The sequence below is a fragment of the Petromyzon marinus genome, chromosome 63, assembly GCF_048934315.1.
Source record: "Petromyzon marinus isolate PM22_M1 ecotype Great Lakes invasive population chromosome 63, UKy_Petmar_22M1.pri1.0, whole genome shotgun sequence".
In the NCBI taxonomy this organism is placed as follows: Eukaryota; Metazoa; Chordata; class Hyperoartia; order Petromyzontiformes; family Petromyzontidae; genus Petromyzon; species Petromyzon marinus.
The window spans coordinates 3,231,908-3,303,362 of NC_133729.1; the positions used below are offsets into that span (position 1 = coordinate 3,231,908).

Sequence of the window (71,455 nt, forward strand, 5' to 3'; positions counted from 1 at the left end):
AACCGAGAAGATGGATTCTATCTTAGCAATCATTGGAAAGATTTGATAAATCATTTCAGTTCTTGATTGATTGTTCACGCTTACAGTGCCTTTCAGACAGCATACATAAAAACAAATTTCGTCTCCCCCCTCCTCTTTTCAAAAAATAGATGGACTAGTCCTGGCAAACTGCCATCGTTGCGCGTGACGCAAACGTTATTTTTATATATATAAATAAATATGCCGTTTTCAAAATAAATTTATGCAAACCGACACACCTGATGATGACCGTTTGAGTTATGGTCGAAACGTCGTGAGAATTTTTTATTGTTTTATATATATTTTGTTATTTTGTTGTTTCTCTTCAACGTGACTTTACCGAAAAAACTAAGAATATGAATTACTGCAGTCACGAAAGCTTTAAATCAAAATTTAATCGCCTCTACGGGGAGGGTTTTTTACATAACTTTAAGATCTTTCAACAAACTCCGGGATAAGAAAGCTCAGCTGATCGAGTCTCTCACCTTCCTGAAGAGATGCCGCGACTCTGGGGTAATACCAATCGCATTTACACTCACCTCTGCTACTGTAACTTCTTCTAATGCGAAACGAATTCTTTTCAAAACTAGCTTAGCTCTTATCTCAGAAAAAATCAGACTTATACGCACAGAACTAGATCAGTTAGACAAGACACTCTACAAATCACACTTATCATTGACGGCAATAATGTCCACATCGGATTGGGAACATGTAGACAATATGACTGCCTCTTCAGCTGCTACTATGTCGACCAAATGTAAGGAAAACCTGATTTCCAAATTTAACCTCCTCTTAAACAAAAGACCGGACCCACACACCAAAAAGTTAGACGTTAATAAAGTCGTAATTAATCGCAGTAACAGTTCTATTTCCGATGGTCTGAAATCCGTTTTAGCTAAAGGTCTAAACTTTGCAGTCACACCTAAACACATACCAGTTAATGATATAATTGCCCAAGTAGACGTTGCTCTCAGGGGCCTGGGTCACATCGCTGCAGACGTAGCAAGATCTGAAATCGCTGCAACCCTCAAAAACGCTAAGATGCCAGCTAGCAACCTCAGCAAAGATGAGCGTTTTGAATTATATAAATTAAAAAAGAGGAATGATATTGTAGTTCTCTCAGCTGACAAAGGCAATGCTACTGTTATCATGGATAAAATAGAATACAACAACAAAATTAAAGAATTACTCGACGATGGTAGTTATACAAAAATAAAAAGAGATCCCACCAACAGCCTCGTCACACAAACCAACAAAATAATTTCTGATTCAACCGCATTAATTGATCAATCTAAACAGTTTTCGTTGAAACCTTCTGCTGCCAGGCCACCAAGATTATACGGCTTACCAAAAATACATAAAGTTGATACACCTCTTCGTCCCATAGTCTCTACTATCAGCTCCCCCACCTACAAACTAGCTCGTTTTTTGTCTGAAATCCTGCGTCCTTTCACTGGAAAGACCACCTCTGCGGTACAAAATTCTACTCACCTGGTATCAACAATCAAGGGTATTTCCCTGTCCCCAGACGACCTGCTTGTCAGTTTTGATGTAGTTTCCTTATTCACCAAGGTTCCTGTACCTGACACCATTGCAATCATTGAAGACTTGGTTCATCAAGGACTAAACACTGAGGTACCCCCCCTGGTGAGACACTGTTTAACCAATACATACTTCACTTGGAATGGAACTTTCTACAAACAAACTGAGGGCACCCCAATGGGCTCCCCCCTTTCTCCAGTTATAGCTAACATTTTCATGGAGAAATTTGAGACTGACGCCATCCAGACTGCCACTCTGCGCCCAACCTTATGGAAGAGGTACGTGGATGACACTTTTGTCATCTGGCCACATGGCCGGCCTGCTCTAGACAAATTCTTCGACCACATCAATTCCATACACCCAGCCATCAGATTTACCATGGAAGTCGAAATAGATGGCAAGATACCTTTTTTGGATGTCCTAATTAAAAAGAGACCTGATGGTTCAATGAGCCACTCTGTCTACAGGAAAGCTACCCATACGGATGCTTATCTGAAACCGGATTCCCACCACCATCCATCACAGAAGAATTCTCTCATCAAGACTCTGTATCATAGAGCCCAATGCATATCCGACCAGGAACACATAAGCAGTGAACTCAAGCACGTACACCAAGCTCTTAGGGCTAATGGTTACTCCGACTATACAATCCGCAAAGCTATCACTCAAACCATGAAGAAGAACCCTCTTGAGGAGCCTTTCAAAACCATCACTTTACCCTACATTGCTGGGATCACAAAAAAGATCTCCAAAATCTTGAATAAACACAAGATCCAGGTCCGTTTCAACACATTACATAAAATCCGTGATCTGGTTCCGTCTGTAAAAGATGTGATTCCGGACATACAATACCCTGGTGTCTACAAACTAAGTTGCCTCTGTGGTAGTAGTTACATTGGAGAAACCAAACGCCATATCTCGGACCGCATTCGTGAACATAAAGCAGACCTTAAACACGGTAGGACCAACACCTCGGCCGTAGCAGATCATTGTTCTAATTCAGTAGGCTCACATGCCATTGACTTTTCCAAGACGGAGGTTCTTTGTAAGCCATCTGGCTTCCATGAGAGATTCGTTCATGAGGCTATCCACATATACAAACACAGAGACAATTTCAACCGAGAAGATGGATTCTATCTTAGCAATCATTGGAAAGATTTGATAAATCATTTCAGTTCTTGATTGATTGTTCACGCTTACAGTGCCTTTCAGACAGCATACATAAAAACAAATTTCGTCTCCCCCCTCCTCTTTTCAAAAAATAGATGGACTAGTCCTGGCAAACTGCCATCGTTGCGCGTGACGCAAACGTTATTTTTATATATATAAATAAATATGCCGTTTTCAAAATAAATTTATGCAAACCGACACACCTGATGATGACCGTTTGAGTTATGGTCGAAACGTCGTGAGAATTTTTTATTGTTTTATATATATTTTGTTATTTTGTTGTTTCTCTTCAACGTGACTTTACCGAAAAAACTAACAATATGAATTACTGCAGTCACGAAAGCTTTAAATCAAAATTTAATCGCCTCTACGGGGAGGGTTTTTACATAACTTTAAGATCTTTCAACAAACTCCGGGATAAGAAAGCTCAGCTGATCGAGTCTCTCACCTTCCTGAAGAGATGCCGCGACTCTGGGGTAATACCAATCGCATTTACACTCACCTCTGCTACTGTAACTTCTTCTAATGCGAAACGAATTCTTTTCAAAACTAGCTTAGCTCTTATCTCAGAAAAAATCAGACTTATACGCACAGAACTAGATCAGTTAGACAAGACACTCTACAAATCACACTTATCATTGACGGCAATAATGTCCACATCGGATTGGGAACATGTAGACAATATGACTGCCTCTTCAGCTGCTACTATGTCGACCAAATGTAAGGAAAACCTGATTTCCAAATTTAACCTCCTCTTAAACAAAAGACCGGACCCACACACCAAAAAGTTAGACGTTAATAAAGTCGTAATTAATCGCAGTAACAGTTCTATTTCCGATGGTCTGAAATCCGTTTTAGCTAAAGGTCTAAACTTTGGAGTCACACCTAAACACATACCAGTTAATGATATAATTGCCCAAGTAGACGTTGCTCTCAGGGGCCTGGGTCACATCGCTGCAGACGTAGCAAGATCTGAAATCGCTGCAACCCTCAAAAACGCTAAGATGCCAGCTAGCAACCTCAGCAAAGATGAGCGTTTTGAATTATATAAATTAAAAAAGAGGAATGATATTGTAGTTCTCTCAGCTGACAAAGGCAATGCTACTGTTATCATGGATAAAATAGAATACAACAACAAAATTAAAGAATTACTCGACGATGGTAGTTATACAAAAATAAAAAGAGATCCCACCAACAGCCTCGTCACACAAACCAACAAAATAATTTCTGATTCAACCGCATTAATTGATCAATCTAAACAGTTTTCGTTGAAACCTTCTGCTGCCAGGCCACCAAGATTATACGGCTTACCAAAAATACATAAAGTTGATACACCTCTTCGTCCCATAGTCTCTACTATCAGCTCCCCCACCTACAAACTAGCTCGTTTTTTGTCTGAAATCCTGCGTCCTTTCACTGGAAAGACCACCTCTGCGGTACAAAATTCTACTCACCTGGTATCAACAATCAAGGGTATTTCCCTGTCCCCAGACGACCTGCTTGTCAGTTTTGATGTAGTTTCCTTATTCACCAAGGTTCCTGTACCTGACACCATTGCAATCATTGAAGACTTGGTTCATCAAGGACTAAACACTGAGGTACCCCCCCTGGTGAGACACTGTTTAACCAATACATACTTCACTTGGAATGGAACTTTCTACAAACAAACTGAGGGCACCCCAATGGGCTCCCCCCTTTCTCCAGTTATAGCTAACATTTTCATGGAGAAATTTGAGACTGACGCCATCCAGACTGCCACTCTGCGCCCAACCTTATGGAAGAGGTACGTGGATGACACTTTTGTCATCTGGCCACATGGCCGGCCTGCTCTAGACAAATTCTTCGACCACATCAATTCCATACACCCAGCCATCAGATTTACCATGGAAGTCGAAATAGATGGCAAGATACCTTTTTTGGATGTCCTAATTAAAAAGAGACCTGATGGTTCAATGAGCCACTCTGTCTACAGGAAAGCTACCCATACGGATGCTTATCTGAAACCGGATTCCCACCACCATCCATCACAGAAGAATTCTCTCATCAAGACTCTGTATCATAGAGCCCAATGCATATCCGACCAGGAACACATAAGCAGTGAACTCAAGCACGTACACCAAGCTCTTAGGGCTAATGGTTACTCCGACTATACAATCCGCAAAGCTATCACTCAAACCATGAAGAAGAACCCTCTTGAGGAGCCTTTCAAAACCATCACTTTACCCTACATTGCTGGGATCACAAAAAAGATCTCCAAAATCTTGAATAAACACAAGATCCAGGTCCGTTTCAACACATTACATAAAATCCGTGATCTGGTTCCGTCTGTAAAAGATGTGATTCCGGACATACAATACCCTGGTGTCTACAAACTAAGTTGCCTCTGTGGTAGTAGTTACATTGGAGAAACCAAACGCCATATCTCGGACCGCATTCGTGAACATAAAGCAGACCTTAAACACGGTAGGACCAACACCTCGGCCGTAGCAGATCATTGTTCTAATTCAGTAGGCTCACATGCCATTGACTTTTCCAAGACGGAGGTTCTTTGTAAGCCATCTGGCTTCCATGAGAGATTCGTTCATGAGGCTATCCACATATACAAACACAGAGACAATTTCAACCGAGAAGATGGATTCTATCTTAGCAATCATTGGAAAGATTTGATAAATCATTTCAGTTCTTGATTGATTGTTCACGCTTACAGTGCCTTTCAGACAGCATACATAAAAACAAATTTCGTCTCCCCCCTCCTCTTTTCAAAAAATAGATGGACTAGTCCTGGCAAACTGCCATCGTTGCGCGTGACGCAAACGTTATTTTTATATATATAAATAAATATGCCGTTTTCAAAATAAATTTATGCAAACCGACACACCTGATGATGACCGTTTGAGTTATGGTCGAAACGTCGTGAGAATTTTTTATTGTTTTATATATATTTTGTTATTTTGTTGTTTCTCTTCAACGTGACTTTACCGAAAAAACTAAGAATATGAATTACTGCAGTCACGAAAGCTTTAAATCAAAATTTAATCGCCTCTACGGGGAGGGTTTTTACATAACTTTAAGATCTTTCAACAAACTCCGGGATAAGAAAGCTCAGCTGATCGAGTCTCTCACCTTCCTGAAGAGATGCCGCGACTCTGGGGTAATACCAATCGCATTTACACTCACCTCTGCTACTGTAACTTCTTCTAATGCGAAACGAATTCTTTTCAAAACTAGCTTAGCTCTTATCTCAGAAAAAATCAGACTTATACGCACAGAACTAGATCAGTTAGACAAGACACTCTACAAATCACACTTATCATTGACGGCAATAATGTCCACATCGGATTGGGAACATGTAGACAATATGACTGCCTCTTCAGCTGCTACTATGTCGACCAAATGTAAGGAAAACCTGATTTCCAAATTTAACCTCCTCTTAAACAAAAGACCGGACCCACACACCAAAAAGTTAGACGTTAATAAAGTCGTAATTAATCGCAGTAACAGTTCTATTTCCGATGGTCTGAAATCCGTTTTAGCTAAAGGTCTAAACTTTGCAGTCACACCTAAACACATACCAGTTAATGATATAATTGCCCAAGTAGACGTTGCTCTCAGGGGCCTGGGTCACATCGCTGCAGACGTAGCAAGATCTGAAATCGCTGCAACCCTCAAAAACGCTAAGATGCCAGCTAGCAACCTCAGCAAAGATGAGCGTTTTGAATTATATAAATTAAAAAAGAGGAATGATATTGTAGTTCTCTCAGCTGACAAAGGCAATGCTACTGTTATCATGGATAAAATAGAATACAACAACAAAATTAAAGAATTACTCGACGATGGTAGTTATACAAAAATAAAAAGAGATCCCACCAACAGCCTCGTCACACAAACCAACAAAATAATTTCTGATTCAACCGCATTAATTGATCAATCTAAACAGTTTTCGTTGAAACCTTCTGCTGCCAGGCCACCAAGATTATACGGCTTACCAAAAATACATAAAGTTGATACACCTCTTCGTCCCATAGTCTCTACTATCAGCTCCCCCACCTACAAACTAGCTCGTTTTTTGTCTGAAATCCTGCGTCCTTTCACTGGAAAGACCACCTCTGCGGTACAAAATTCTACTCACCTGGTATCAACAATCAAGGGTATTTCCCTGTCCCCAGACGACCTGCTTGTCAGTTTTGATGTAGTTTCCTTATTCACCAAGGTTCCTGTACCTGACACCATTGCAATCATTGAAGACTTGGTTCATCAAGGACTAAACACTGAGGTACCCCCCCTGGTGAGACACTGTTTAACCAATACATACTTCACTTGGAATGGAACTTTCTACAAACAAACTGAGGGCACCCCAATGGGCTCCCCCCTTTCTCCAGTTATAGCTAACATTTTCATGGAGAAATTTGAGACTGACGCCATCCAGACTGCCACTCTGCGCCCAACCTTATGGAAGAGGTACGTGGATGACACTTTTGTCATCTGGCCACATGGCCGGCCTGCTCTAGACAAATTCTTCGACCACATCAATTCCATACACCCAGCCATCAGATTTACCATGGAAGTCGAAATAGATGGCAAGATACCTTTTTTGGATGTCCTAATTAAAAAGAGACCTGATGGTTCAATGAGCCACTCTGTCTACAGGAAAGCTACCCATACGGATGCTTATCTGAAACCGGATTCCCACCACCATCCATCACAGAAGAATTCTCTCATCAAGACTCTGTATCATAGAGCCCAATGCATATCCGACCAGGAACACATAAGCAGTGAACTCAAGCACGTACACCAAGCTCTTAGGGCTAATGGTTACTCCGACTATACAATCCGCAAAGCTATCACTCAAACCATGAAGAAGAACCCTCTTGAGGAGCCTTTCAAAACCATCACTTTACCCTACATTGCTGGGATCACAAAAAAGATCTCCAAAATCTTGAATAAACACAAGATCCAGGTCCGTTTCAACACATTACATAAAATCCGTGATCTGGTTCCGTCTGTAAAAGATGTGATTCCGGACATACAATACCCTGGTGTCTACAAACTAAGTTGCCTCTGTGGTAGTAGTTACATTGGAGAAACCAAACGCCATATCTCGGACCGCATTCGTGAACATAAAGCAGACCTTAAACACGGTAGGACCAACACCTCGGCCGTAGCAGATCATTGTTCTAATTCAGTAGGCTCACATGCCATTGACTTTTCCAAGACGGAGGTTCTTTGTAAGCCATCTGGCTTCCATGAGAGATTCGTTCATGAGGCTATCCACATATACAAACACAGAGACAATTTCAACCGAGAAGATGGATTCTATCTTAGCAATCATTGGAAAGATTTGATAAATCATTTCAGTTCTTGATTGATTGTTCACGCTTACAGTGCCTTTCAGACAGCATACATAAAAACAAATTTCGTCTCCCCCCTCCTCTTTTCAAAAAATAGATGGACTAGTCCTGGCAAACTGCCATCGTTGCGCGTGACGCAAACGTTATTTTTATATATATAAATTAATATGCCGTTTTCAAAATAAATTTATGCAAACCGACACACCTGATGATGACCGTTTGAGTTATGGTCGAAACGTCGTGAGAATTTTTTATTGTTTTATATATATTTTGTTATTTTGTTGTTTCTCTTCAACGTGACTTTACCGAAAAAACTAAGAATATGAATTACTGCAGTCACGAAAGCTTTAAATCAAAATTTAATCGCCTCTACGGGGAGGGTTTTTACATAACTTTAAGATCTTTCAACAAACTCCGGGATAAGAAAGCTCAGCTGATCGAGTCTCTCACCTTCCTGAAGAGATGCCGCGACTCTGGGGTAATACCAATCGCATTTACACTCACCTCTGCTACTGTAACTTCTTCTAATGCGAAACGAATTCTTTTCAAAACTAGCTTAGCTCTTATCTCAGAAAAAATCAGACTTATACGCACAGAACTAGATCAGTTAGACAAGACACTCTACAAATCACACTTATCATTGACGGCAATAATGTCCACATCGGATTGGGAACATGTAGACAATATGACTGCCTCTTCAGCTGCTACTATGTCGACCAAATGTAAGGAAAACCTGATTTCCAAATTTAACCTCCTCTTAAACAAAAGACCGGACCCACACACCAAAAAGTTAGACGTTAATAAAGTCGTAATTAATCGCAGTAACAGTTCTATTTCCGATGGTCTGAAATCCGTTTTAGCTAAAGGTCTAAACTTTGCAGTCACACCTAAACACATACCAGTTAATGATATAATTGCCCAAGTAGACGTTGCTCTCAGGGGCCTGGGTCACATCGCTGCAGACGTAGCAAGATCTGAAATCGCTGCAACCCTCAAAAACGCTAAGATGCCAGCTAGCAACCTCAGCAAAGATGAGCGTTTTGAATTATATAAATTAAAAAAGAGGAATGATATTGTAGTTCTCTCAGCTGACAAAGGCAATGCTACTGTTATCATGGATAAAATAGAATACAACAACAAAATTAAAGAATTACTCGACGATGGTAGTTATACAAAAATAAAAAGAGATCCCACCAACAGCCTCGTCACACAAACCAACAAAATAATTTCTGATTCAACCGCATTAATTGATCAATCTAAACAGTTTTCGTTGAAACCTTCTGCTGCCAGGCCACCAAGATTATACGGCTTACCAAAAACACATAAAGTTGATACACCTCTTCGTCCCATAGTCTCTACTATCAGCTCCCCCACCTACAAACTAGCTCGTTTTTTTGTCTGAAATCCTGCGTCCTTTCACTGGAAAGACCACCTCTGCGGTACAAAATTCTACTCACCTGGTATCAACAATCAAGGGTATTTCCCTGTCCCCAGACGACCTGCTTGTCAGTTTTGATGTAGTTTCCTTATTCACCAAGGTTCCTGTACCTGACACCATTGCAATCATTGAAGACTTGGTTCATCAAGGACTAAACACTGAGGTACCCCCCCTGGTGAGACACTGTTTAACCAATACATACTTCACTTGGAATGGAACTTTCTACAAACAAACTGAGGGCACCCCAATGGGCTCCCCCCTTTCTCCAGTTATAGCTAACATTTTCATGGAGAAATTTGAGACTGACGCCATCCAGACTGCCACTCTGCGCCCAACCTTATGGAAGAGGTACGTGGATGACACTTTTGTCATCTGGCCACATGGCCGGCCTGCTCTAGACAAATTCTTCGACCACATCAATTCCATACACCCAGCCATCAGATTTACCATGGAAGTCGAAATAGATGGCAAGATACCTTTTTTGGATGTCCTAATTAAAAAGAGACCTGATGGTTCAATGAGCCACTCTGTCTACAGGAAAGCTACCCATACGGATGCTTATCTGAAACCGGATTCCCACCACCATCCATCACAGAAGAATTCTCTCATCAAGACTCTGTATCATAGAGCCCAATGCATATCCGACCAGGAACACATAAGCAGTGAACTCAAGCACGTACACCAAGCTCTTAGGGCTAATGGTTACTCCGACTATACAATCCGCAAAGCTATCACTCAAACCATGAAGAAGAACCCTCTTGAGGAGCCTTTCAAAACCATCACTTTACCCTACATTGCTGGGATCACAAAAAAGATCTCCAAAATCTTGAATAAACACAAGATCCAGGTCCGTTTCAACACATTACATAAAATCCGTGATCTGGTTCCGTCTGTAAAAGATGTGATTCCGGACATACAATACCCTGGTGTCTACAAACTAAGTTGCCTCTGTGGTAGTAGTTACATTGGAGAAACCAAACGCCATATCTCGGACCGCATTCGTGAACATAAAGCAGACCTTAAACACGGTAGGACCAACACCTCGGCCGTAGCAGATCATTGTTCTAATTCAGTAGGCTCACATGCCATTGACTTTTCCAAGACGGAGGTTCTTTGTAAGCCATCTGGCTTCCATGAGAGATTCGTTCATGAGGCTATCCACATATACAAACACAGAGACAATTTCAACCGAGAAGATGGATTCTATCTTAGCAATCATTGGAAAGATTTGATAAATCATTTCAGTTCTTGATTGATTGTTCACGCTTACAGTGCCTTTCAGACAGCATACATAAAAACAAATTTCGTCTCCCCCCTCCTCTTTTCAAAAAATAGATGGACTAGTCCTGGCAAACTGCCATCGTTGCGCGTGACGCAAACGTTATTTTTATATATATAAATAAATATGCCGTTTTCAAAATAAATTTATGCAAACCGACACACCTGATGATGACCGTTTGAGTTATGGTCGAAACGTCGTGAGAATTTTTTATTGTTTTATATATATTTTGTTATTTTGTTGTTTCTCTTCAACGTGACTTTACCGAAAAAACTAAGAATATATTTTATATTTTATTATTTTGTTTCCCTTCTAAACAATAAAAAATATTAATTTTATTGTTTTATATTTTTATAAAAATATACATTTTATAGTTTTATATTTTTATTATTTTATTGTTTCCCTTCTACGTGACTTTACCGAAAGAACCAAGAATATGAATCCCTGCAGGCACGAAAGCTTTAAATCAAAATGTATGTTAATAGCTTCAAAAAGTCAAAAGTCTCCACTTGTTCAACATCGTTGTCAACACACGCCTGGAATATTCTCCAGGTGGTCTCCAGAGCCTAGAGGCACATTTCTTGTGGATATTGTCTGCAAATTCTTAGAAGCGTTAACATTGTTTTTTTAAGCACACTGCGGTACACGAGGACGTCCGCCATCTTGCTCAGGGAGAGGCCTCTATGGTTAATGGTTGCTATGGTAACGCGAAGTTTCCCCCTGGGCAAGATGGCCGTCAGTGCACACCGCGTGCTCGTTGTTGTCCCCGTGTGTGTGGGGGAGGGAGTGGGGGCGGCGACGGGCTTGCCGAACGCGTGTAGCAAATGTAATAGCGCGTCATCACCTGACTCACCCACCAAGACAAAGATCTCCCGTGTAGCCTGCAGCAGATTTGGGGGCAAGTGCCGTGAGCGAGCGGCACCTACCAAATTTTCAGTTTCATTTATAGTGGTATAGCCCTGTGAGCCATTCGGCTCTTGAATCGGGTGCAACCGCAACAAACAAACAAAACACGAACAAGAAAAACATCTTAAAGTGACTATGTGTGACTGTGCAAACAGAAAAATCCAGGAAAAAAACCCAGCAATATTCCAGAAAAAAAGCACCGTGTTACACCAACGCTGTGTGCGAAAAATCCCAGTGGGATACAAGTCAAACAACAACAACCACAAGACAACTTAGATTAAAGCCATCAGTCTAACTCCGTACTACAACAAAACAAACAAAACCTGGCCAAACCAAAAAAAAAACACTTTTTCGAAATCACCAAAACAAAAGTCATAAAAGCAATGTAACGTATCACCGTAGGAACTGTGACATAAATGTCACAATAAACGACGTAAACAACATGTACCGCTAAAACCCTGCCGGCCATAGCCGGCTGCATGAGTCACTCCCGGGGCCGCCTTTGTCTCCCCAGTGGCGACGTCTACGCATTTGAGGCCGAGTCGACCTAGGGGAAGGGCCCCAGAACCGGTTCAGACAAACGTCCACCGGGTGTCTGCCGCGAGCGGGAATCGAACCCGGTTGGCCGTAGCGCCAACCGCAACACCACCGCTCCGACAACAACAGCCGTGGCGGTGACGTCACCACGACGCTTGTGCCAGGCTAGGTGCACCTTGAGGTTACCACGTGAAGTGTCGAACGCCCGCTGGCAGGAGGTCACGGGGCAGACCCAGCAGGTGCCACGGGTCGACTGACTGAGATGACTGAGACGAGTGGCTGATGCACCACCTGTGCCCCCTACTGTGCTAACCTGCTGTGCTTTAACCACCCGGCGCTCCGCTCGTTGTTGTGAGCGTCGCTCCTCCGCCCTCCGTTGTTGTTGGAGAGCGACTGCCTCCAACAACAACAACCGCCATTCGTCACTAAGTGGCGTTGACGTCACTACGACGCTTGTGCCAGGCTAGGTGCACCTTGAGGCCACGACTGCCTCACACACAGACATCCATCACCCCCCCTCCACCACCACCAACCAACCGCGCGTGCCTATCCGTGCTGGCAAATCAAATGATCGTGGAGCGCCGCGCATGCGCAGTGAGTGCGCGGCGTGAATGCGGGGCGGCATGGCGGACGGCGTGCCGGGGGTTTCGGGCACTCCGAGCCGACACGAGAAGAGCCTGGGGCTCCTCACCGCCAAGTTCGTGTCGCTGCTGCAGGAGGCCAAGGACGGCGTGCTCGACCTGAAAGTGGTGCGTGTCGCTCGCCCGTCACCTGGGCCCCCCCTGTCACTCGCTCGCGGGCGTCGCGCGGCGCGAACTCGGGCAGTGTTGGAGGGTGGTGGTGGTGGGAGTTGTTTGGGGAGGCCTGAGAAGCCTACGGTCTTTCCTAGGCTCCCCGCGGTTGGACGAGGCGAGTCGTGCGGCCCGGCTGGATCACATGGAGGGGTGTGGGGGGGGGGCGCGCGCGCTGGAGCTGGAGCTTATGGAACGGAATCGCTCTGACGAGACCCCTTTGACGAGACCCTCTGTACGAGATACCCCGTGAACGAGAGACCAGGGGAAGCCCCCGACAGGAGGAGCCCTTAAATTGCTTCTCACAAAACAAGGGCAGCTGAATCAGCGACAGGCTTCTGTCAAGGGGAGGCTACTGATACGACCCCTTTACGGAGGATAGCGGGCTGGGGTGGATGTGTGTGTGGGGGTGGGTATAACCCCTTAGTACGGGGTCCCCTTGTGCAATATCTTGTAGGCGAGAAGGCATTTGAACCCGCAGATGAGACCTCGTGGCTGTGAAGCAACCTGGCTGGTTGTTGAGCTCGTGAGTCGCCATGGCAATGAGCGATTCCCTTCCCCCCCCCATTGCTCCATCATCACAGTGCATCGGGCACGACCCTACGGCTCTTTGGGGTTTTTTTGTCCTGATGCCCACAACCTTTTTCGTTCTTTTAATCGCTAGGCCAAGATTGTAAGAGGAACGGGGAGAGACGTTCGTTTGTTGTTTCAGTTGACTTGTTAAGGGACGTCGTCTTTGCACGTTTTTGGGACACATGGTTTGTGTTTTGAGGTGTTTGGCACAGGTGTTCCGTACCTTTTTTGTTTCCATCTTGGCTGCAGAAGTCCCTTAAGATGATGTATGCAGCCAGCCACCGGTGTTATTCATGCTCACAATTACACACCTTGTAGAATTTGATAGTGCATACATATGCAGCAGTATAATTTAAATAACATACTGTATGTGCAAGTTTTTCGAGACGCGGTTGCAGAAAGAGTGCTCATTTATGTGTTTTTTTTTTTGTAAAGAAAGACAGTCCAAGGCAGAGGACACGAGGGGGGAGGTTTTGTTCCTGGACGTGATCGAGAGCAGGGAGTTTTGACAGCGCGGACCACTCTCGGATGGGAGTTCCATATAATAGTGCAGCAGTAGAGAATGAGTGATCTCCCACTGAGCGAAGGATGACTGTGGGGGGGCTTCAGTATAGGACCTTTGTTACTAGACCAGACAATTGAGGGGAGTAGAGGGCTAAGAGATGTAAAAGGGAGGAGAGTCGCGTGTAGTTTACCAGATACAGGAAGGAGGTCGTTGGGTTTGATCCCGACCCAGACGCCTGTATATTTGGAGTTTGCGTGTCTCTCTCCACAGTGATCGCGTGGAATTTTCTCCGGACCCTCCACATTTAGTGTCGGCATGCGTTCAGAGTATTGGGCTGCTTTATATTATTTCCACGTGATAAGGCCACTTCGTTGAGCTATTATTTGTGGCCAGTTTGCTTTGAAAAAGAGAGCTGTGTAGCTCGGTGAGAGCCCTTAGCTGGTAAAATAAAATACGGTAGGGCAGTATATTGAGATGACGGGGAAGAGGTAGGCGAGTAGGTGAAGGTATACTGGAGTTAATTTGACAGGGGAGAGATAGGAGCAAGTCAATGGATCGTCTATGTAGTCTTCAATTGTTGCAGCCCATTGAGATTTTGTCGCGATGTGCCACACTCGTGTCGCGCTGCATGTATCCGGTCTGCCAAGTGCCCGCCGCTATGTCCTGAGCTGCACGTTAAAAGTGGTGTGATCGTGATAAGGCGTTGCTCGCTGATGCTTGTTATGTGGCGCCTGTAAGTGACCGAGCCTTGTTTGCCAACAGCAAGCGCCGCTGGGCTGGGTGGCAGAGCACCAGAGAGGAAAAGGTCACGCCGGGAAGTTTTTTTTCGCCATCGTAATCGAGGAATTGGGAGTGGGAGCGGTGGTGGCGTAATGATTACCGCACGACACTGAACCCGGTGACCTGCGTTTGATTGTGATCCACGGATAACATCAGGGGCGAGCCATATCAGAACCAGTCCGGTTCCCATTTTCCAACCCGCACTGACTAGTGTGGTGATGTTTGGTAAAACGATTATCATGACTCATCGCATTGGATTGACAAAGGGTCTGTACCACACGTTATACATTTTAATTGAAGATATTCACTCATTGCCATATTGTGATAGGGCTAATTTCTTCCAGATATCAGCACATGGAAGACAAAACAGAACCGGTATGCCATCCTATAGTTTCCCCTCCGGCCTAAATAGGTGCTTACTAACAGCGGTGTAAAGGGTTAAGTGGACGGTGTGTGTGTGTGGGGAGTCCAGGCTGCAGACACGTTGGCCGTGCGCCAGAAGAGACGGATATACGACATTACCAATGTGCTGGAGGGAATTGGCCTCATTGAGAAGAAGTCCAAAAACAGCATCCAGTGGAAGTAAGTAAGGTCCTCTCCTACGTCATCAGCATCTCATGGTCTTTCAGTGTTAACAATCCTGCTAGCTCCTGCACACAAGCTGACTCATTGCTCCATTTCTGTCATGGATTCTCACCCTTGGAAAGCAATAGTTGTAAAATATGTAAATAGGGTATGGGCCTTGTCTAGCTTGACGCGGCCTTGAGTACCTGGTGCATTGCGTAAACAGCAGCACCGGGGAGACAAACGCAGCAGGGCCTGGTGCTGGGCGCATCACCCTCCCATGCACTGTGTTGGCCTTAATGCCTACGACATTATGATTGTAATAATAAAAATAATAACAGGTGTTTGCTAGCTGCACATTCCTTAACGGTCTATATAGGCTACATCGGGCATCTTTTTCTTTGCTTGCGTCGTGCCAGGGGACTGGGTCCAGGCTGCAACACACGCGAGGTGTCGGAGCGCCTCGTGTGCCTCAAGGCCGAGATGCTGGAGCTGGAACGACGCGAGCAGGAGCTGGAGACGCAGCGGTCGTGGGTCCAGCAGAGCATCCGCAACGTCACCGAGGATGCCAGCAACGCCACATATCCTCCAAGCCCCGCTCGCACCTACAGCCACACCCCGCCTGGAACCACGTGTCCAACCTTTGTGATTTGGCGGATGAGCCAAGTGTGTCTCCGTTGGTCAATATTTAGAAGGTGCATCGGCATGGGGGATGTTGACGTCTGCAAAACATCCATCAAATATTTTTTGTTTCACTTTAGTTTGTCTTCATATATTTTTTTATTAGATAATTAAACTATTTTTTATTTTACCAGGTAAGGCCCACTGAGCTATATAGCTGTTTTTCAGAAGCGACCTGGCCACACATTATAGCTCAGCAAAGTGGCTTATCACGTGTACATTTATAGCTGCCAAATACCCTAAATGTGGAAGGACAAACTGGAGGAACAGGAGGAAAATCCACGCAACCACGGGAAAAACATCCAAACTCCAAATGTACAGTAGGTGTCAGGATCGAACCCACGACCTCCTGTATACCAGCTGAGATAGTTAACATCTCGCCACCGTGGCGCCCCAGATATATACGTTATTAATATTGGTATGCGTACATTTGCAGTCACTGTATGTGCACACAGCGCAATAAATGCTACAATGGACAGAATGGCAAACGATTCTTAGAGTTCAGTGCTCTTGCACAAGACTCGCATTCAGGATTCTTAGGGTTCTGTATAATTGGCCGACAGCCTTCATTGAGAAACTAAAAGAGGTGTGATGACGATTGAAGGTAGCGGCGATCGAGGAGAAGTTGAGAGAATAGACCGAAGCTGGTTTGGACGTGCGGCCGGAAGGTGGTAAAAATACCATTGAATAGTAGAAAGCTCAGACAGTGAATGTTGAGGGAAAACGGCAGAGGGGAAGGCGGGAGAGGACTCGGCGAGAAGTTGTCGACAAGGACATGAGAGCATGTGACGGCTTCTTATTATGATTACGTTTGTTTACTCAGGAAAGCCTCACAAGACCCTTTTTCAGGAGGGTCCTGCCAATATTTTAAAGTTTTTCATAAGTTGGGGGTGATGTTGCCACCTGTAATCCCCAATTGAGTAATTTACAGGTAATTTGTCTTTGCATTGGGATGTTTGAACAATTCCGGTTACATTGTATGTTTTTCTAGCTATGGGAGGAATCCACAGAATCTGGAGAAAACTCATACAGAAGAGGGGGGGGAGGGGGAACGTACAAACTCCACGCAGAAAGGCCCTCTGACTCGGGAATCAAACCCAGGCTCCTTCTTGCCATCAGGCACACGTGTTACCGTTGTACAGCGCCTCCTTTAAAGATAAACCACCCTCGGTGCATGTTACCGTGGAGATGGATGGAAGACTCCGTTGGACCCGGAAAGCGGGCCGCACCAAGCGGGATAAACACTCGTAGGGTTGGGGATCAGAAAGCCGGCACAAGTCTCGCATGGGAATCGACGCGGTTGACATTAAGCGGTATTGGTAGCAGAGGGCTTGGGACGGGGTCGGCGCTGTCTTGTCGCACGCTGCTCCTTAACGGCCTGCACGCTGGCGTACCTTCCCTACGAGGACCTGTGCCGCTGCTTCCGTGGTGAGTTGGTTACTCTCTTAATATGTGGTGTGTGAGTGTGTTGCGCACACGTGCATATATCCTGAAGCGCGTTTAACGTGAAAGCTTTGGAGCTTTGGTTTTTGTGGCCAATACAATTCTGAATATTTTACGCGGGTGTTATTTACACGTGCCAATGCATCGCTACATTTTTTTATTGATAAAGATTTCTAACGACTATGTTTAATATCCACGCACGATGTTACGCTGGAACTTCTCTGAACATCAGGCAGCGGATTCGGAAATGGAATGCAAAAGTGGAGGCTAAACGACAAGAATTTTAGCATTAAAATTGTCAAGTGACCTCAACACAAAGTTAATATGGATCACCCCTGTCTATAATATTGGTCGCAAAAGTCCACGTGTTAAACCGATCATCCCTGTGTGTTTACATATTAGTACAAGTAACCCTATTTCCGTTTAATATTTCTGTAACCGAAGTATAATTATGCTGTGGCCTAAACTTAATCTGCCCGAGCCGACTTGGGCAAACAGGCAATTTATGACTAAACGTTGCTTTACGTTCATGCACTATTTTAGATTTTCATGTGATAGTTGATTTTGAGTGGCGACGTGAACTACCTCACCTGGTATACAGGAGGTCGTGGGTTCAACCCCTAACCTGACTCCTATATATTTGGAGTTTGCATGTTCTCCCCATGGTCGTGTGGATTTTTCTCCATGTCCTCCGGTTTTTCCCCTCCACATTTAGAAACATGCATTTAAACTATTTGGCTGCCATAACTGTCCACGTGATGAGCCACTTCGTTGAGGTATCATTTGTGGCCAGGTCGCTTCTGAAAAAGAGCTTCATGGCTCAATGGTCGTTCCCTGGTAAAATAAACATAGATTTTTCTTCGATTTATATTCGCTTCATTGCTGTACTTGTTTTTCTTTCATAATTTTAGTGACCAATGCCATTCTTGCAAATGAGACTCAGCCTGGTCTCACTTGAGTTTTTTACCCAGTTAAACAAAATCAACTTTAAGCGTTCCTTGCTCTATGCACGATGCTTAGGGCTAGATTTTACTTCCGGGACCTGCACCCTGATTGCGGAGCGCTGGTGCATTCAATTACAAATACTCCCACCCCACCCTCTCCTCCATCTGGGGATTGACGATTTGTAGTCTCATTCATTCAACTGCCCTTAGCGTAACATTTGGATGACTCGGATTAAGCAGTTTTATCTTCGGGACCTCTCCTGCCAGTATACACGAGGCTGTCTCGGGTGTAGGCCAATCAATTTCAAGAAGAGTGCATATAAATTCGCATATTTGTTTGTATGTTTTACCACAAGTATGTGTGATTAATACAGACTTTATGCCTTTGTAACAGGTGTCTATTTGGTGTTTTAACATCTTAACACCTGTGATTTTGCCATTTCGATGACATTTGCATAAATACTAGATAATTGTTACTCATGCACGCGATTTGACGCTTGCATAGCGAGCCCGGGATACGTGTAAAATAAGAATTGCTGGATCGATGCGTGCCGAGCGATTGATGCGTGTGTGGTTGAAGTCTGGTGAGCCATGGTTAATTGAGACCCGGGAGATGTGTGCTACCGCCCTGATGCACATGTCGCTCCTGCAGCGGACACACTGCTCGTCATCAAGGCCCCCGTGGGAACGGAGCTTGAGGTGCCCTTCCCGGACAATGTAGGTGCCTGTTCAAATAATATATTTTTCTTGTCATAGTGCGGTGTTGGCTGATACCAACAACGACAGAGGTCCTTTTTAGGCCAGACAAATGCTAATTTATATACATAATGTACATTTTATATGTTGATTAACTGTGAATAACCCAAATAATCATAGATATCCATTGTAATTTATGACTGCATTCACCCCCCTCCCCCCGGTCTTCGCATATGATTGTCTCACAGTGAGAACATCACATTTACCCCTCTATTTAAAACCGAAACAGGCGGATTCCTCCACATTTTTGGCTGTCGCGTGGCGAGGCTGGTTGTAACTACCGGCGAAAGGTCGTACTCGAATTGTAAATGTTGTGGGTTTACTCCTGAACACACCGGTGTGCTGAGTTAGTAACTAATTGGCATGTTTTGTTTACACGACAAACCTTATTTATTAGCTGTGTCGGGTGGTGGCGGGTTTAACAACACATTTATATTTACGCGATCTAACCTAAAAACCCTCTCATGGACCTTGCTTTGTGTAAAATAATATGAATTGCTTATGTGTGTATGTATGCGTGTGTATATTTGTGCGGGTGTGTACACACGTACGTTCCTGCGCACAGGTGTCCGGCGGCCAATCCAAGTTCCAGATCCATCTGCGCAGCCAGTCGGGCCCCATCAACGTGCTGCTGGTGAACAAGGACAGCGGCGGCAGCTCCTCGCCCGTCGTGGTCCCCGTGCCGCCTCCTCCTTGCTCCCCGCCGGCGGGGGAGGCACCGGCACGCGCCGCCACTCCGACCACCGACGGCGCGTTTGTGGCGGCCCTGCAGGCACGCTGCGTCGCCGCGAGCCAAGCGGAAGAGGCTGCGCTGTCCATCGCGACGAGCACCGCCCCGTCCGGTGCGACGAACACCGGTGATCGCGGCGACGACCGCGGCGACGACGCGAGGCCCCGGCTGCCGACAACGCCGGCTGCGCCGGCTGCCGGGGAGGCAGACGAGGCCGGCGGCAAAGGCGGAAAGAACGGCAGGGAGGGGAAGGAGGAGGAGAAAGAGAGAGGAGGGCGGAGGAAGAGCGGCTCGGAGTGGCGGCGTGGGAGCCCGGGACGGAGGGAAGGGCTGCGCTCAGGGGACCGGGGCCCAGCGGGGGCCACAGCCGCGGCAGAGCCGAGCGGCTGCGCCGCCGCTAAACTGGACCTGGGCTCAGGTGTGCGCAATGTCACCGGCACGCTCGCTCACAACTCTTCACGCCCTCCAAACTCGCATACTAGGAAACAAAGAAACTTGTATGCGAAGCGCTTAGGGGAAAGGGAGGGGGATGACGAAGTTTGAGCCTGAACAGGGGTTATCAAAATCCCGTCAGTGGCCATGGAAGATCAGAGTAGTGTGTGCGTATGTTGAACTTCTCTCGCACCGTACGTAGCCAACCGTGCTAATCGGAGATGCGGGGGAAGGACGACAAACTAAAACACAAAAAGCAGTTCTAAAGAAATTAGTTTTCAATCTAGATTTAAAAGTGCATGGCTGCAGTGGCTTCCTAATATTGGAGGGAAGGGCGTTCCATATGGCCACAGAACAGATGGTGGATGTGACTTGAGAAGAGGCACAAAATAGAGGTTCAAGGTGAAAGAAATCCGAGCACCCGACCGCATGCGGGAATTGACCTTTATTGGTATCGGAACTGAGCTATGTATGACCCATGAGCTCTGACTCCATCTGTGGGATGAGATGGTGACACCGTAGAGAGGAGATTGCCGTGACCGGTGCGTGCTTGTTGGGGAGCGGCGGCACGGTGGTTAGCGCACACTGCTACGAACCCAACGATGCGGGTTAGTTTCCCACTCGCAGCCAACATCGCTGATGAAATGCTAAACTGGTCATGTGCCTCCCTTAAATCGACACGGCCTTTAATGAGTAACCGGTGCATTGTGTGAACATCGGCATTGGGGGGACAAAAGTGGCCGGCGTGATGTCGGCTTTCGTAGCGTGCTCTCTCGCAGCGCTTGCCCCAACAATCTGCTCAAGGCTACGTGGGGATCCTTGTCTCTTTGTTGTGTCTGCGTTGGACAGACGGCGGTGTGCCTGGCGCGAGCTCTGTGCCGGTGGCAGTGCCACAGGCGGGGGGCCCTCCCGACGCGCCCCTACCTCACACATTCCAGCCCATTAAACCAGAGGGCTCCCAAGGTACAAAGGAGCGCAGACCCGCCCGCCTCGTGCTCTCCTTGTGTCACGTCGCTGCTGAGGTCCCTGCTCTTGTTGTATAGATAATGTGCGCGCTGCACATTATCACCAATTGCCACAGAGCCAATTGGTACCTCTACCAATTCAATCGCTGTGCGTGTGTGTGTGTGTGGTGTGTCGTCGGTAGTTTCACGTTTATTTTGTTTAACTAGGTGAGAATGCAAAGAGACTAGTAGTTTCGTTTGCAAGACTGGGGGGCAATGATTGTTGCTGTGTGTATCATCCCAAATGAGTAACTTGTGGTGGGATTTTCGAAGTTGGAAAATTTCAAGTGCGGTCAAATCACCCTAACGGACCCACACTGCACAGGTGAGGCCCCTCAATCAGCGGTGGATTGCAGGAAAGGGCTGTGCATGGTCCTCACGAGCACCGTTTGACGAACTGCGAGTGTGAGTCACCATTGATTGATGGCGCGGCTTGCGCTGCCACTGCTGCCACTGCTGCTGCTCCTCCAAGTGCTGGGCGCAGGTGCGCCGTGCATCTTTATGAACGGCCAAGTGGCTGAGCTCTCTCTGGTGGTTAGTCCGTTGCTGGTGGACAGGAGACGCGGTCTGGCCAAGCGCCAGCAGGGGAAGTGGTCAGGCTCGACGGTTGGCAAAAGCCGTGATGGGGTTGGGGAGGGGAGTTCGGGAGAAGCTTTTCTTTAACGTGAATCCAAAAACTATAAACTGCAAACTATTTTAAGTTTACAGGGTAAGGCCCACTGAGCTAATATAGCTCTTTCAAAAGCGAATGGGCCACAGATGATAGCTCGGCGAAGTGGCTTATTATCACGTGGGCATTTATAGCAGCAGCTAAATACTCTTCAACGCGTGCTGTTGACTCTAAATGTGAAGGGAAAAAAAAACAGAGGACCAGGACAAAAATGCACTTGACCCACGGGGCGAGAGACATACAAACTCCAAATATACAGGCTTCAGGGTCAGGATCGAACCCATGAACTCCTGCATACCAGGCGAGGTCGTTAAGATCTCGCCACCGCAGCGCCTCATACGTGCGCTCATTCATTCCTTCAGGCAAGTTTCTTTACGGTACTTGTAATCTAGATTTGAAGCTTTCGTGACTGCAGGAATCCATACTATTTGGTTCTTTCGGTAAAGTCAAGTAGGTATAAAATAAAATTTTGTAATAACATTTTATGAAATGTTATTTTTACCTACGTGACTTTACCGAAATAACCCAAGGGTATAGTACTCGTAATGAGTGAAATAAGGACATTGACAAATCGGGCAGAACAAAAACTGAAAGTTACACACAGAAGCATGGAAGGTTGCAAGCTTGAAATTACATTTGGAGACAAATAGGAACACATAGATTTGAGAACAGTGGCACGTCACAGATACCATATTGACCGTTACGAAAATTTAGTGGGCTTGTACAGGACACGTCTCTAGGAGGAGAGACAATGGCAGGTAGTCAATACTAAATGTTTTGGTGGCAGCCAAAGAGGGGATCGCACCCGAGAGGGCATCCAACAGAGAGATGGAGCATTGAAAATCCGCTCGTGTGCAGGAGCTTGATGGTTGGACCGTTGCATCGCAGCGCTGCGAGAGGTGGCAACGACCTTGGGGGAGGCCTTCATCCATTGTAGCTGACGATGGCGACGATTAAATGTGTAAATGCTGTAAAGTGTTCAACTTTACCGATGGGGTGTAATGTGATGGCCCAAGATACAGGGCTGTCTAGGAAGAGTGTCGGTCTGTTTAAAAGATTAGTGATGGCCAAACGCCTGACCTCTTCAATTCCTTTTCCACCCTGCAGGGTTCGAGGACATGTTTGAGTTTGCGAAAGGTACGAGCACACCCCGCACATGCTCGCTACGTACCTCACACACACACACTACGTACCTCACACACTCACACTACGTACCTCACACACTCACACTACGTACCTCACACACATTCACTACGTACCCCACACACACACACTACGTACCTCACACACGCTCGCTACGTACCCCACACACACTCACTACGTACCCGACACACTCACTATGTACCCCACACACGCTCACTACGTACCTCACACACGCTCGCTACGTACCTCACACACACTCACTACGTACCCCACACACACTCACTACGTACCCCACACACTCTCACTACGTACCCCACACACGCTCGCTCCGTACCTCACACACGCTCACTACGTACCTCACACACGCTCACTACGTACCCCACACACGCTCACTACGTACCTCACACACACTCACTACGTACCCCACACACGCTCACTACGTACCCCACACACGCTCGCTACGTACCCCACACACACTCACTACGTACCTCACACACGCTCACTACGTACCCCACATATGCTCACTACGTACCCCACACACACTCACTACGTACCTCACACACGCTCACTACGTACCCCACACACGCTCGCTACGTACCCCACACACGCTCACTACGTACTCCACACACACTACGTACCCCACACACGCTCGCTACGTACCCCACACACGCTCACTACGTACCCCACACACACTACGTACCTCACACATGCTCGCTACGTACCTCACAAACGCTCGCTACGTACCCCACACATGCTCGCTACGTACCTCACACACACTCATATGTACCCCACACACACACACACACTACGTACCTTACACACACTCGCTACGTACCTCACACACACTCGCTACGTACCCCACACACACACTCACTACGTACCTCACACACACTCACTACGTACCTCACACACGCTCACTACGTACCTCACACACACTCACTACGTACCTCACACACGCTCACTATGTACTCCGCAATCGCTCCCGAACTATCCCACACACACACGTCCAAGGTGTGATGCCTTTAACGGCCTTAGCTGAGCCTTTCCGGCACGGATCAGACGATCCAGTTTGGCACCACTTTAACACTGCTGTGAGATGTGGGCCCGGCGGTGGCGCATTTGCCGCTCGTTGCAGAGGCTGCCCTGGTCAATACTGCGTTGTGTCTTAACCGTAAAACGCTTCACAGTGGACGTTAGAGAGCCCATGACGTCATTATAAAACTCGTGAGCCATTGTGTGGTGGCGTCACGGTCCAAATTTGCCAAACTTAAACAAAAAAAACCCTGCAAATAACTCAATTGGGATGACACGTAGCAATGATTGCGCCCCCACCCTCATCCCTTCCCTACTGGCAGACTAATGCCCGATTGCATTGCAGGTGTTGAGTCGCCTTGTGCCCACAGGGAAAACTGCCGCTGGGGGGGGGGGGGTGCTCTTTTCAATGTGTCGAGATGAGATGCAATGCATCTCATCCCACTGTAGCAAAGGATGCACATTCGAATGCCCATATTGTACAGCATTGCCCCTTAAAGTTATAACAGCTTCAAATTTTGTAATTGATACTCGCTAATGTTTATCGAGTAGTGATTACAGCAAACCAAATTATTTTAATTAAAAAAATCAAACGTTTGTGACGGGAATTACATGTTCTTCCCTGCGGCGGGTGCTGCCCCCAGGTGGTTACCGCTTCTCCGAGAAATGCTAGGTTCAACACCAGTTTGGGAGCCTCCGGTGTGGAGTGTAAGGTGCCCTAAGACGCCGCAGCGTAAAGGAGGGCGGCCCGGCAAAGTCAAATCGTAGTCGTTCCTTATCATCGTTCACATTGTGGGTGCTCGATGGCCAATTGCCGACGGGAAATTGTCACCGATTCGTGCCCCCCCCCCCTCTGCTCCACAGACGTCGTGGACTCAGAGCTACTGAAGGAGCTGATGTCTGTAGACAGTAAGTGTCCGATCGTGCGTGGTCCGGTGGTGGAGCGGCGGCGCAGTGGTTAGCGCAACTCTGCCATGAACTCGGCAACCCGTGTTTGTTTCCCCGCTCGCGGCCAAAGTTGGTGACGAATATCTGAACCAGTCCTGGGCATCCCCTCGGTTGGCTCTGGCTTAAATCAGTATCTGCTGCAGTGTGTGAGATCCAACATTGGGGGAGACAGAGGTGGGAATTGATATTCACCCAATGCCGAAAAATGGCACTGCAAAATACTCATTTGGGTTTACACCTGGCAACGTCGCCTTCTCCCGCGAAAGCTTGGCAAGATCGCTCCTGAAAGAGTGAGTCTTTCTTGACGACAATCCCGACGTGAATTTGGGAACCACCAGTGGTCGGATAGACTGCGGGGGGGCACACGAGGGCCTGCACGCGCGTGCGTGCATCGTAAACACAAAAAGCATTCCACTGTATGTTGGTGAACTGTGAATGAACCAACTGGTAATTGGTACTGCATATTCTCAGATTAACATAACCCATTGTAATTGATATGAGTATATTTAATCCCCCCTCTGGTCTTCACACCTGATAGGCTCACAGTAATGACATCACCTTTACTCGATTTAAGACCGAGACAGGAAGACTTCTTCACAATTCTGGAAAATTGCCAGATGAAGCTGGTTGTAATTGCCAGCAGAACGTCGTACTCAAATTGTAAATGTTGTGGATTTACTCTGCAACACACCGGTGTGCTGAAGTAGGAACTAATTGGCACGTTTTGTTTATGTGACAAACCATTATTCTTTGGCCGTGTTGGGTGGTGGTTGGTTAACCACACATTTATATTTCCCGCGCTCTTACGCAAAATCCTTTACTGTGGATATTGGTCGCGAAAGCCTACTTTCTACGTGTTAAACTGCATCCTCTGCATTGCAGCCTTCTCCCCACTGCTGCGGCTCTCCCCGCCGCCCGGCGACCAGGACTATTACTTCAACCTGGACGAGAGCGAAGGCCTGTGCGACCTCTTCGACATCCCGCTGCTCGACCTGTGAGGTCGTCCCCCGCTCGCTCGCTCGCCTGCCACTTGTCATGACCTCCTGGCCACGGGGCCCTCTGCCCACATTCATTCCCAACCGTTGGCTCGCCCTCACGTTGGCACGTGACGGTTCGTCATCGGCACGGGGACGATAGCCATTCGACGTGTTGTCGTGATTCAGGGGGGTGGGGGGCCGCGATTGGATTCAAGAATCGATTCTTTTTTTTGTCTTGTTTGTACCGTCTCCCTCATTCGTATTGTCTCCCTCAATTTCTACCGTCGGTCTCATTTTTATTGTCCGTCACTTGTATTGCACCCGTCACTTCTACCATCTCGTTTGTACTGTGTCTGTGCGATCTGCTCGCTTTCGATTCGACACCCCCGCGTGGCCTAAGTGTACAACACAGACGACTCCGATCATGGAACCGTTCACCTTGTTACGCGCCTAGCCTCGCGTTCACCCACCCACCCCCTCCACCCACAACACCCTCCCCTCGACCCCACACCCGAGTCGAAGCAAGCCTCAAACTCCCTTCTCTGAGCTGCACTGCCCGTAACGAGCTGCGGCCCAAGGCCTGGCCAAAGCCGCTTAATTTTAAGCACTTAACTGTTTTTAGACCTTCACCTAATGATTTCATAGCAATGACGAGTGTTTTTTTTTTTTAGCGAAATGGCGCGAGATGCCTCTCCGACCCGTTGGAATGTTCAGTGTCCTGCCTTTTGGTACATTCACTGTCCTGGCCATGGCCTGTATGTTCACTGTCCTGCCCATGTGTGTGTGTGTGTTCACTCTCCTGCCCGCTTGTATATTCACTGCCCTGCCCATGTGTGTGTGTTCACATTCTTTCCCTTGTTGGCAAAGTAGGGGGCACACGTGATGCATCTGCTATTCATCTCAGTCGGTCAACTGATGGCGCCTAGGTCTGTTCCATGACCTTCTGCCAGGGAGCCCCAAAGGTCACCTAGCCTGGCACAGGCACCGTGGTGATGTCACCACTACTTAGTGGTGAACGGCAGTTGCCCATGTGTGTATATTCAAGCCTGCCCGGGTGTGTGTGTTTACTGTCCAGCCCATGCGTGTATATTCACTCTTCTGCCCATGCGTGTATATTCACTCTTCTGCCCATGTGTGCATATTCAGGCCTGCCCGTGTGTGTTGACTGCCCCCCCTATGTTGTGCATCACTGTCCCCTCTCACATTGTTTTATACCAGACTCTCGTAATTAGCTCGGGACCGCACCCTGCGTAGACGGTCCCATTGTGTATATTAATACGGTAATAGTAAAGGCATATTTTTCTACTTTAAAATAAGCAGCGCGTGTGTGTGTCTGTGTTGTGTGTTTATAACAAATGGCAAGGGCCGCAGTGTCCCCGTGCGTGTGTGTGTGTGTTGTCACTGCTGCGGTTTTATCATTGTCATCGGAGCGCCGCTTTGGCCGTGTGCCACCGCGCGGTGGTGGTGGGACGGTGGGGGGGGGGGACCTTTTTGGCTGTGGGAGACGAGGACTCTGCAGGACGGTCACGAAGCTGCTCCGAGTCTTCTTCTCGTAAAAGAAGAGGCCTTGCGGCGAAGCACGGGACATGGTTCCGGACGCTTATTGGGAAATGTGAGGCGGTCTCTGCTCGTGCCACATCCTGATGACCGCCACGTGTGGCACTGACCGACCAACCACCGCCCTCTGCCGCTGCCTTTACATTTCACTGAGAAAGGAAGGTACTGACCCTGGCCACACGGGTGCCAAGGTTGGCGCTCGTGAGACTCGTCGAGCGACCTACGGCACTGCCAGACCTGCCGCTGTCACCCGCCCGCTCTTGTGTGGGCCGGCGAGGCGAAGGTGGGGGGACCAATTGGCAGTGCCACTTTTTTTTTTAAGTGTTGGGAGGCTGCCACTGTTATGGGGATGTGGGGGGGGGAGCTAAGGTTACTTCATGTATTTCCCAGGGGTATTCAAAGAAGCCAGTTTTTTTTTGTGAGGAGCCGTAGCCGAGTGGCACGGACCACTGTAGCAAAGGATGCAAATTCGAATGCCCATATTGTACAGCATTGCCCCTTAAAGTTATAACAGATTCAAATTTTGTAATTGATACTCGCTAATGTTTATCGAGTAGTGATTACAGCAAACCAAATTATTTTAATTGAAAAAATCAAACGTTTGTGACGGGAATTACATGTTCTTCCCTGCGGCGGGTGATGCCCCCAGGTGGTTACCGCTTCTCCGAGAAATGCTAGGTTCAACACCAGTTTGGGAGCCTCCGGTGTGGAGTGTAAAAGTCATCTCTAGTACGTATATTGCATTAATACGTTTTATTTTGACTGCTGTGAAGGCCGCTCACTTACCCCGTGAGCATTTGCATTTTTAGTGCGGAGAGTTCAAGTCTGTTGCTTGCTAATTGCAAAGGGGGGGTGGGGGGGCATAGTTCCCCCTGCCCCCCAGCTCACTCTTGCAATTGAGATTCTCCCTGGTCTCTACAGAGTTCTTACCTGGTTAAAGGAAATTTACTTAACTAGTGGCACTGCCTTATGGGTGGACCATCGCACCTGGTCACATTGAAGACGGCAGCGGCGATTAGGGGGTGTAACGATACTTTGAACCATCGATTCTGTAACCTCGCGCCGCATTTAATTTTATGATCATGCTCGTTTACTTAGGAAAGCATCGCCGAGTCCCAAAACGCTTTTTCAGAAGGCTCCTCCCAAGATGTTTCGCATTTGCAGCCGACGATTGATATTTATATTGTAAAACTTAATTTGAATTTTCAAACGTGTGACATTTTTCTTGAATGTCCCACTGTCAGTGAAACAGAGCCGGCGGGTAGTATATTTTTTATTGTGGTTAATGCTGCATTATTAATCAGGGCGGCCTGTGGATTCGAACCGTGTGAACCTCAGCAACAAGTGACGGCATGTGCTGCCGCTCGGCCACGTGAATTGAATCGCCTAAGAATCGATGTTTTCAGCTTCGTACGTGCTGTGTGCGCGTTGAATTGAACCTTATTGCCGTGACCCCGGGGTCCCATAAGCCCCCGGCTCTCACATAAACTGCGTTGCGACGTCATTTTATGTCTGTTGAAGGCGAATTATACGGCAATCTATTCCTCTGGACGAGCGCGACACGATGTGCTAATCAAAGTCTCAAAGTTTTGTTCCTTCTGCGCATTCGTCCTTGCTGCGCTTGGACGACATGACAACAGTGATCCGTGCCAGGTGGGTCGCAGTGTTTGTGCGCGGTGGGACGGAGTCGCCAAAATTAAATTAATTACGATTTTTACTTCCGTTTATTCGGGACCCTGGGGTCCCGCCATAAGGTTCAATAGCCGTTTTGATGAATCGTTACATCCCCACTCTCCCAGTAATGGTGGGGAGGGTGGGGGCAATGTGGAGAGAGCTTCACGGCAGAGGATCCAACCGATGTTGGAAGGTGCCACGGAACACACCTGGCGAGCGTACGCGCACACGCATGTCGTGTGTAGTGTAATGTCGTGTGCGGACACCACAGTCGTAAGTTTATCCAGAATCGGGCACGAAGTGATGATGAAGGTGTAGCCCGGTCTGGAGCCCCTGGCGACGACCTTATTGGTGCATGGCTTCACCATCAGCCGACAGACCAAGGCGTGTAATGTCTGTGGATGCTATATTGTACACATTGTATGTGTGGCTCAAGGGGGTGTGTTTGTAAAGTCAGTAATAAAGCTTAATTTGATTAATTTTGCCTGCAGTCTGTTCGTTAGTGGGCACGTGACCATTACTTAGAGTTATGCCAAGAATGCGTGGAGGGTTTCACATGAGAACATTTTTTTTTCAATCTGTGCACATTAGATGATCGTGACTACAAAGTATAAATAATGTGACCCAACCAGCCCAACCTATCTTCGCCTCCCAGAAGAGCACGCCCATCGGACCGTGTTCAGATCTTTCACATATCTTGTGAGCTCGCACAATCCAGTCAGGGTGGATTGTAGGCAGGCCAGCCTGAATGTTTTCCAAGCCAGCGCGCGTGGATGTTTCCGTTAAGGGTACCCATATTTCACAGTCGTAGAGACCAGGGTGTGATGGTGGCGGAGACGATCCAGAGCTTCGTGCGGAGCGACGAGGCCAGGCAGCTTCCACACAGCGTCGCTGCAGACAAATAAACGATAACGCCACTCGACTGATAAGAAGCGAGACGTCCGCTGTCAAACCAGGGCTGGTGATGAGCACACTTGCTCAGGGATGGGAACGCCTCCAAACTCTACAATCGCCCCACGACCCCGTGGGGCGTTGGCTGTGTGGAGCGTTCTATGACCGACTACCTGCACAGGTGTTTTGTTGTGGTGACGCTGGTGGTGAGACCCTACTACTACGTGGCAGGCTCCAGCAGAGTCCCCCAACTCTTACACATTTCATTGTTAATGTTTTTGGTTACATCTGAGTGTATCGACTTTGTTCCTCTCTCTCTGTTTCTCCATGCTTCTTTGCACACTGTTCAGCGTTTCAATTTCCTATCGTCGGTGTCCGCGTGTCTTATCCATTTCATAGCAGGAATTACGAACTTCATCACAGGTAATACGAACGTGATCGGACAATTTCCACCTTGGCCACATTGCTACGTCGGTAATTGTAATAAAGTATTTGTTTTCTGAGTGCTCTTATCCCTGGTCTTGCCTGTCAACATTTTGATCTCGGTCCTTCAACAAATGCTCTGTAATATACACAAACACACTGTTGTGTTTCAGTTGCTCAGTTGCATTGCTCCAACAGACATTTCTAGATTTAAAGCTTTCGTGACTGCAAGGATCCATACTCTTTGGTTCTATTCGGTAAAGTCACGTAGGTAAAAAATAAAACAACAAAAATCATGACGTTTCGGCCACAACACAAGCGGCCTTCATCAGGTGAAGGGATCAGGCTGTCTCGAGGACAGCGCTGGAGTGAAACAGCCACGCTCAGACCGCGGAAGCTGTATCCACTCCAGCGCTGTCCTCGAGACAGCCTGATCCCTTCACCTGATGAAGGCCGCTTGTGTTGTGGCCGAAACGTGATTTTTGTTTTATTTTTTACCTACGTGACTTTACCGAATAGAACCAAAGAGTATCCAACAGACATCTTCCTTTGTAACTTTCTGACCCCCACCCCGGACATCTGTGGAAAAAAAGAGCTTAATAGCTCACCGGATTCCTCCACTATATATGTGTAGTGTCATAGCGCTGGCTGCTGGCAGAAAAGGGGATCTGCGGCGTGCAGCAGTCCCGACATCAGCAGGCCAGGCTACACACGAGAGGGGGATCTATGGGAAAGGTCACAGAAGGGGCCCACCAGAAACCCGCTGGTAGGTTCCAGAAAGTGGGCGTGGCCGGGGGCGGGGCTAGGCCATGCTGAGAGTATAAGAGGGGCCCCTGTAGGGAACCTCGGGGCTGTTGTTGGAGTGGGATCCTCGTCTTGCTTTTGAAGTCCATCGCCATTCTTCTCGTCGTCTTCGTCTGTACCATCTCGGGGCGCCGCTAGTCAGACAGCCTAATAACTGTCCTGGCTGAGTAGCGTCGCCGATAATGGACTAAATATTAAGCATGTTAATCCCGATGGTGCTCGTTAATAAAGAAGTGCCTCTAAGTCTTATCGTCTCCGAGTTAGTCACTACATATGTATCAAAGATTCTGAACTGCATCGGGGCCTCGATGCTGCTGCGTGGAGGAGCAGCGCTGTGTGCAAAAATCGTGTGCAAAAATTCCACTGTGGAGGTAGCAGCAGCAGCAGCGAGGGGTTAGTGGATCACCGCACGCACAGATGTTGTGAAACTCCCTTCGCGTTGGCGTCGAGGTGCCATGACCCTGGTTCGTCGGGAGATGGCAGCACAGCAATTTGACGAATTGCCGTCTGTTTCCATCTGTATGGGGATAGAGTGGCGATGGATGTTGAACTTCTTTGGCACCCTATTTGGCACCCTACTTAGCGAACCGTACCATTCGAAGGTGGCATATTCGCGATAAGGGGCCGTCCATAAATGACGTCACGCACCTGGGTGGGGGGGGGGGTGTCAGATATTTGCGACAATGTGTGACGAGGGGGGGTTTGAGAAATGTGACGTCACATCAAAATGCGCAACTTTAAATAAATATAGACAACACGTTCTACTTAATTAAATAGACTTTTTAATACATGTTTTCTACAACATCAGAGTGCAGCGCCACATTAAATACGCACTACAATGACAATAGTTTAAAGGGATTTGAAGCATGTTTTATTTTCGAAATGGAAATATGGTTTTGCGGGCGGGGGGGGCAAAGTTTTGTGACGTCATATTTGAAGGGGGGGGTCTGACTTTGTGACGCCGTGTGACGGAGGGGGGGGGGGGGTAAAAAATCGTCCAAAATCGCGTGACGTCATTTATGGACGGCTCTTAACAGCCTCGTGCCGCACAGGGATAGCTGCCACTGGGGGGTGCTCCGAGGCGAGACCACACAGCAGCAGTCATCGCCAACCCCCCCCCCCCCCCCCCACTGGGAAACGACTGCAGATGGGGGGGCTGTGGGACAGGACTCGCGCGATCGGAACACTAACGTAATTTGCAAAGGTACTAATTAACTATGTTACTGGTAGGAATCTCCTGGTTCCACCAGCCCACAGGGGATTATTGTGTCCATCCGTCCGTCATGCATCCAAAAATGGGAGGGGTGGGGCTGGGTGGAGAGGGAAGGGGAGGGTGGGGAGGGGCTGGTTGGGGAGGGTGGGGCTGGGTGGGGAGAGGAGGGTGGGGAGGGGCTGGGTGGGGAGGGTTGGGAGGGGCTGGGTGGGGAGGGGCTGGGTGGGGAGGGGCTGGGTGGGGAGGGTGGGGCTGTGTGGGGGCTGGGAGGGGTGGGGCTGGGTGGGGAGGGGCTGATCACCCCGTGGTGCCCTTATAAAACTCAACGTTTAACCTACTCACGCCAGCTTGTGCCCGCCCTCAGTCGGGCATATTTGCGGAATACACGCTGCCGTTGACCCTGGCCATTGGCCGAGCAACCCAACGTTTCTTCCAGCTCCCTCCGCAGGAATGTGTTAATTGCCGTTACTAATTGTCGCGGGCGCGCATGACGCTGCAAAGTATTATTTGTATTTTAATTTAGCGTGCTGATCTTAAAGGTGCATTGAAAATTTTGATACTCCGACTGATGCTTCTGTTGTTGTGGAGTAACTCTTGCAGCCAGCTATGGCTCTAGGATTTGGTGTTACATGTTATTTATGTAGTTTATTGTAAAAATTCGGTCACAGTCCCTATGATCACTGTTACGTTGCAATTATGGCTTTATTTTTTGGTGATTTTGAAAAGTTTTTTGGTTTGGACATGTTTGTTGTGAGCTTTGAGAAGTGGGTGTTACCCACAGCATTCTATCAAAAGGCTGCTTAGCCCAGCCCTCCCACCCACCCACGCCCCCTTACTGACTCCTGCCCCCTCCCTTAACCTGTATATAATCCAAGGTCGTCTCTGAACTGTGCTCCTAACACAGATATTCTGCGTTGACTTTTCCACCTGAAGTCGGAAGCTTGTGTTGCCTCCGAAACGTCGTGATTTAATTATTTTTTATTTTGTTTTATTTTATCTATGTGACTTTACCGAATAAAACATAAGTTTTCTTGTGGTTGTTGTTGTTGTTTGACTTGCATCCCACTGGGATTTTTTTTGCACACAGCATTGGTGTACAGTGCTTTTTTCAGGAATATTTTGCTGTTTTATTTCATGGATTTTCTGTTTGCACAGTCACATGTGTGGTGCCACCGCAGCGAAGCCGCTCCGTCGGAGCCGTGCCTGCCACTGTGATGCCGCAGCAGCGAGGCCATCCTGACGACTCCGTGGCCGCGACGCCGCCACCTCCGAGCGACGGGGCCGACGCTGCTCTTCCCTCACCACCCCCCACATGAACATACCCCCACATAGAGCCCCGACGGGAGCTCACCTGGCCGACAGGTTTTCACCCAGAAGCCCCCTCATGGGACCAAGCTTCACGGTTTCCTGCGACCAGGGAATTGGGCGACCTCCCCCGAGGCTAACGTGCACCGCGGCGCCGTGACTTGGGTTGTAATCACGTGGTCACGACGGGGCTGCCGAGCCACCGCGGATAGGAAACAACAAAAACACACACTGGTCAGCAGGCAGGTAGGGGGTGGGGCGGAGTAGCGAGCGACGGGAAGGCAGGAGGTCCTTCCCTTGCACGACGTGTGTGCTTGTTCAAAGAGTAAAAAGCGGACGTCGGAGAGAGCACCGATCGGATTAGCGAAGAGCGGGAAATCCGAGGCTCCTGATTGGACGAGAGGCCAGCGGATTAGCGGCACGTTACCTTTGATGTAGGAACAATAAAAAGGGCAGAGGAGGTAGAGGTGGGGATTCGGGTTCTCCTGCACTCAAGTAGCGGAGGGGTCATCGTGCCTGCTACTGGATCGTCTGTGTGACGAGTCGCACCGCAGCCAGGCCCCATTCCCAGCAAGGACTACGTGCAGCCTCGCCTTTCCGCGACTTCATGCACCTCGGAGTCGAACCGTGAGTACGGAGGAGAGAGGTGAGATAAAGGGGAATATCCCTTAGGGAGAGGGACTGGGAAGAGACGGGGACAGATTGAGTCCCAGACCGCCGGGAGATAGGTTAGACCTGCCCTGCTGGCCCACACTGACACGGGTAGTTTAGCTACGTTATTCGCGGAGAATAAATCGCCAGGAGTCAATAAACCTTGTCGTGTCGTCCCTGCGAGTGCGGAGAAGAGTGCACGGTGCTGTGAGCCTTCGAGCGTGTATTTTACCCGCGTGTGCGCGCTCGCCGCTGCGTGTAGCCCGTAGTTAACGTGTACGCGAGATAGACGGGCGTCGTGCACGCGAGATTAACTGTGTGGCCCCGTGGTTAGCGTGTGCGAGAGGTGCAGCGGCGGCGGACTGGTACGAGGGTACGTGGGATTATTCGTGCGACCTTTGGTTAGCGTGTGCGAGAGGCGCACGGGCGGTGTACCCGAGAGTTTGTTCGTACAGCCCTTTAAATCAAGCTCCGGGGTCGCCTCCTCCAATCGGCGGCGCGCGTACGAGTGACGCCCCCCGCCCTCTGACCCCCGACCCCGGGGTCCCGCGCGTGCTATTGGTGCGCGGCGCCGGGCAGGTAGCCGCGTCGAATTTTGGTGGTTAAGGGCCAGGTCCCTGCAGGGTGGGCTGGTAGGACAAGTCTCAGCGCTGTCTATTGCTGATTTTACACCCAACAGCATGAGATTTCACTTCGTTAAAGTATTGAAAGGGGACGGACGGACGGACACATTAATCTATTGCAGGCTGGTACACTCAGTTTACAACTTCGTTCATACCAGTACCAGCCCTTTACATCATGCTCCGAGGGGGGCTTGATGTAAAGGGGAGCGTTGCTGCTGCTGCTGTGGGAGCAGCAGCAGCAAAAACCCTCCCCAGGACACGGAAGAGGGGGAGCAGTGGATCCCAGATGAGCGGGGAGACGGGAGTCAGCCTCCCCGACACACTTTAAGATGTTTTTCTTGTTCGTGTTTTTGTGTTTGTTGTTGTGGTTGCACCCGATTCAAGAGCCGAATGGCTCGCAGGGGCTATACCAAAATAAATAAACTGAAACTGAACTGAAAATGAGTGGTGGTAATTACAACTCTACACCCCCACACCTAACGTACTACCAAATACAATCAACAACGCGACGGGCCCGATTTGTTAAACTAATTTAAAACAACCCGTCCAATCGAAGCCGAATGTCGAAACAACGTCGAACACAAACGTTCCCCTCACCTACCTACTCCTCACCCACTACCCACCCCTCACCCTCCCCACACCCACCACACTCCCCTCAACCACTCCTCACCCTCACCCACCCACTTCTCACCATCACTCCCCTCACCCACCCACCACACTCCCCTCAACCACTCCTCACCCTCACCACCCTCACCCACCACACTCCCCTGACCCTCACCCACCACTCACTCACCCCCACACCTCACCCTCCCTTCACCCACCACACTCCCCTCAACCACTCCTCACCCTCACCCACCCTCACTCCCCTTACCCACCCACTCCTCACCCACCCTCACCCACCCACTCCTCACCCTCACCACCCACCCACTCCTCACCCTCACTCCCCTCACCCACCACACTCCCCTGACCCTCACCCACCACTCACTCACCCCTCACCCCCACTCCTCACCCTCCCCACACCCACCACACTCCCCTCACCCACCCACTCCTCACCCCCCTCACCCACCACCCTCACCACCCACCATTCACCACCCTCACCCACCACCCTCACCCACCATTCACCCACCACCCTCACCACCCACCATTCACCACCCTCACCCACCCACTCCTCACCCTCACCCACCACCACCCACCATTCACCCACCACCCTCACCCACCATTCACCACCCACCCACGCGACGGACGCACTACAAATCGCTTTAAACGTTGCCCGATTGAAACAAAAAAAAGTCGTGAAGTGGTGGCGGCGGCGGTGGTGGCGGTGGTGGCAGCGCAAATCAAGAAGGCGCGAGCGTGACACCGTGAATGTTTTAAAAACAACATCAACAACAACAAACAACAACAACACAACCCCCTCTGAGCTGGCGAGCGAGGAGGGCTGCCCCCCACGCCCCTCTGCGCAGTTCAGGGAGCGGCAGCAGCAGCAGCAACAGCGCGGGAGGGCCGCGCCGCGTTCGTCTCTCCTCAGGTTCGTGGTGCGGGATTCACACCTCGACCCCCCTCCACCAAAAATACATTATCTTCACTTATTTTTCGTTAAGGTTGTTAGTATAAGCGGCGGATCCCTCGTGCGGACGAGGAGGATGAGGTTGGGAGGGGAGTTTAAACAAAAACACAGCGGGCCCGGTGTGTCCCGCGCCTCCATCTTCTCCTCATCCTCATCCTGCTGCTGTTGCATGGAGGCCGCGAGATGGCGGGGAGGGGAGGATGGTTGTTTGGTGGTTGTAGGGAGCGAGCGAGCGTGGCGTGGCCGCCTTTATATCTCTCCCTGTGTGTACGCTTTTTTTTTGTTTGGTCTTTCACCCTGCGCCTCGTGTCTGCTGCCTCCGTTCACAGCCTTTGTATGTTTCTGCGTGGCCATCTTTGTGTCTCTGGGTCTCTCTGCGTGGCCGTCTTTGTGTGTCTCTGCGTGGCCGTCTTTGTGTCTCTGTGTTTCTGCGTGGCCGTCTTTGTGTCTCTGTCTCTGCGTGGCCATCTTTGTGTCTCTCTGCTTGGCCGTCTTTGTGTCTCTGCGTGGTCATCTTTGTGTCTCTGCGTGACCATCTTTGTGTCTCTGCGTGGCCGTCTTTGTGTGTCTCTGCGTGGCCGTCTTTGTGTCTCTGTGTTTCTGCGTGGCCGTCTTTGTGTCTCTGTCTCTGCGTGGCCATCTTTGTGTCTCTCTGCGTGGCCGTCTTTGTGTCTCTGCGTGGTCATCTTTGTGTCTCTGCGTGACCATCTTTGTGTCTCTGCGTGGCCGTCTTTGTGTCTCTGCGTGGCCGTCTTTGTGTCTCTGTGTGGCCGTCTTTGTGTCTCTGTGTCTCTGCGTGGCCATCACTGTGTCTCTGCGTGGCCGTCTTTGTGTCTCTGCGTGGCCGTCTTTGTGTCTCTGCGTGGCCGTCTCTGTGTCTCTGCGTGGCCGTCTTTGTGTCTCTGTGTCTCTGCATGGCCATCTTTGTGTCTCTGCGTGGCCGTCTTTGTGTCTCTGTCTCTGCGTGGCCATCACTGTGTCTCTGCGTGGCCGTCTTTGTGTCTCTGCGTGGCTGTCTTTGTGTCTCTGCGTGGCCGTCTTTGTGCCTCTGCGTGGCCGTCTTTGTGCCTCTGCGTGGCCGTCTTTGTGCCTCTGCGTGGCCGTCTTTGTGCCTCTGCGTGGCCGTCTTTGTGTCTCTGCGTGGCCGTCTCTGTCTCTGCATGGCCATCTTTGTGTCTCTGCGTGGCCGTCTTTGTGTCTCTGTGTCTCTGCATGGCCGTATTTGTGTCTCTGCGTGGCCGTCTTTGTGTCTCTGCATGGCCATCTTTGTGTCTCTGCGTGGCCGTCTTTGTGTCTCTGCGTGGCCGTCTTTGTGTCTCTGCTTAGCCGTCTCTGTGTCTCTGCGTGGCCGTCTTTGTCTCTGCGTGGTCGTCTTTGTGTCTCTGCGTGGCCGTCTTTGTGTCTCTGTCTCTGCGTGGCCGTCTTTGTGTCTCTGTGTGGCCGTCTTTGTGTCTCTGTCTCTGCGTGGCTGTCTCTGTGTCTCTGCGTGGCCGTCTTTGTGTCTCCCTGCGTGTCCGCCTTTGTCTCTGCGTGGTTGTTCTATTCTTGTGTCTGTGTGCTTCCGTCCTCGTCTCTCTGTGTCTCGTCGGCGTGGCCGTCTTTTGTCTCAGTATTTGTCCTTCTGTGGTGTTTTCCGTCTCCACGTTGTCTCGATCCGGGTGTCTGCGAGCGTTTGTCCACGTGTTCTCTTTCCGTGTCACTTTCTCTTGTCCCGTATTTCTCGTTCACTGGCTCTTTTAAGTCGTCTCGCAGTCTCTTTGGCCTCCAAATCGTGGTCTCATTAGGGCTAAAATGTGGTCTCATTAGGGCCCTGTGTTCCTTGGGCACTCGCTTGCTCCCATCACGTCCCATTGTCCACACGCCTCTCCAGTCCCCTGTTGTGTCCATTTGTCCACCTCCCTCCCCGTGTCTTCAAAGCCTCGTTTCATTGTCTCTTTGGCCTCCAAATCGTGGTCTCATCGGGGCCCTGTGTTCCTTGGGCACTCGTTTCTCCAGTCCCCTGTTGTATCCATTTGTCCACCTCCCTCCCCATGTCTTCAAATCCCCTTTTTTGTCCCTTCGGGCTCGCTTATCATCTCGCCCTCTCGATGTCTGCATCTGGTTGGCCAGGAAGGGGGGGGGGTGTCGAGTGTGGTGGACGGATGGTGTTCATCAGGGTGAACTAGACGAAGTCCTGGCTTTGGTTGAGTCAGGCTGGGTTCACTGAGTCAGGTTGAGTCAGGTTGGGTTCAATGAGTCAGGCTTGGTTGAGTGAGTCAGGTTGAGGTTGAGTTTAGTGAGTCAGGCTGAGTTGAGTGAGTCAGGCAGGGTTGAGTGAGTCAGGCTGGGTTGAGCGAGTCAGGCTGGGTTGAGCGAGTCAGGCTGGGTTGAGCGAGTCAGGCTGGGTTGAGCGAGTCAGGCTGGGTTGAGCGAGTCAGGCTGGGTTGAGCGAGTCAGGCTGGGCTGAGTGAGTGAGGCTGGGTTGAGCGAGTCAGGCTGGGTTGAGCGAGTCAGGCTGGGTTGAGTGAGTCATGCTGGGTTGAGCGAGTCAGGCTGGGTTGAGTGAGTCATGCTGGGTTGAGTGAGTCAGGCTGGGTTGAGTAAGTCATGCTGGGTTGAGTGAGTCACGCTGGGTTGAGTGAGTCACGCTGGGTTGAGTGAGGCCCAACCGGCCGTGAGGTGGCCTGTGGACGGCATCGCATAAATGGGTTTCTCATGAATCCCACGGAGATATTTGAGCGCTAGTCCCTCGGCCGAGGCAAAACTCCTTAGTTCGTGGAATTGGCCAGACGGCCCGATGTATCGGAATCGTCCCCACAATGGTACTGAGGATTTTCTGAATTGCCGAAGGGCACAATGTTATTCTTGTTATTCGTGTTAGGCCCATTCCACGTGAAGCAATGGCCAGCCCTCCTGGATTTGCAGATCTGGGGTCGCCTTGTTGTTGTTCGTCGTCGTTCGTCCGTTGCTGGTTGTTGGTGGCGCCCTCTGGCGGCTCGGCGTGGTTGCTGGCCACCCACCCCCTGTCGTGTGCTCGTGCCGGGCCTTCATAGCTGCTACTAGCTAACAGCATTTGCCCCCAACAGTCTGTTAAGGCTATACGGGGCACCTTTGTCTGGCGTCGACGGTGTGGTGGTACAGGTGCAGGCGTTGTAGCCGCAGTTTTTACCCCAGCGGGTGTGGTGGGTGGCACGCCCGAGGCGAGGGCCGGTGGACCATGTAGTGATTTGAGGAACTCCCCAACTTCGAGAAGATTGCACTTGGAGCGAGCCGGGTCCATGAACCCTACCTGTGCGGATTTTTTTTGGGTTATGCGTCTCGTACGCGCCGCGGCGGGCATTCTCCGGGTTCCTGGTTTGCTGCCGCACGCAAACTCTGATCTGCTGGGGAATTTGACCAAACAGTCGAAATGTTCAGAGTTTCCGCTCACAATCGGTAAGATTGCAAGAGTACAGTATTTATAAATGTCAGTGTTATGATCAGACTATATGGAATCGGATACTGAGACTCATCTTCTCCGCCTCGCCACTTAAACATCGTAAAGGAAAAGTGGCAAAGAATGCTTGATTTTTGTTTTTTTAAATACACGATCCAAGCAACTGCAGTCTGTAGGTTAGCCCAAGCCAACTAGCCAGCGAGCACTACTAGCCCTCCCACTGACCCTAACCAACTGGCCAACCAGCCACTAGTAACTAACCCTCCCATTGATCTTATCCCAACTTCAAGCAGCTCAATGCAAAGGTCCCTTTTCGTCTTCTTGGTTCTTTCGGTAAAGTCACGTAGAATGAGAATGAAACAATAAAACAAAATAAGACAATAAAATTCTGTTCGCGTTTCAGTGTTGACGTTCACAGTGCCACAGGGGGTAACTTCGCCACCCACCAGCTCCCCACTATAAATCATTGCCCACCTCCTGAAAATTGTGCATTCAGTAGTAGCTATCTCCTTGCCTGCGTAGAGTGGCCAGCGTGATCTCATATTTCCTGGCGCTCAGGCTTGCTGTGTCCACGTTTCGCTCGTCCTGTGTTCAAAAATGCTGCCCTTCAGCTCTAAGCACCTTTGGTCCCTGCTGAACCACGTGGGCTTTCAGGCGGTCTGTGCCGAGCGTTGACCGTCGTCCCCCCTCGCGTGTGGATTTTCTCCAGCTTCTCCGGTTTCTGCCTCCCCCCCGCGCAAAGCCAAGCTGCTCGTGAACACAACGCGTCAAAACTAAACGATGCAGCAGGGGTCTTCTTGTGCAAGATATTCTTGATAGTCGGTGAGGATTTGGAGATGTAATGACACCACGTGCAGTGGATTCAAAACATGAAATCGTGATGATAGTCTTTACATTTTTCCCTGAGGCAATGCTTAACTCTCATTTACAGCCCTTAACCCGTGGAAGAAATTCCACATTCCTATGGCGGGGGCTATTCTATACATCCCATGGCGGAGGCTATTCTATTCCTCTCCAAGTGGTACTTATTTTTACTACCCCGGAGGGGTGATGGGCCAATTCACCCCCCCCCCGACCCAAACAGGATATGAACGCGCAACCTTTCAGCTGCGAGCCGCTCGCTCTGCCTCCGAGCGACCTGGCCAATGATGAACTCGGGCGGCATTATTGCCGTTATAATAATGTGTGTGGAAGAGAAGGTTGGTTTGAAGCGCGGTGTATTCAACAACAAATTAGCTCCCTCATGGTGAACCAAGTGAAGACATTGCCGCGTTATGACTGCCGATGATTGCCCTTGTTTTTCCCGACCGTTACTTTGCGTTGATGTGTGGCGTCGCGTAGGTTCCAGAGGTGTTCTGGGCGCCCCATTCACACTTGAAGCCGTAGGGCAGAGGCAGAGACGCTGCTGCGCTTGGTACCAAAGCGACAGGGGGGGGGGGGGTTGGTAGTGAGAGTGGTGGACAGTGGTGGGCGACAGTGCTCGCTCGCTCGAGCAGGCCGCGGTGCTCGCGAAGGCTGGGGCTCGCGCCCTTGCAGGCGGTCGTGCGTGCTGTGTACACGGCGCCCCTTGGCGCTGACCTTGGGACGTAAACCGATGTGCGCGTCGTGCAGTCAGTGTGGCCTAATCTGTCAACAGTTCCCCGTGCGCAGCGCCACTTGGCGCCATGTAGACTTATCCAGGTTCGAGTTTGGCACCGCACGGCCGTGTGGCAGCCTTTGATTTTTGTCATTTTCTCGCATTTCCGCTGCGCCATGGAGGGGTTTGTTCTGGCTCGTCATGTGTGATTTGTAAACGCCGAGTGGCGGGGCAGTGGGTTGACGTAACAGCTGTGTCGATTCTCTTTTTAATCTCTGTGCGCTCGTGGCTTTTGGCGCTGCCGGTTTTGGCGCACGGCGCCGTGCGGGTGGCGGCCCTGCTGCTGACGGTGTCGTGTTTATCTCTTCTCTGCAGTTGTTGAGAGAATTTCTTTAGGTTGGCTGGCAGCGTCAGCCAGCAAAGGAGCATTCCTCCCCCGTCGCACGCGCCCCGTGCTCTCGTGGCCTCGTGCTCTCGCAGGTAAGTGGCGCAAGCACAGCTCCCACGGACGCCAGCTCCATACACACGGCCGCGCAGAAATCGCCGTGCGCGCATCCACGGGGCTTCCAAAAGCGGCAGCTACCCGCCGCGGTTTGTGCCCAGGCACCGGCGCAAGGAGAGACCAAGGGTTCGGTCGTGCGCCGTGCCGGCGTTAGTCGTAGGTGCTCGCCGAGGGCGCTTGCCGCGGCGGCGGTTGTGGCCTGGTGAGACAGTTCTTGTGCGAGACTGCGGCTGTGATCCATCGCATGGATCAAAAAGCCGCCATACACCGCGGTAAATGCATCTCAGAATAAGAATCTGTATTTGCACACCTAGGGCTGCGCATTGCGTGCTGTCCCGTATGCGTTTTAAGAGCTCGCTCTCGGTGACAAAACTGGTGTTACATGCTAGAGTGCCATAATGATACATCTGACCGAGCTTTCAAGCCTATTTTATCATTAATCAAGCTAAACACTTGTGTTGGACGGACTGGGACACCGCATAGCTACATATCTACAAGATAGGAGCTGATGTTTGGTTTCTTGGTTCCAGTTGACAATAATATAGTGCGGCATGTCAGTTGGGACCTTCCATAGTGTTGTCTCTACACAATGGTTTCGTGTCAGGATTTTGAACGTCAGGTTGCTGGTAGGTCGGTCATCCAGCTAAGATGATGTTCAATGGAGCATATGTATGTGCATTTAAGTCTGTTGCTTAGAAAAGCCTCACGGACTCTTTTTCAGGAGGGTCATTGCGAAGGTTTTTCGCACTAGGAGTCGATGTTGCTGATGTGTAATCCCTGTTGAGTGACTGGCAGGTAATTGTTCAGCATTGGGATGTTTTGGCCAAACATGGTTGCATTAATTGTTGTTTTTTTAAGCTATGGGAAGAAAAACCGGAGGCCCATGCCGTACAAGAAGAGAACATAGAAACTCCACACGGAATGACACTTGAGTCAGGATTTAAACAGGTCCTTCTTGCTGTAATGCGCGAGTTTTAGTACTTGCCCCACCTTGGCACCCATATGTTCGGCAGAGTAAAACTCACGGTCGTGGCTTGGTCAGTTGACCCGCACCTCTGGTGAGAACGGTTGGGCTACGTACGGTGCGAAAGAAGTTAAGCGCACGTACATTATGACTGCAACATTTTGAGCAGGGTATATAGGCAGATGTCTCACAGTGTGAGGCTTTCCCCCTCAATTTAAGGAATTCAACAAATGCCCTTCATGAGGAGCGGGTCTATGTTGGCTGTGCGTTGGTATTGCACCGGTGCGGGTTTGAGCATGTGATCTCCTGTGCCTGGGTGCTTCCCTTCCCCTCACTACAGCTGTACACTTAAACTGCCTGAAGCAAAGCATTGCCTTGTCTGCCACTTCATCTGTTCGAAGATTTTCCTTGCCTGTCTGTTTGCCACTGGTCCCGGTGTCTTTAACAACCGGAATTGGTGCCCGAGTGCTTATGGGCGTTGGTGCTGCCCATCCCATTGAGGCCGATGTTTACACGAATGGTGTGTGGGTTCTGTTTGAATTCACGTTGCGTTTTTTTAAATCGTTGGCTGTGCGGAGGCTTTCCAAGAACGCCGTAGCTTTGTCGCCGTGCTCCTTGTACATGTTTTGTCTTTGGCCGGGATGAGGTGCTCCTTGAACAAGATAGCGCTGTAGTCTCTTTCTCTCTATTTATCTGGTGCCTTAGATGCTCCTCTTAAATTTTGCACCGTAATATTTTTTTCGGATGATGCGACACCGGATGCCTATCTCCCCGACGGAATATTTTCACCGTTGCCGGGTTTGGGTTCGTGTGCCGCGCGAGCTTTCTAGAAAATTGCATTGGGTCCCGTCACGAGTTGTGAACTTGCAAAGGAAATGCCGCTGCTGCTGCTGCGCTATATGTAGATCGTGGTAACAGTCGGCGGGTGCCCATTTGAAACAGGCCACCAGTGCCCAGACAGCACTTGACGGCGTGCGCCTGTATGAGTTCTCCAGTAACTCCAACATAACTCTTTATTGCTGACATTTGATATCTACGTTTACATGAAAAGTGATTTTACTGGCAGAGATGCGATTAAAAAATATTATTGGCAAGTCAGAGCCTTCTCATTGCTTCGGATGCGATGCCAGGATCATTGACGCCAGTGCGGTTTGTTAAGTCAGTTTAACATTTAGGCTTTCACGAGCAATATTCATAAATGTGTCGTAACCCTCCACCACCCGACACAGCCAGTAAGGTTTGTCGTGTAAACAAAACGTGCCAATTAGTTTGCTATTTCAGCCCACCAGTGTGTTGGAGAGTAAAGCCACAACATTTACAATTTGAATGACGTTACGGTGGTAATTACATCCAGCATCATCTGGCAATTTGTTGAGTGTTGAGCTTTAAACTGTTGCCATTTACACCTTTAATTATAGTCCATTGTCACGTCAGTGTTTAACCAGACATTTCTGAGAGGGTGAGATATGATAAAACCTTGAATCGTAATGAATAACGGGTGATGGACATAGTCTAGCGGTAGCACCGCCGCCCACTTGTTGCAGAGGTTCACGGTTCAACTCCGGGCTGCCCTGATTAACGCCGCAGTGAGCGTATTAACCGTAATAACACTGCTCCACGCCGTCTTGCTTCACAGTTGACGTTAAAGATCACGTGATGTTATTAGCAAGGGGAGGCCCAATGTGTTTCCGGGGTTTTGGTCCAAATGAGCTAAAATTTGGAAAAATTACACCGCAAATCGCTCGGTTGAAGTATACTTAGCAGTCATCGTGAAAACTCGGCGGGAGCCTCCTGAAAAAGAGTCGGTGAGGCTTACACCGGGTAAACACGGGTAACAATAATGAACGATACGGTTTAGTTTTCAGGTCCATACAGCATACAGCCATTAGTGATGGGACTTTGTAGGATGAGCATTGAGATATATAAGGGCAGGGGGTGACCAATAAGGTCTGAATTGGTCTGTAATAAGGTAGGGCACTGATAAAGGCTTAACGGGTATGTATAGTAGTGTGTAGTGTATAGGATGAACGTTGAGATTTATAATGGTACGGGGTGACCAATAAGGTTTGAATTGGTCTGTAATAAGGGAAGAAGTGATAACGGGTTTACGGGTATGGGCAGATGCACCAGCTGTGCCTCCATACATCCCCACATTCACCAACCCGCAATGAATAGGGTGAAGAAGTCGGGTTGACAGGTATGCGTGTGGGATGACGTATTTGACGGAGTACAAGCTGCCGTTTACCTCCACGGCTGTTTATTCGCCATGCGCCTTTATTCGAGGTGTTTAGGCGACAACTCGATGCTCTGCACATCCAAAGTGCATGTTACTGTGAGGTGGCCGCTGCTGCTTCCGGCTCTGCCTCTGTGTAATGGGGAGGTTAGATGTGTGATGTATATTGAACTTCTTTCGCACCGTGCGAATCGGTGACGTGTGCTGTCCTCCCTTTACAGTGGAGCTCTGCTTGCTAGCAGACCGCATTCTACCGGCTTCCCGTGGTGTTGACAAAGCTGGGATCAGCGCCTTGCGTCTGCTTTAAGCCTCGGTGGTGCCCACATCCCCGCACGTCGGGGGTGTAGATGTAATCATTATTAATCATTAGTAATTCATATTCTTAGCTCTTTCGGTAAAGTCACGTTGAAGGGAAACAATGAAATAATAAAATATATATAAAGCAATATATATTTTATTATTTTATTGTTTCCCTTCAACGTGACTTTACCGAAAGAGCTAAGAATATGAATTACTGCAGTCACGAAAGCTTTAAATCAAAATCATTATTATTGTTGCGCTCATTTACCCTGGAAAGCCTCGCTGAGTCTTGTGACTTGGTCAGGAGGGTCCTACCAAGTTTTGGCAGTCGAGAGGCGGTGTTTGCTTTGTTATTCCAATAGAGTATATTTCCCAGCACACTACGGACCGCCACTTGGCGAAAGACGTCACGGGATCTTCAACGTTCACTGTGAAGCGGGCAATCTCTCCAGTATTGATCCGGCGAGACTACTGCATTTGAACCCTGAACCTCTGTGACAGGTGGAAAATCGGCTACTGCTAGGCCACGTCATTGCCCAGAAGAAGGGGCCCCGCGTGACGTAGAAGCCCAACACTCCTTGATACATTCACACGCATTTCTCCCGTTTACCCCAAATCCTTAATCCGGGTGTGGGAATCAATACAAATATCGCCGCCGGTCATTCACACCCTCCACGGTGATTCCTCATCTCATGGGTCCCCTATCCTTTGTCCACCTTGTGTGGTGGTCTTCTCCTAGGCCTTGATCCGCTTGCTTTCTCCTGCAGGACTCTTGCGGGCATCCCTGTTATCCGCCATTCTCAATCGGTGGCCCAGTCAGCTTAGTCTACTTGCCTCCACCTGTCGCTGAAGCCTGCGTTCACGAGCCCTACATTCTGTCTCGCGCATTGCGCAAAGTGTAAAATTCAAGTTGAAGTTGTCTTGGCGGTAGCGTGCAAGTCAACATTTAACAACTCGCCATGCTCATCATGATCACTGGCTAAAAGCAGCCGGTTGTTTTGGGCAAAGGACCTTCTTGAGAGTCTCTTCCTGCTGTGGCTTTTGTGATCTGGCAAGAACGCATTGGAACGAGCAGTGTCCCTTTAAAGAACAAGACTCTTTGTCCGCCACAAGGCCGTGTTGAAAATGTTATAAAGGTGGTGGCACGGTTATTTGAACTCTTGCATTATTTTGTTGTGCTCTGTAATGTAATCACATTGTACCGCTGTGCAGAAAGTACTGCATGCTGACATTTCGTGAAAGGCATTTCGCATGCGGTGGTGCCTCGTAATGATGTGAAAAGGGGTTACAGCGTCGAATCATCGGTGGAACTGCTGAATGTTGCTTCGCTCGTTGCCGGTGTGACACAAGTTTCTCATTGTGCAGAGTTGCGCCGTGTGGCCGTGTGCTGGATTTGCCGTGCCGTGTGTACGGTTTTGCAAGAACAATTAGAAATGTTATGATTTACTAATTTATCCAGGAGAGCCACCCTGAGCTGTAGGACTCTCTTTCAGGAGGGTCCTGTATTGTGTTTAAAAATGTTTTTCAGTCAGTTAATGCATTTTTACACATGGGAGGAACCGGTGCACCTGGAGAAAACCCACGCCCGCCAATTAGGGCAGCACTCTATCCCCGTACAGATGGAAACGGTCCACTTGCTGTGCTGCCTTTTGCTGGTTGAGCCAGGATATGGCACCTCCTCGATGCCCTCGGAAAGAGTTTCACAACGACGTGTGTGCGATGATCCACCGACCCTTGCCACAGTGCCGGATTACAGTTCGCGTGCATAGCCGCCACCGCCTGGCTGACGAACAACGGCAGCGTTGCCACAGTGGTTGTTCATGAGTCCCGCGTGTATACATGAAAGGCACATGGTCGATGCCGCTGCACCACCCTCCAGCGGGGGGAGGGGGGGGTGTGCCACTGAGCAGGAGCGATGGCGCCTTCTTGGCGAATTGTCGCGCGATTTAAAGGTACCTCCTTAAGCACGGCGACGGTCAACGTTGACCGCAGCCGACTCGTGTATTGTGGCGTGTGAATTCGCACGTGGCACCGCGCATTTGAGCGTCTGTGAAAAAAGGTGCTTCATAGCTCATCGTATTTTTCCAGGGTGAATAAGATTCTGATAAAGATTGCGATCGTTCTCATATCACCGCGGGTGGTGGGAGCGACGCTGGCGGGCCTCGCCCGTCTCTCACCCCCCCACCCCCCACCACCATGCGCTACCTCCACCGCCACTTATGTGCGTGGTGCGTGCGTGTGTCATTCTTGCTGCTGCAGGTGTGCGAGACGACTGGCAGGCCGGGCGGGCGCGTGAGAGACAGAGCGCCATGGCGGTGGTGATTCGCCTTCAGGGCTTGCCCATGGTGGCCGGCACGATGGACATCCGCCAGTTCTTCTCGGGGCTCAGCATCCCGGACGGCGGCGTGCACATCGTAGGCGGCGAGCAGGGCGAGGCCTTCATCATGTTCGCCACGGACGAGGACGCGCGCCTCGGCATGATGCGCAACGGCGGCTCCATCAAGACCTCCAAGATCTCGTTGCTGCTCAGCAGCAAGAGCGAGATGCAGAATGTGATTGAGCAGAGTCGGCGCCGATACGAAGTGGGCAGCTCGGTGGGGGGTAGTGACCCAGGTCCCGGCGGCGGGCGGCCCGTCGGTGGTGGTGGTGGTGGTGGCGGCGGCGGTGGGGGGGGTGGGGGTGGCGGGGGAGGAGGAATGTCCCGCGTGGGCACTGTGACGCCTCCGCAGTCCGTTATGGGCTCTGCCATGCCCCCCCCGGGGGTTGGGGTGGGAGGGGGCCCCCCTCCCCCAATGACGGACAAAGCAGTGAACCCCAGCATGCCAGGGGGTGTTATGGGTGCCAACATGCCGCCCCCTAACCAGTCGCCATTCTCGGCCCCGTCAGGTTTCAATGTTCCCCCCCCTCCGCTACCCCCTGGGCCCCCGTTTCCCCCCGCCCCCTTTATGCCCTCTCTCCCTCCTCCCATGTCGAACAGGCCCCCACCCCCCATGTCCAGCGGGCCTCCTCCCATGCCTCCCATGGCCCCCCTGGGGGGCGACGGCATTAGCCGCAAAGTGAACGGCTCCGGCATGGCCACGGGCGGCTCCGCGATATCAAGTGGCACCGGCGGTACCGGCTACGGCTTCGGTTCATCGTCAGGTTCCGGCTATGGCATGGGGTCATCATCGTCAGGTTCCGGCTATGGCATAGGGTCATCGTCGTCATCTTCCGGCTACGGCTTTGGGTCATCAGGTTCCGGCTACGGCTTAGGTTCAGCATCGAGTTCCGGATATGGCACAGGGTCCTCCTCGGGCTCCGGTTACGGTGCTAGTGGCTCGGGCAGCTCCGGGTTCAACATGGGCGGTGGCCCACTATCGCTGGGAGCCATGCCCATGAGTGGCACCGGCGGTCCCGACGGCCCAGGCTCACGCTATGGGGATGGGCCCAGTAAAGGCTTTGGGGTGTCCGGAGGTGGCACCGGTTACGCGGGAGGAGGACTCTATGGGTCCTCGGGTTTCTCCCACTCCGGCGCTGGTGGTTCCTCCGGCTCATCCAGTAGTGGCTATAGCAAGGGCTCTAGCTTCAGTGGAGGAGCCTCTGGCGGTGGCTCCATGGCCTACGGCAGCTCGGGCCTCGGTGGGTCGCCCATGGGCTTTAGCAGCTCTGGGCAAAATGACCCCAACCTGAATCTTGGTGCTGGCAGTTCCAGCAGTAATCGCAGTCATTCAGGTATGGGTCCTGGCGGTCCTGGTCTGGGTTCCAGTATGGGTCCTGGCATGGGCCTTGGTGGTTCTGGTTTAGGACCGAGTGGACCATCTATGGGTTCCAGTATGGGCCCAGGTGGTCCTGGTATGAGTTCCAATATGGGTTCCAGCATGGGCTCTGGTAGTCATGGCATGGGCCTTGGTGGTTCTAGTATAGGCCCTGGTGGTCATGGGGTTGGCCACGGTGGTTCCAGTTTGCGTCCTGGTGGTTCTGATATGAGCTTTGGTGGTACAAATACAGGTCCTAGTGGCTCTATGAACCTCGGTGGTTCCAGTACAGGTCCTGGTGGTCCTGGTATGGGTTCTGGTATGGGTTCCGGTATGGGTTCCAGTATGGGTTCTGGTATGAGTTCCGGTGGTACTAGCATGGGATCCAGTTTGGGTTCTGGTGGTCCTGGTCTGAGCCTTGGTGCTTCTGGTTTGGGTCCAGGTATGCGACCTGGCATGAGTCTTAGTGATTCTGGAATGGGGCGCAGTGGTTCTAGTATGGATCGTAGTTTTTCTGGAATGGGCCCTGGTGGTCTGAGTATGGGCCCTGGTGGACCTGGAATGGGTTCTAGTATGGGCCCGGGTGGTTCCAGAATGGGCTCGGGTGGTTCCAGTATGGGCCCGGGCGGTTCCAGTATGGGCCCGGGCGGTTCTAGTATGGGCCCGGGCGGTTCCAGTATGGGCCCGGGCGGTTCCAGTATGGGCCCGGGCGGTTCTAGTATGGGCCCGGGCGGTTCCAGTATGGGCCCGGGCGGTTCCAGTATGGGCCCGGGCGGTTCCAGTATGGGCCCGGGCGGTTCCAGTATGGGCCCGGGCGGTTCCAGTATGGGCCCGGGCGGTTCCAGTATGGGCCCTGGTCGTTCCAATATGGGCCCTGGTGGGTCCAATATGGGCCCTGGTGGGTCCAATATGGGCCCTGGTGGGTCCAATATGGGCCCTGGTGGGTCCAATATGGGCCCTGGTGGGTCCAATATGGGCCCTGGTGGGTCCAATATGGGCCCTGGTGGGTCCCATATGGGTCCTGGTGGGTCCCATATGGGCCCCGGCGGGTCCAATATGGGCCCCGGCGGGTCCTATATGGGCCCCGGCGGGTCCAATATGGGCCCCGGCGGGTCCAATATGGGCCCCGGTGGGTCCAATATGGGCCCCGGTGGTTCCGGCATGGGCCCTGGTGGTTCCGGCATTGGCCCTGGTGGTTCTGGCATGGGCCCTGGTGGTTCCGGCATGGGCCCTGCTGGTTCCGGCATGGGCCCTGGTGGTTCCGGCATGGGTTCTGGTGGTCCCGGCATGAGCCGTAGTGGTTCCAGTTTTGGTCCTGGTGGCTCAGGTTTGGGTTCTGGCTTACCCAGCATGAGTCGTAGTGGACCCCCCGGCTTAAATCAAGGTGGCTCGAATATGGGTTATAGTGGATTTAACATAGACACCAGTGACAAGGGTCTACGAGGTTCGAGCATGGGATTCGGTAACTCTCCTTCGAGTAGTGGTCTTAGTTTAGGTCACGGTGGCTCTCCTTCCACTGGTGGGTCCAGCATGGGTTTTGGAAGTTCCTCTTTGGGCAGTGGCAGTTCGATGAGTCAGGTTGGACCCAGCAGGAATTACAATTCCAGCTCAGCCCCGAGCGGCCCGGGCTTGGGTCAAGGCATCTCCGGCATGGGTTTCTCTAGTTCTCTTAGCAGCGGCCCTGTTATGGGACAGAGGCTTCCTACGATGGGTGGCTCGGCTGTTGGTGGTGGCGGTGGTGGTGCAGGCGTTGGCTTCGGTGGCTCCGTGCAGAACACAGGCCCTAGTATGGGATTCCACGGTTCTTCTATGGGCAGTCCGAGCGGTGGGCTGGGCAGCTCCGGCCATTCTGGAGGCAGGCCGGCTGCGAATCATGGCGGCAGCGGCCGCGTATCTCGCTTTGAGGACAACTTGCCCAGCCCCGTCGGGGGATTCTCCGGCCCGGGGCGAGGGCCTGGATCGGCACCGTCCCTCCTAAGGCCCAGCCTGGAGCCGCCGCCCGTCAGGGGCCTTCCTTCCACCGGTGTTCCTGGCTCTTCACTAGGCCAGCCCATGCCTCCCGGCGCTGCAGGGGCGCTGTTTGGCGATCCGCGTTTCGCCGGCCCCGGCCCGGCCTACGGCTGTGGAGAGCAGGGGTCCGGCTTCCCTTTCTCGGCCAGAGGTGGCCAAGGAGGCGGCGCCAGCTTGGCGAATTTGTCAGACGGTGGCCGCGGCAGCAGATTAATGTCTGGCAATGACGGGGTGGGCACACTGAGCCCCTTGCCTCCGATAAATGCGGACGACCTTTACGTGCGTCTCGTGGGGCTGCCCTTCTGGGTCACCAGGCAGCACGTGCTCGACTTCTTCGCGGGTCTGGCGGTGGACGGCGTGGTGCTCGGGCACGACGGGGACTCATTCCGCTCCACGGGAGACGGCTTCGTCAAGTTCCACCGCACACGCGACGCAATCGAGGGCATGAAGCGGCACCAGCAGCGCATGGTGAACAAGCCCGTGGAGGTGCACCCGGCGACCGAGCGCGAGTGGCTGTGCGCCGCCAAGAACTTTGGCGGGCCCGAGCCGCCGCAGAAGGAGGCGCAGGCGGGAACACAGGCCCCGTTGCTGCACCTGCCGATGGGCCGCGAGCACAAGCGCCCGTGCTCGCAGTCGCCGTCCCACTCCCCCAAGAAGGGGCGCTCGCGTTCCCCGTGCAGGGATCGCTCCCCCTCGCCCGACGAGCACGGGCTCTGCGTGCAGATCCGAGGCTTCCCCTTGAACGCCGACAAGTTCACGGTGCTCAAGTTCCTCGGCCGGCAGGAGATTCGGGAAGAGAGCCTCATCCTGGTGCCTGAGGGCGGCACGGTGAAGGCGTGTGTGGAGTGCAAATCTGACTACGACATGCGCTCTATCTTGCGTCGCGACAAGTCGTACGTGGGCAACAATTTCCTGACCGTGCGGCCCATCCAGAAGTGGTTCCTTGAGAGGCTCCACGGGGAGAAGATGAAGGAGAAGGGCGGTGGTGGTGGTGGTGGTGGCGGCGGTGGCGGCGGCGGCGAACGCCTAGAACCCAAGAAGCCCGAGCCGGTCCCGAGCGAGACCAGCATGTGCTACTACCTGCACCTGAGCAATATCCCCTGCAGTGCCACCAAGGACGACCTGATGTGTTTCTTCAAAGGGCACGATCTGTCGGATGAGGGCATTCAGATTCTGCGCAACAAGAACGGAGAGACCATTGGGCAGGCCATGCTGCAGTTCCGCAGCATGGAGGCAGCCGGCAAGGCCACATCTCTCAACCGCAGCCTGATTGGGGGCCGGGAGGCCATCATCAGGGTGGTGAGCCACGCCGAGATGCTGGCCATAAAGGCAAACCCTGGCAGCGAGGGGAAGGCGGCAGGGCCGGAAAAGCAGCAGGAGGGACAGGGACCCGACAGAAAGCCCGGGACAGCTGCCGCTGTCGGACCCGGGGGATTCCCAGACAGAGGATTTTTCCCAGGGGGCCCCAGACCCCCCATGACTGGACCCCCTCCATTCTGCGGCCCTAATTTCCGGGGTCCCCCTCCTCCGCTCCCTCCCTTCATGTCAAGACCTCCTCTTTTCCCACCCGGCGATAGTGCGGGCGTATTTGGCAAAAACTTTGGCGGGCCACTCGGCGGGGGTGGTGGCGGTGGAGGTGGTGGGGGCGGCGGTGGGGGCGGCGGTGGCGGCGGCGGCGGCAACAGTGGCAGTAATGTGAACTTATCAGAAGGCTTTGCTGGCAGTCACGGGGGAGCCCCGTTCTGCAAGGCGGGCCAGGATGCGGGGCCGCCAGATAGGCCCAGTGGCCCTGGCATGGGCGGGGTCCCCCAGCCTCGTGGCATCGTGAGACTCAAGAACCTCCCGCGCGTCGTGAACCAGAGTGAGATCCTGGACTTCTTCTATGGCTACCGCGTGATCCCTGAATCGGTGAACATGCAGGTGCCGGGAAGCGCTCTCGTCTCCTTTGAGACGACCGGCGAGGCCATGGCAGCCGTAAAGGAGTTGAACGAGCGGCCGATCGGCGTCCGCAAGGTGCGGCTCTGTCTGGTGTAGTCGGCATCTCCGTCCCACCGCCGCCACCCCGCAGCAGGGGGAGCAGGGGCAACAGGGGCGTGCGAGGTGTCGCCACAGCAACCGTCAAAGCAATTGCTTGTCCCCCCCCCGCCCCCCTGCAGTATGGAAGTGGGGGAAGCCTGCCGCTCACCGTGGGGTTAATTAATTCTGCCTGCGTTCCACGCGTAATAATATCATAGGTTTGCAATTATGATGAGCATTGGTCAAGGTGAGCGATGCGGGATTTGTATAAGCATGGAGTCTTCTGAGTCTTTTTCTTTTCTCCTTGTATTTTTGAGAGCTGCCGAGTTGGGTGGTTTTGGCCATTGTTGGGCGCTCGTGCCGATGGCTGCAGCGTTTGGGTCTCTGGTGGTCGCCAGTGTAGCCAGGACCTACTGGCAGGATAGCGCCGGCGAGATAGTTGAGCGATGTGTGCAGCGTGAGGGCGTGTTTGGACCGTTATGTCCACGGTGCTGGGAGCACCGTACCCTGTGTGTGTGTCCCCCCCTCCCCATTGCCCTCTTCCACCCCCCCCCTCACCCTGTCACGTCTTACCTGTTCCACGGATATTTTGTGGCCGTTTTGTATGTATGTTGAACTTCTTTCGCACCGTATGTAGCCAACCGTGCTCATCGGAGGTGCGGGGAATTGAAGGTGCGGGGGAATCGGAGATTCTCTTCGTACAGCTGTGAGTGGAGGTTGTGTGTGTGTGTGTGCATTGAAAAGTGCAGTGTGGATGCCTTGTGGTCTGCCATGAGTCCTGGTCATTGGATCATCTTGCGAAAGTCTTAATGTGGATAAACACGGATGTCCTTGGCGTTTTATATGAATCTGCAGTGTGCTTCTGACGGTTTTCGAGTGTTGACGTGTTGCCATGTGTGAGGTGGCCCCGCAGCGGACGTACGTGCGTGTGTGCGTGCGTGTGTACGTGCGTGCGAGTGCGTGCGAGTGCGTGCGTTGGGCAAAGACAGAGCGGCAGTGGGGGAGCGATAGTGTAGCGGTTCGCGCGCTGCGCTACGAACCCAATGACCCGAGTTCAATTCCCGCTCACGGGCCAACACGAGTGACGATTATCTGAACCGGTCCTGGGACTCCCCGAGGTCGACTCGGCCTCAAATGACTACCTGTTGCGGTGTGTAAGGACTCCCACTCGTTGTACCGTGCCGGCTTTCATAGGAGCTCGCTAACAGCACTTGCCCCAACAGTCGGTTCAGGCTGTAAGGGAGGTGGGGGACGGTCTTTGTGCTGGGCAGAGTTTCCGTACGAGCCCTAAACGCCGTGGTGATCGGGAGGGCGCTGCCGCCGTGGCCACAGCCGGCGTTCCGCGATGATGCGCCGAGCCCTCCATGTGGTGTTGCTGCGTTTACATCCTGCGCGCTTCGAGCGTACGTGACGAGTGGTGGCGCGCCACGACGAACGATAATCAAGTGAAAAACGTCCTGCGCGTTTGAAACGTCCTGCGCCTTTGTGGAATGTGAATCATGTGGGTTTTTACACACCAATTATGCGTACTGCCCCCCCTACCCCCCGCCACGAGCGTTTTTACAGGTTGCGCTTATGTTGTGTGGCCGACTGTGCGACCGCGCGTCGTTTGCGAGTGTGCGAGCGCTGTCGGCCCCTGGTCTGGTTGACAAGTGATGATGTGACGCCAATTGCTGCCCGTGTTGACCTAAGGGTAGCTTGACACTACAAGGCTCTCGTTTTCTCGCCGTGTTTTGACGATGTTTTCTTTCTCTAATTTAAACTGTGTAATCGTTTCCCTTTCGTTGATTGTTTTGTTGTTGTGTAGTTTTTTTTATTTCTCTGCGTTTTTATTTCCCTGGCGTGTGTTGTGTGCGCGCGTGCGTGCTCGCGTTTTGGACACTGTATTCCCATCTCTGCCAGTGATGATGAGGGATTCGTTGTGCGTCGTCGTCCCAAAGGCAAACGTGGGGGATATGAAGCCCTCCATAACCTCATGTTTTGCCCCCCCCCCACCCCACCCTTTGACACCTTACCTGTCCAAAAGAGTTCTTTGCTGGGGGAACGCAACCCTTCTTCTAGCGTTGAGAGAGATGTAAAACGAGTGTACGTTTTAACAGCGGATAGCATTTACGAGGATTTAGAAGGTGCGGTTGTGTTTTTTTTTATTTCATTGTCGCGTAAGAGACGCGTGCCGCTGGAGGGTTTGTGAGTGACGGGTCGGGGGGGGGGGGAGGAGGAGGGGGGGGGGCTGGGGGATGTGATGCGGAGTCTTCCTCCCTCTCATGGCCAAGGCGTGACGGCATTTCACCGCGACCGCACCGGTGAACGTTGACCAACAAGCTCCGTTCCACGTGGGTCCTGCTGAAGTGAGCTAAACTGTGTGCATTTTTTTTTTACTTGTACATGATTGCATCAAGTCTGTATTAAAAGAGGAAAAAAAATACACCCCCTAAACTAATAATAAAAGGCTTTGCTGTGCTCTCCCTGCTGACGGGTGCCTGGGTTTGCTTGTGCGGCGTCGACGCACGGGCCCCAACCGCTTCGGCCGGGGCCTGAGGCCGAGGGCTGCGTGCGAGGTTTCCCTCTGTGGAGCCCTCGGTGAGGGCTGTCCCGTGGGCGTCCTGCGTGGGCGTCCTGCGTGAGCGTCGCGTGAGCGTCATGCGCGGGGTGTCCTGCGCGGGCGGCGTCCTGCGTGCGTGAGTGTCCTGCGTGAAGTGGGCGTCCTGCGTGAAGTGGGCGTCCTGCGTGAGCGAGCGCCCTGAGCTAGCCTGGCGTGTTCGCCTCCTGTAGAAGGAGTTAGGCGGACTTTGGATTTTATTTTCATCGTGTCGTGAAACGCGATGTAGTTTTTGTTCCGCTTCCGTTATCCATCGATTGCAATTGGGAACGTAACCGTCGCATCGGGTGGCAGAAGCGGCGCGCGCCGCCGCGCTCGAGCCAATTTCCTCTGGCCGGGAGTTTGCCAAGCGCGCTTGTCAGGTGAGCAAAGCGGCACTCGTGGTTTTGCACGGGTGTGTTGCCTTTTGCACCGTGGAGGGTCACGCGAGAATAAAAGCGTGCAAAGCGCTACGTAACATTGGGCCTGGGATTAGGCATCGTTACGCATGGAGAGGGTATTTTTTTCGCGTCCGTAGTCACGGACGTGCTTGGATGGTACACGACTACACTGGCTGCCTGATGTGTCAATTATTCTTGCATTTGGAAGGCCATAAATGACTTGGCACTTTTCAGAACTGGTTGTTCATCATGTCCCCCTATATTGTAATCTTTGTTTCAAGGCTGCCGTACTGCTACTTGTTCCTCCAAGTTAAATTAAATTATTGGACACGAGACGTTTCTGTAATTGTGGAATTCATCCCCCTCCCCCCAAGACATCAGGACCATGAATAATCTGGAAATGTCTGAAATATGTATATTTCTTTTACTGACACTTAATGGTACATGTTGCAGGTTTATCTTTTGAAGTTTTAAAGAAATGTTTGTAACTTGCTTTCTTTTTTTACTATGCAAGCAATAATTTAACAGTATAGTTTTGCAGTGTTTGTGAGTTTTATTTTTCATTCTCGCAATTTCTCTTGGCGCTGCTCTATATCTTCGAGGGCACATTTGAATCGCTTCACATCAGCTGCGGCAGCCAGCAGGACCGGCGACACTTTATCGGGAGCGAGAGGAAAACGACAAAACCCAGCTACAAGGCCCAAGCGGTCACTCACCGCTCATCGCGGAGATTCACGGTTCGCGTGTACAGTGGGGGGACCCGCCCTGGTTATTCCTGCGGCGGTGCGGTATTTGAACCGCAGTAGTAATACTACTACATGCCGTCCGCTTAATTCACGGTGGGCGTTAAAGATCCCCGTGACGTCATTCGCAAGAGTTTAGGCCATCGTGTGCCGGCAGTCACGGTCCCAATTTTTCCCCCACAAAAAAAATAAAATTACCCCTTGCATAAATTACTTGATTGGGATGTATACAGTGGTGAAAATCACCCCGCCTTCCACCCCATACTGTGGAAATAGACGTGACGGCATCTTCCTGACAAAGTCATGAGATTCGGTGAGGCTCTCCTGGGTAAACAAATTGAAGAAAATTAAGTTCGAGATGGCTGTGGAACTTTCTGGTAACCCTGGCCCGGGGGGGGGGGGGGGGGGTGGGCATGGGGGGCGCTGTTAGGAGTCCGCGCGGCCCCTGTTTTTGCCGACGACCACCGATGGCACCATCGGCTGGGGTCAAGGGGTTCGAAGGGCTCCGCTTGAAGCGACGTCACAACGCTGGCATTTGGTCCCGAACTCTGCGGATAATTTTCATCCCACGCTGTTGTGAGAGTTGGTGTTAGAAAGACCCCTCTTGGGTAACGTTTGCAGGAGTTGTGTTGTAGGGCATTCTGTGGCGGTGCCAAACGTTGATGAATCGGCCTGCATTGGCCAATGTGGAACGAATGTACAATAAACTTCTCCCGGGTACTGCATGTCCCTGCAGTGGAGGGAGATGCATCTCAGTTGATGCCTCTCCGACGTGGGAGATTTAACTTAATGATCCAGTGACATCGCACAAACACTCACACGGTCGTCGCCAGCGGGTGGCCAAAGCCCCCTTATATATACTCCATTCAGTGGGTGAGTGCTTGAGTGCAGTGGTGGATGAGTGGGTGTGGTGATCCTGAGTGCAAGTCGGGTGCGATGGAAGAGTGTGGCGTGGGTATGGTGAGTCGAGTGGGTGCAATGGGTGTAATTCATTTCCAAACAACCGTAAAATCTAAATGAACATGCCAAATCAAAATGAACATGCCAGAGTTCCCAAGGGGATGGTCGTCAAAGATGTTCCCTGGCCCAAATCCCTTTTTTTCGGAAGATCATGGGCACTGAAGCACCCCCCCACCTCCCCACCCAGAAAAATACATGCCTGGTCAGGTGGAATGTTCAAACACTTGGCTGGGTAGGAGAGGCTGTCGTTTGTCAATTGCAATTTGGATTGGCACCTTATGGGCCTCTCTGGAAAACAGGAAAAAAAACAGCGGGCTGCTTTGGGCTTAAGTCCTGAGTGGGTGGCAGGTTGGAGTAGTGTAAACTCGTGACGCACAGAAAAAAGTCCTGGGTTCGATTCCCGAATCGGGGTGCCTTCTCTGCGCACAGTGTGTATGCTCTCCCCCCTATTCTGCAGGGCGTTTCCTGCACGTTCTTTGCTTTGCTCCCATAGCTAAAAAAATAATCCACAGTACAAATGGGATTTGCCAAACATGGCAGTGCTGAAAACTTACCTGCAAAATTATCCAATTGGGATTATACACAGCAGAAACATTGCCCTTCTACTGCGACCACTCAACGGGACCCTTCTGAGATTGTCTCGAGACTCCTGATAGACTTTCCTGCAGTAAACAAGTGTAGTCCGAGTAATGATAATAATAAGCCGAGGCGGTGGTGGCACACGCCTTGTGATCAAGCACTGGAGGTGTGGGTCAGTGGTTCGCACAAATGCTGCGAAATTCCATTCAAGTGTGACAAGGTGCAGCATATACCCTGCCTTGCCAGGAGGTGGCAGTACAGCGAAGTGGAATAAATCTCCATCTGTTCCATCTGTAGGATATTTGCCCCCCCCCCCCTTCACGTGTTTTTTTTTTGAATGGCGGTGACGCGGCCCAGCGTTGACCGCGTATTGCAGAGGTTCGCGGTTTAAATCCAGTGGCCGCACCCTGGTTATTATTGCGGTGTGCATCAACAATGACACAACCACGCGCCGTCCGATTTCACTGGACGGCGGACGTTGAAAGATCCCCGTAACGTCATATGCAAGAGTAGGCCATCGTGCGCTGGTGCCAAATGCTCCAAATCCTTGAAAGATGCTGCAAATTGCTCAATTTGGACTACTCACGGCGATTATTCCTCTCCTTACTGGTCATCTGGTTTCGAATCAACGACGTCCATTCTGCCTCGACGGTAGTATTTTTTGTGTTAAAGGTGACACTAAAACGCACAAGCAAGTGGCCCCGCGAGAAACCCACTTTCTACCCTGTGTACGATATAGCAAACCACTGTGGTCCGTGCTCTTTTCAGCGAAGGGAGGAATCGCAAAAAATGACGAACTCCCTCCTGAAGCCCTCTAGTGGTGAGCGGACCTCTCCATCATTGGCACATAGCTCCTGAACATGACTTTCACCGGCTTGCGCAAGTATAGAAGAATTATCCCCCTTACCTGGGTGTGCCCCCAGGTCACTCTTGCAAATGAGACTCATCCTTGACTCGTGAGTTCTCAACCAAATAAACTTGAAATTTGAACATTTACTTCTCTGGGTGCTCCGGTTTCCTCCCACGTGTGTAAACACGAATTGCCTGAGAATATCGTCACGTGTATGTCCACCCCCACGTTTTGTGGCTCGTGGAAGCGGTGCGAGGTGCAGTTGGCACGAATTACGCTTCCGTATTGAGACACCGATTATTGATATCAACCCGAGGGAAAGCGGTGGGGCGCATTCTCGCCCATCTGCATCCCACTCGGTAACGACGAGGCATATGGCATGCGCCTGTGCTTAGAGTTTCCACACAATACAAGGGATTGGTGGTGGGTTGCTTATAAGCGTACAAGGTGGAATCTGCCTCGGTAGCCCACAATTGTACCCTCATGCCACCAAAACGTCACGGCATCATACCTATTTCAATTAAGAGGGAAGAAAGAATGGTAGCCTGAGCCGACACCTACAGGATCAGATCTGCAGGTTTGTGAAACATGTTGATGATTGAGGGTCTTTGGGGGGGGGGGGGGGAGCTCCTTAGCTTAAACAACTTCGGACAAGTGGGGGTCTGGTTCTGGGGGTGGCTGTGGAGCCTCGGAGAGACATACCCCACCCCCTTGGGAGTGGTTGGCTGATATGCCACTTTTGAAGGAGGTTCAAAGAGCAATCTGGAGACTGAAACCAAGTAAAGCATTGGGCAGGGAATACCACCCCAGCGAATTGACACACGAGTGTTTTCATTGCATTTAAGCTACATGATGACAGCCGCTTGGACCACAGCAAGTGGTTTCTAGGAATGGGAGGGATGCCCTTGGTTACCCTTTATAAGAAAGGGGCCTGCACATTGGTTTTAACAACGACCGGGTCATGCTGCCCCCTTTGGCGTGCAGGAAATGAGCCTGAAAAGATTTTTCAATGTCCTCTTGCCAGGCAAGGTGAAGAGAAGCTTCCGGAGCCCAAATATGGGGATTTAGGCAGTGTTCTCAACCCTGCACAGTTGCAGTATTCCATGTCCCATGGACTACAGCAGACGTATTTTCAACAGAACTGGCATTAATGGTTTGTTGGACTGATCAAGGCCTATGATATCCAGGGGTGGATTAAGGCTATCGTCGGCCTCCAGTGGTAACGTTCTACAGTTGGTACTGGTGCCCATGTCACTACCGCGGCTGTCACTCACTTGGTTGTGCGAAAACACCATCTGAAGATGTTTATTTGCTAATTTTGCAATGAAAAAAATCTCGAAAAGTACATCTCCGCTGTTAATTTCACTCGCCTTATGAAAGAAAAAAACGATTGACATGACTGCCTCTTTGTATTTACACTGTGCTTATCCTCACTATATATAAATATATTTGTTCCAGACTTTATCTTGCTTTCTTTTTTTAATCATGCAAACAACAACAAATAAAACATGGTCAAATGTGTTTTTAGTCGGCCCCTTTTAGTTTTCCTCGGCCCGAGGCATAGTGCCCTACTGTGGCCTATTGGATAATACGGCCCTGGTGATAACATGAAGAGGCCAGGGCTTTAGGTTGTTTTACACGTTCGTGGAACTCCTGACCCCCTGCATAGAATCGTTAAGGACCTTCATAATGGTGGGCAGGCCCGGGTCAAGCTAAGCGTGCAGGAATGATGCCAATTTCCTGTTCACCTTGAGGTGTGGCAGGGATGTCCCCTGTGCCCCTACATTATTTAACATTTATGACCACGTAGTTTGAGGTGCCCTCTGTTGGCTGTGGCTGTACCAGTAGAATTTTCATCTGGTAGAGATAGTGGGATGTCCTCGTACCATCTATAAAAGATGGCTCCAGGCTGATGACCTAGCTGGACGTTCTAAATACTTGGGATAACGTTCCTGAACATGGAGCTTGCCATGAAAAGGTGGAGCTTGCTATGAACCATTCTGGGTTCAACGAGGTTGGATCGTGCGAGGAGCTAGCTCGCAGATCCTTGAAAAATGTGGACGAGATCAAGATCGTACTACGTCGGAAGGGGGTTCCTAAAAGATCATTGCTGGGCACGAGGCGGAAGCCGCAGTCGAGCAATGACAGGAGGCAGAGGAGCGACGGGGTGGCCGAAACATGGCAAAATTGTCACCGTGGGGAGCATCATGGGTAATGCCCTTTCTGGGCACCTCAGTTGTGGCCCAGTGCCGGGGTGCATCCCTGACCTCTGGCTAACGAGGCATTGACAATTCACTTGCCTTCAGAGTGCATCAAGCCCTGGCACGATCTCCGAAGTGACATCACTGCAATGGCACTTAACGGTGAATGGTCGTGGTGGTGGGTGAGTTCCTGCGTGGCCTGGGTGAAGGCCTGGCCGTGGTGGTTGATTACTGAGTGCAGAGAGTGCCTGGGTGGGAGGTGGGTGAGTATCTTGAGTTCTATGGGTCGGTGGGGTGGGTAGGTGAGTGCCTGCGTGTGAGTGGGTGCACCAGGTGAGATGGGCGAGTCGGAGAGTGAGTCGCGCTTGGTGAAGTGAGAGACTGGGTGAGTTGTTCAAGTGAGTGGGGGTGATTCGGTGGGTGAGCAGGAGTGTCGCTGTTACCGCGCTGCGCTATCAGCCCGATAACCCGAGATCGATTCCCGCTCACAGTCAAAACCAGTGACGATTATTGGAAAAAACGGTCCAGGGCCCCTCCCCTCGACTTTGCCTCAAATGCGTCCCCGATGCGGTGTGTAAACATCGCCACTCGGGGAGATAAAGGAGGCCGGTTTTTGTACTGGCCACCCACCCCCTCGTGTGCCGTGTCGGCCTTATAGGTGCTACTCGCCAACAGCACTTGCCCCAAAAGGTCTGTTAAGGCTACACGTGGGAGCTTTGTCTCTGTGATGGGTTGGTGAGTGACAGGTGTGGCAAGAGGACCCTTGCTCCGGACTCCAAGGCAACGCAGCCCAGCGTCGTCGTGGGTTTATCACGGCCTGGCGGTCTCTTGTGTGGGTGGCCACGGCGCGGGTGAAGTGGATGTGTGTCGAGGCTGCTGGGCAGGAGGTCACGCGGCGTGGGCAGGAGGTCACGCGGCGTGGGCAGGAGGTCACGCGGCGTGGGCAGGAGGTCACGCGGCGTGGGCAGGAGGTCACGCGGCGTGGGCAGGAGGTCACGCGGAGTGGGCAGGAGGTCACGCGGCGTGGGCAGGAGGTCACGCGGCGTGGGCAGGAGGTCACGCGGCGTGGGCAGGAGGTCACGCGGCGTGGGCAGGAGGTCACGCGGCGTGGGCAGGAGGTCACGCGGCGTGGGCAGGAGGTCACGCGGCGTGGGCAGGAGGTCACGCGGCGTGGGCAGGAGGTCACGCGGCGTGGGCAGGAGGTCACGCGGCGTGGGCAGGAGGTCACGCGGCGTGGGCAGGAGGTCACGCGGCGCGGGCAGGAGGTCACGCGGCGCGGGCAGGAGGTCACGCGGCGCTTTACGATGGGTCAGACGCTGGGGTGATTGCAGTGAATCCCGGCTTGCTTGCCTTGCTCGGCATTGCCGTTCAATGGGGTGTTGCCGCCGCCGCCGTTTGAAGCCGGGCCAGCCTGCAGCTGCAGTTGGTGACCTCATTTGTTGACATCAGCAGAATGTCTGCGCCGCGCACAGACACAGGCAGTAAACCCGAGGCGGGGATCCTCGGAAGGTGTTAATGTAACCACACGTCCCGGAAAATAGTCGTAAGTTGTATTCTTCATTGTTGCTAATATTACTTATAATATTCCGCTTGCTTAATCCTGGCAAGCCTCAGCCAGTTTCAAGACTCTCTTTTGTTTAGGGAGGGTCCTGCCAATTTTTTTTTTTCCACGATAGGGGATGATGCTGCTTTGTGTGATCCCAGCTTAGTAACTTCTGGGGGTCACATTGTTCAGCATTGGTACGTTTTGGCCAGTACCAATTACAGCGCATGGGGGGAGGGCGGGGGGGGGGGGTTTGTTTTAGCTGTGTGAGGAAACCGGACAACCCCGGAGGAAACCCCATACAGAATGGGGGACAGAGAGCGCACACACGCGCGCGCAAGCCCCACGCAGAAACGCGCCCCCGAGTCGGGAGTCGAACCCAGGCCCTTGTCGCCGTGAGGCGCGAGTGTTGCCACTGCGCCGCGACCTTGCCCACGCCCTGGTGTGGCAGTCTCAAGTCGGCTTGGAATGCCGAGGAAGCAGGCGAGGGGCCGAGCGCGTCTGCACGGGGCGATGGCGCGGAGCTCCTAGGCGGGGAGGCACTCGCAGCTGCGGCGGGGACCCCCCTGGCAGCGCACGGCGAGCGGCGGGCGGTTGCGATCGCAGCGTTTGCCAGGCGCCCCCGGCAAGCAGCGGGCGGCGGTTGTGGGAGAGCGAGGCGAGGTTGCCGGTCTCTCGGCCCGGTACGGAAACGGCGTCGGCGCGGCGAGTGTGCGGCGTTCCCGGCTCGATACGCCGGGCGACCGTGAGCTAAGAGGAGCGGTGGGGGGGGGGGGTCCTTTCAGCCGAGCGTCTGCGAGGCTGCTTGGGAGGGGGGCGAGGGAGCTGGGTTGTCGACCTCCCCCCGACTTGTGCAATCGCATCGCCGGTTGCTACTGCTGCTGCCATGCTCGTCACCGTTGTCCGGCTTGGGCGCGACGTTGGATCGCGTCCGGCGGTGGGAGGCGCGGGGAAGCCACCTCCACCGTCCCCAACCCCCCCCTCCACCCCCCTCCCCCCCCGACAGCATGGCGTGCGGTGCAGGGATTGTGACCAGCGGAGAGCAGGAATTGATGGGAATTGTGGAGCTTGAGTCCTGCATCTGCCTGTGTGTGCAGAGGACCTGAGAGATTAAGTGAGTGGTGGTGGTGATTTAAAATTGGCTTGTATTGATTACAGCGTGGGCTTGAATGTGTGGATACTGCTAAGCCTATGTGGGTTGGCACCAGTGTGGGGTCGTGCCAGCCGGTCTGCGATGGGTTCCCTGTCTGATGTTCAAAATGCACGGGCGTTGGTGATGGTGGGGGCCTGTCCTGTGGAATGGGTGACACGGGCAGCCTACGCACGACTGCAGGCTGGTATGAGATCACTGGCACCACGGAGAGATGACGCCGCCCTCTCCTCAGGATTGACGAGGCAAGGATTTTATTTCGCCAGGTTTTTCTGATTCAACTCGGTGTATTCTCACGGCCCAGGCTGTGAAAGGCCAATTTTCCTTTGCTTATCTGTGGCGAGCGAGCCTTGGCAGGTACAGTCGTGAGCAGTCTCGTGTCATTTCCGAGGAGCCCAGGGACCGATTCGGAAGTCCTCTGGCCACTGATGTTAGCCGTGGTCGTTAACCAAAAACCAGGTTTGGCCAGTTCGTGGCGCGGTGCAGTGAGGCCCTTTGAGCTGTGAACCATTTTTTTTTTTTTAGAAGGGCCACAAACCTCTGCTCCACCGCTTCACCCGAATTTGAGAGGCAGCGTTCATCGAATGTCACGGCTTTGCGTGATTGCTCCAGGTACGTGAAAGCATCGACAAAATGGAAGGAATCTCCAGAGGGAGGAAAAAATAATTATGGGCGCGGGGAATACGCGCAAGAGGATTTGCGGTGGCTTGCGAGATTTTTAAGGCGGTGTATAAATAGCAAGATACAGTAGGGGGGAGGGGTAACTCTCAACACTAATAACAGCAATCGTAATATAATCACGTGATATCATCATAGAGTACCGCAGTGACGAGATATAAACTACCTCGCCTGGTGTACAGGAGGTCGTAGATGTGATCCCGAGCCTGACGCCTGCTGTATATTTGGAGTTTGCGTGTCTCTCTCTAATCATCACGTTGGCTAGATGTTAACCACCTCGCAAGGTATACAGGAGGTCGTGGGTTCGATCCCGACCCTGATGCCTGCTGTATATTTGGAGTTTGCGTGTCTCTCTCTCACCATCATCACGGTGGCTAGGAGATGTTAACTACCTCGCCTGGTGTACAGGAGGTCGTGGGTTCGATCCCGACCCTGACGCCTGCTGTATATTTGGAGTTTGCGGAGTCTCTCTCCCCGTGGTCGTGTGTGGGTTCCTCTCCGGGATTTCCCCCCCCCCCACATTTATAATTAACATCGCACGTTTAGAGTATTTGGCTGCTATAAATTTCCACACGATGGCAAGCCACTTCGTTGCGCTATCATTTGTGGTCAGGTCGCTTCTGAAAAACACCTCTATAGCTCGAGGGGCCTTACATGGTAAAATTAAAATAGTTTAGTTTAAAAATAGTTTGTGCAGCCGTTTGCCGGTTTACTGCTGGGTGGAGGACTCCCCGCGCCATTTTGGTGATCGGGGGAGGGTGGTTTTTGACCATACTTCACGCCGACCCATACAGATTTGACGAAGTGGGGAAGAGGCCCGGGACCGATTTTGGACGTCGCTCGCCTGCCACCGACGTTGACGGCTGTGACCTGGAATTGAAGTCGAGGTCGCCCGGTTTACGACGTAACGCGCGCTATAATCAGTGGTGTTTGTCGATGATTTACGACAGCACTTGCACCCAGCAGTCTGCGCGGGTCTGCACGGTGAGGGGGGCATCTTTATCCTTTTGTCTTCGCGGGTGCAGGTTGTGCCATCTCGCAGACGGCGACTGACTCCGTGGGTCACCTCTCTGCGGGTCACCCGTCTGCAAGTGGAGGTATGTTGTTTCCCCCCCCCACATCTGTAGGTAAGTAATGGGGGGTGGGGAGATCCCGCCGGTTTTGACAGTAGCGTCACCGTCTGCAGGACTCCTGCGGCATTCTTAACTTCAGCAATAGGCAATTGTCGCACAGCGCCCGTACAGGATGCTCAGAGAGGGTAAGTAATGATGTGCCGAATCTCCTGCCGCCATCAATAAATTGTCAAGATTCACGGTCACAATCGGAATCTCCAAAATTACAAAAGCAACATTAAAATAACAAACGAAGCAAATCGACGTCGCAGCAGCAACAACAACAAAAAAACACCTAAGTAAAAATGACAGTAAAAGCAAGAATTCGAATCCGTTTGAAAGGAGATGGCGAAAATTGTCACAGAGCGGGATCGAATCGTGACCCAGAGCCGTGAATAATTCTTCGGGGGCACAATCGTTACTAGGCCTATGGCTCGCGAATATGATGGTAGAATAAGCAGCGGAGAGACATCATTGGCAAGATGTCCCAGTAGACCACCATGTTAGGGGCTATGGTTAACCAGCAGGGATGTTGGTAGGCACTGCAACTGATACGATGTGTCCACGCGCGTGTTAAGATATGTTCGCCAACGGACTTGTTATGAGTGTTGTCACTGCGAAGTGCATGTCAATGTTGTCTAATAAAGCCATTGTCAATGAAGGACGGCTTGCGTGGGGTTTTTTTTTGGTACCATCGCGGGGTGTGGAGAGGCCGTGCGAGTGGTGTTAAGTCACTTAAGATGGGCGGTGGTGGCTACGCGCGTGGCCTCTTAACCAGCACTGTGGAGGCAGAGAGGGTTAGTGGATCACACACGGATGTGGCAGCTCTCCCGATGGGCGTCCAGGCGGTGCCATACCCTGGCTCGCCACGAAAGGAAGGTTACAGCCAAAATGTGGACCCCACCTATTCTATCTGTATGGGATCGAGCGTTGCCCCCTCACACACATGGGTTTTCTCAGGACGTTCCGGTTTCCCCCCCACCCCCCCCCCCCCGTATGTATATGCGCTCATTGATTGGCTGAAAACATCTTAGCATATAGAGGACTGCGGAACTTGGACAATTGTTGGTAGCGCCGGCTCACCGCCTGGCTGCTGCCTTCCCCGCTCATCTGTGGTTCCACCTCACGCCTCCAAGTCGCCCTCTCTCTCCGAAAGAAAGCAAATACCATGCGGCTGTGGTGGCGGTGGTGACGGCATTGTTACAAGTTTAACTTATTAGTTTACCTGGCGTGAAGGCCAAGCCCTGACATTTCATTTCGCATCTCGTTGCGTTACAGCAGAGCTCCAACATGACAGTTGCACAATACGCATCGGGGACGAACTTCCATATTTTTGATTTTTCACACCGATTTCGTATACATTTTGGATTTGGCGGATCGCTCGCGGAATGTCATAAACATCTTCGTGTCGGCACGCGAACAAAAGTGACCTGACGCCCACAGCGCCACGCGACGCGATTTTTTTTTGGTGTAAAAAGTGGCCGCAAATTAGTTGACGCCGCTTCCAATTTCGGGTCGAGCTGATGCAAACAAAATATTCGGATCGTCCAAAATTTCGTATGTCGACTCTTTTTTTTCTTCTCTCTTTCGGATTCATACAAAGATCAGGAATACATTCCCAAATGGGGCATCCCGGTAAACATGGAAAATTGTTGCACCACAGTTGGGCCAAAGGTTCCAATCGCAAGCCAACTTTGTGCTCAACATTGCCTTATTTTACCTGGGATGGCATCTGCGATATACACAAGGCCCTCTTCTGCCACAAACAAGACACAATTACATGCAGGTTATATCATGGGACCTTTTCACCAGTGTCAATGGTATGAAAAATAATAAGTTTTACCCTTTCTGCCAATAAAACAGGTAATAGGATGTTCAAACACCAGCCTTTTGCAAGGAAGTAACTCTGCATTAACCACGTACTTGTGGTGAACATGCAAACAAACATGGTCTGATAATAATATGGCATTGTCTTTGAAACTTATTGGCCTACACCAGAGGGACAGCCTTGTTCTCTATGGCCTAGCCTCACCAGTGTCAGACCCGAGAACACCACAAGGCGAAGGGAGCAAAAATCATGCACCATCACAGCATTTCTAGGTCGAGGTAAGCAGCGATATCATGGGACCTGTTTGGCAGTATCATGATAGAGTTGCTCACCCGAGCTAACACATTCCTGCGGAGGGAGCTGGTAGGAACGTTGGGTTGCTCGGTCAATGGCCAGGGTCAACGGCGGCACGTGGTGTATTCCGCAAATATGCCCGACTGTGAGGGCGGGCACAAGCCGGCGTGAGTAGGTTAAACGTTTTATAAGGGCACCACGGGGTGACCAGCCCCTCCCCTCCCACCCTCCACCCAGCCCCACCCTCTCCACCCAGCCCTTCCCTCCTCACCCTCCCCTCTCCACCCAGCCTCACCCCTCCCATTTCTGGATGCACGACGGACAGACACAATAATCCCCTGTGGGCTGGTGTAAACAGGAGGTTCCTGCCAGTATAAATGCTCTGATACACGCATTGTCCTACTGTTCCGTCTTTTGGCGTTCTCTGGTTTGACAACTGGTAAGACGAGGCCATGAAGAAAGTTTTTGTGCAGGACAATCAGTTTCAAAGACTGCGTCGTTAATTATCAGACCATGTTAACCAAGTACTGTGTGGTGAATGCAAACTTGATTGCTTGCAATGGGTCTCTATTTGGCGTTTGAACATCTTAACACTTCTGTTTTATTGCCAGAAAGGGTCAAACCTATTCCTATGTTTCATACCTCTCGGTTGGTCAACACATATTTACATTATATATCGATCAAGAGTGGGATGGAGTGCTTTTGGGAAAATGGAAATGATAATTTGCCCTTGAAAGGCAAATTTGCACCGGTACGCCGTACTAGTGGAATAAATCACAGCGACGACGATGTCTGACTTGTCTTCTTTATTTATTTAATGGCTGGACAGCTCCACGTTCCATTCCCCCCAAATGACTGTACGTTCTTCGTTACGCGGCGTCAAGTTGGCGTTGTCCCGCGCACGGCTCGCTCGCGCTTCCCGCTCCTGCGCGCACCGCTGGCTGACGGCGCGCAAGGAGACAACCCCGGACCGCCACGTGGCCGCTGGCGTTCCGCAGGCGCGAGACGCGGTCCCGCTTCAAGACTTCCCACGCTGACCTGGAGCCCCTTCCAGCTTCCCCTTGTATAACCCTCTGACGCGGATCCCAGCCCCGCCTCTAGCCACGCCCCTTCCAGAACCTTCCCGATGGTTCCCCGCGAGCAAACCCTGAGCTGCGCCCCCTGAACTTTGGCCCAGATGATCCCACTCAATCCTGATTGGCTAATGGCTGATGCACCAGAGCCTATCCAGCCGGTCGGCGACCGTCGGTGTACTCTCTCATTACACTAGTAACGAATTGCCATGTTTTGTTTACCGGACAAGCAACACTGATTGGCTGTGTCTGGTGGTGGCGGGTTTAACGACACATTTATATACTTACATGATCATCCAACCAAAAAAAACTTCGTGGATAATATTTGTCGCGAAAGCCTCCGATGTTGTTAAACCGTTTGTGGCAGAGACGACGCAAGCTTGGAATTAGGGGCCGTCCATAAATGACGTCACGCACCTGGGGGGGGGGTTGAGAAATGTGACGTCACATCAAAATGCGCAACTTTAAATATAGACAACACGTTCTACTTAATTAAATAGACTTTTTAATGTTTTCTCCTACAACATCAGAGTGCAGCGCCACATGAAATACGCACTACAATTACAATAGTTTAAAGCGATTTGAAGCATGTTTTATATATTTTTGGGGGGGGGGCAGAGCTTTGTGACGTCATTTGGGGGGTCTGACTTTTTGTGACGCCGTGTGCCGAGGGGGGGGTCAAAAATCGTCCAAAATCGCGTGACGTCATTTATGTACGGCCCCTTACACTGAGAGACGGATGGGGAACGATGATGGGATCGGGCAGTAAGTTACAAATATGATGTTGATCTTCATCCAGCAGTGGATTGACCACGATACAAGTATATATAGAGACACGTGTATGCTAGGGAGTTTCACTGAATGACAGAAGAGCTCGTGGATTCAGAGAACATCACGTCGGGTTACGGAGGCTGGACACATCTTCATAGCCGGCAAAACCCATACGGTTGACCCATATTCTTGGACAGTGAAAATTGAGTTGACTGGTCCATTTGGCGTACAGCCGTTTCAATACGGGACAACATTTTGTGTCTTTTTGTTTGTGTTTCTCCCTTGTGATGGGACTTTGTAGGATGAACCTAGTTCATAGCTCATAGTTGCATTTATTTGGTATAGCCCTGTGAGCCATTCGGCTCTTGAATCGGGTGCAACCGCAACAAAAAAAAAACATGAACAAGAAAACATCTTAAAGTGACTTTGTGTGACTGTGCAAACAGAAAATCCAGGAAAAAAAACAGCAAAATATTCCTGAAATAGCACCGTACACCAACGCTGTGTGCAAAAATCCCAGTGGGATGCAAGTCAAATAACAACCACAAGACAACTAAGATTAAGGCCATCAGTCTAATTCCGTATATATAAACCAAAAAAGTTTTCGAAATCACCAAAATAAAGCCATAAATGCAATGTAACAGTGATCATAGGGACTGTGACCGAATTTTTAACAACTACATAAATAACATGTAACACCAAATCCTAGAGCCATAGCTGGCTGCATGAGTTACTTCCACAACAACAGAAGCATCAGTCGGAGTATCAAATGTTTCAATGCACCTTTAAGATCAGCACGCTAAATCAAAATACAGAATAATACTTTGCAGCGTCATCCGGAGCGAAACATTTTATTTTACGCCAATGAATAGCAGTGGCAGCTAGGTGTGTACAACTCCTCTAGAGCAGTTTTGAGAGAAGATCTCATTAGTAGCGATTCAAGTTGCAGTTTATTGGCAATAGCATTCCAGACCCTGGGGGCATCAATAGCAAAGGCCCTCCAGTTTTTGTACGGCAATAGGGAA

General features: G+C 51.1%; 2 protein-coding genes across 3 annotated transcripts; both read left to right on the forward strand.

Annotated features, from left to right (window-relative positions):
• Window positions 1-12,790: 12,790 nt before the first annotated feature.
• On the forward strand, window positions 12,791-29,921 carry LOC116956073 (transcription factor E2F4-like). The gene is made up of 10 exons (XM_076053992.1): window positions 12,791-12,987; window positions 15,360-15,469; window positions 15,871-16,029; window positions 17,514-17,560; window positions 19,172-19,236; window positions 19,841-20,423; window positions 21,287-21,400; window positions 23,219-23,248; window positions 25,151-25,195; window positions 26,117-29,921. The coding sequence occupies exons 1-10, from the start codon at window positions 12,850-12,852 to the stop codon at window positions 26,230-26,232; spliced, it is 1,407 nt and encodes a 468-aa protein (XP_075910107.1). The 5' UTR covers window positions 12,791-12,849; the 3' UTR covers window positions 26,233-29,921.
• A 6,535-nt stretch (window positions 29,922-36,456) lies between these two features.
• Window positions 36,457-56,132, forward strand: LOC116956013 (uncharacterized). 2 transcript variants are annotated; one of them, XM_032977401.2, is made up of 3 exons: window positions 36,457-36,880; window positions 42,286-42,390; window positions 48,169-56,132. In XM_032977401.2, the coding sequence occupies exon 3, from the start codon at window positions 48,219-48,221 to the stop codon at window positions 53,685-53,687; it is 5,469 nt and encodes a 1,822-aa protein (XP_032833292.2). In that variant the 5' UTR covers window positions 36,457-36,880; window positions 42,286-42,390; window positions 48,169-48,218; the 3' UTR covers window positions 53,688-56,132. The 2 variants fall into 2 exon arrangements, with proteins under 2 accessions (XP_032833292.2, XP_032833294.2); XM_032977403.2 differs by lacking the exon at window positions 42,286-42,390.
• The last annotated feature ends 15,323 nt before the right edge of the window (window positions 56,133-71,455 follow it).

Excerpts from the sequence above, each read along its gene's own strand:
- LOC116956073 (XM_076053992.1), top strand. The coding sequence starts at position 12,850 with ATGCGGGGCGGCATGGCGGACGGCGTGCCGGGGGTTTCGGGCACTCCG. Across the intron at positions 12,988-15,359 it reads GCGTGCTCGACCTGAAAGTG|GCTGCAGACACGTTGGCCGT; the intron begins GTGCGTGTCGCT and ends TGGGGAGTCCAG. Across the intron at positions 17,561-19,171 it reads CCTGTGCCGCTGCTTCCGTG|CGGACACACTGCTCGTCATC; the intron begins GTGAGTTGGTTA and ends TCGCTCCTGCAG.
- LOC116956013 (XM_032977401.2), top strand. The coding sequence starts at position 48,219 with ATGGCGGTGGTGATTCGCCTTCAGGGCTTGCCCATGGTGGCCGGCACG.